Here is a 72,089-nt window from a genome sequence, read left to right as displayed (position 1 = left end):
TCTATTAATTTTGGATGAATAGGGCTGTGTGAGTAATAGGATAAAAATACAAAAGACAGATGAAGCTCCATTAGATTTGATTCTGAAAGTTCTTCCAATTTAGGTGGGGGTGCCTGCTTTGGCAAACCCCAGTGTTTTCACTGTATATGTGTTTTGCCAGAAAACCTTAAGGTCTCCTTGAAAAAGTGCTGGAGTGGGCCTGGGAAGACCTGGTTTCAAATACCAGCTCAGCCAATGACTTCCTGTGTGACCTGGTGGAAGTCACTTAACAAACCCTGTGCCTAGGCTCCCTCTCTGTGTAACTGGGATAATAATCCTTCTCTTCCTTACAGGGGTGTCAGGAGGTGAAATTGTTAAATCTACTGATGATTGTGAGGGGCTCAGACACTGTGGTGATGAGGGCAGATGGTGGCTGCCCCTTACACAGCTGTGTAGGGAAGCTGGCATAAGGAGCTTGGATAGGGGCAAGCTACAGCTCAAGGCTCTGTGCTCAGCGGAGTGCAGGAGCTGCTTTAACCAAATCACTCCCAGTAGTCCCCAGCAGCCCCAATGCCATGGGGAGGAGGTGTGGACACGACCCCACCCTCCTTTACACTGGCCCATAGAACAGGTTGAACTATACTAAAGCATAGTGAACTCTACTCAGCCCCCATGCACCCCGGGGAACTCTGGGAATGATTGTGCTTCCCTTGGATTAGGGCAGGGGTAGGCAACCTATGGCACGCGTGCCGAAGGCGGCACGCAAGCTGATTTTCAGTGGCACTCATACTGCCCGGGTCCTGGCCACCGATCAGGGGGCTCTGCATTTTAATTTAATTTTAAATGAAGCTTCTTAAACATTTTAAAAACCTTATTTCCTTTACATACAACAATAGTTTAGTTATATATTATAGACTTATAGAAAGAGACCTTCTAAAAACATTAAAATGTATTATTGGCTCACAAAACCTTAAATTAGAGTGAATAAATGAAGACTTGGCACACCACTTCTGAAAGATTGCTGATGCCTGGATTAGGAGGTTCTGCACTATTGCAATGCAGGGTTGTCCCTTCACTGCCTGACCTAGCCATAACTGTGTAGTGCTGACCAGAAATTTTTATGTTTAGAGGTCAGGACTCAGCCAATCTGAATTTGAAATGAAGTATTTAAACTTGGGTAGTGGTGGGGGGAAAGGGGGAAATCACTGTCATCATATAAATTCATGAAACCCCATAAAAAGTATTTACAAGTCACAGCTAATCTGTTGACAACTTTTTTTGGCCCTTGACTAACTCATCATTATAACAAAGTATATTTTTGGTTACTTTATTTTAGTTTGATTTTTTACAGTTAATATTTACCAAGTCTCTGGGCCCTAAAATTACCTCTGTCTTTTCCTTCAGGTCTACAGCTGCAGTTTCTTGCCATCACTATAGCAACGCTTGGAATGCAAGCATTGTGTTTGCTTTTCTGTTAGGAAAATAAGTGAAGTTAAAGTAGCAACTACCACCAGGAGACAGATAAATGCCTTTATAAATGACTGTAATTAAGAATTTAAAGTTGCATGGTTATGTGGAATACAAGAATGACTTCTGAGTACTTTGTTATTCTAACAGGCATAAGTCAGCTACAACACATGGCATATCCTATCGTGCCCTCAAAATAGACATTCAACTAGGTTTATCATGTAAACATCAGCCAAGATTAGTTTACAGAGTTTGTATGGAAGAGAATTATTGGCTTTTCAGAAGTGACTAGTTATTTTGGGTTCCTCAATCTTTAGGTGCCCAATTTAAAAAAAACCTAAAAGGGAACTGAATTTCAGAGGGTTGGCAATCAAGTTTAGCCTCCTAAAATTGAGGCACCCAAAATCACAATTCACTTTGAAAATCTTGGCCCTTGTCTTTTTTAGGATAGAAAAATCTCACAAGAAGACTAAAGCTTTTTCCCACTGAGCCAATAATCATATCTTTTGGATCATGCCAAAAAGTGAGGTTGAAGGAGTTGAAATTGCTTGAAGGCCTGGAGCTGATAGGATTTGGCTTTGGATAGTCCTCTAGGGGTCAATCACATTTTCTTGTTGTAGTGCCATATGACTAAAAGAAACTATAAGTATAGTCTATTGATAATTATCAATGGTGCTTTGCTTCTTCCTTTGTGTTGCCTTTGCTGTGCATGTATTTAATGTCAAGGTCAAACAAATAATAGTGTCAAATTTGTTATTAGTTGGACAGAGGAGATATTGTTCATACTTTGCATTTGAAAACAGAGATAAACTAATTATCACATTTTTGTTGTTAGCATGCTCAGCTAATATCGCTCTTGTCTTTGGACTCACAAGGTCATGGGCTCAAATTTGAAACCAGGCCTTGGACACAGTAAATGCTGACATTGTAGCACAGGGGATACCAACCCCCTAAGAACACAAAATGTAACACCAACAGACCCCAGTCATCATCAGGTGGGATCGGACTGCCTCTACTGCATGAGCTAAAAGCCACATAGCTCTTAGCTAAGGCTGTAGCAGACCCATTAATCGCTAAGTGGTCTTGGTGTGGGACAGAACACCACACCCAGGAGGTGTGTGGGTTACATACTCCCCCAGCTGAGGAAGCATATCCTGAGCTTCAGAGACTTCCCAGTTGATATCCCAGGCGAGCCCCCACTTGTAACACAGCGGGCGGGATTGAGCCTGAGACCTCTGAAGCTCAATGCATGAGCCTCTAATGCATGAGCTAAAAGGCAAGTGGCCCTTAGCTAAGGCTGTAGCAGACTCCTTAATCTCTAAGTGGTTCAGTGCCACTAGAGGGGACAGAGTACCACATCCAGGATGTGTGTGGGTTACAAAAATACTGGTTATTGATCTAGTTTTGAATTTTAATAAGCAGCAATGACATCTGTTAACAATCTGAAAATCTTGTGTCCATTTGATGAACCTGCCTTGCGCTGCTTGAAGAAATGTGGAGAAAACACCATTATATGTAGCATCACTTGGCCATATATAGAGATGGGCCTGAGCTGCAAAGCTGGGCACAGCACTTGCAACTTCCGCAAAGTTCAAGGATTATTTGGATCCAGGAGGTTGGTATGGTCAGTTACAGGATTAGGGCATCTCCACAAGTCAGATCTGCATCCAGAGCCAAACTTACCCATAAATCGGGGCTGTTTGGATCCAGAGGTTTGTTTCAGGCCCATCTCAGTCACATCAGCGTTGGCTTTACCATACATACCAAACAGAAAGCTATCAAGGCAATCAAACATGCAGAGCAGCACAATGTTCAGTAGCTTTTAGACTGTACACTTTTCTGGGAAGGGACTGTCTTTTACTATGTCTTTTACTAGCACTGTGGGGCCCAGATCCTTTGGTGCTGTTACAATACATATACATAAATATTAATTGATAATAATTAATAATAAATGTTTGGGTGTGGGGCAAATATTTTATGGATTATTTACAACAGCATCTACAACTCTCTCAAAGCCACAACATTGATAAGGGACACAAAATTATATATCAGAGGGGTAGCCGTGTTAGTCTGAATCTGTATAAAGCAACAGAGGGTCCTGTGGCACCTTTAAGACTAACAGAAGTATTGGGAGCATAAGCTTTCGTGGGTAAGAACCTCACTTCTTCAGATGCAAGTCTTGCATCTGAAGAAGTGAGGTTCTTACCCACGAAAGCTTATGCTCCCAATACTTCTGTTGGTCTTAAAATTATATATGATACCCCCTCCCTCTCCCATTAACTTCAATGGGAGCAGACCTTAGATCTTTTACTTTATAACTACTATATGAAAGTAAACAACATAGAATCATGCTTAATTCCAGGGGTGACAGCTTACTAGACCCCTATACTTTGCTGACAGGAAACATAGAAAAGAGTTATTAAAATTACGTCAGTTTGCTTGGCATACCATGTCTTCATTCAAAAAGGTTGGAGCAGACAGGGTGAGGAGCAGGGCCAACACTCACGCACACACATACACACACAAGGCTAAATTCAGATCTTATTTACTCCATTAACTTCAATGGCATTACTTTGCATTTACATTGGTGTAAATGAAATCAGAATCTGGTCTTGTGGGGCCATTGTTAATTAATATTTTTTTTTGTCACTGCTGGACCATGAAACCATTAAAAAATGCAAATAAGGTGGAAAAGAATTTACTTTTCCCATCATTTAACTGGGTAAGTATTTACGTATCCATGCCAGCAAATAAATGAAAAAGGGAAGCCAGCCACAGTATTGAGTACTAAGTCAGCTGGATCAGATAACTTTGCACTCATAATAAGCCTATCATATGGGACTTAATTACCTATGATGCCTAAAGTACTGCCAGCCATACACTGATTCTAATCAGTCTTTCACTGGGTTCCCAAGAATGTTTTAAGAATTTGTTTTGTAATGTATAAGATCTTATTTCAGGGGGAAAAATCATACTATGCCTCTTAATTTTCAGAGAGACAAGGTGGGTGAGGTAATATCTTTCATTAGACCAGCTTCTGTTGGTGAGAGAGACAAACGTTTACATAATAAAGCACTTTTTCAGATCTGGGAAAGGTTCTCAGAGTGTCACAGCTAAATACAAGGTGGAACAGATTGTTTAGTGTGAGCAGTTAACACATATTCTTAGGAACCATTCAAGGTGAAGTGGCCTGTTAACACCTCTGTAGTCATTGGACAAAAAAGGTGGATTAGTGGGTTACAGATTGTTGTAATAAACCATAAATCCAGTCTCTTTATTAAGACCAGGATTTTTAGTGACTAGCAAAATTTATGAATTTAAGCTCCCAAGCTCATCTTTTGAAGGTGTTGTACAGGTTTCCATTCAGGGATGAGGACTGAGAGATCAGATATGAAGTGATCGCTTTGTGAAAAGTGTTCGCCCATAGATGATGTGATGTTTTTGGTTTTTAATCATTATTTTTGTGTGAGTTCATTCGAGAGTCTAGTGATTGGTTTCACCCACGTTGTTGTTGGGGCATTTGATGTACTGGATGAGGTACATCGCATGTGTGATAGGCATCTGTAGGACCCATGGATCTTGAAAGGTGTGTTGTAGGGAATATTGATCATTGTAGCAGTGGAGATATGTCTGCAGGTTTTGCATCTGTTTTTATGGGAGGGTCTGGTGCCCCTTTGAGTTGGTGGGTCCTGGTCTGTGGTGAGCTTGTTTCTGATTATGAGCTTGGTGAGTTTGGGGGGTTGTGTGAAGGCCAGAATAGGGGGTTCAGAAAAGCTTTCTTTCGGGATGTGGTCCCCATCAAGTATGGGCTATAATTGTTTAATGATACCCCATATAGTTTCCAGTGGGAAGATTGGTGACAACTAGGGGTAAGCAGTTGGACTGAGGGTGTAGGGGGGAGGTTCTGTATTGAAGCAGGTTCTCTTGGGATACTTGGGTGCCCTATTCCATGATGCGATCTACTTCTCTAGTGGAGTGTCCTTGTTTGGTGAATGAGGTTTTAAGTGTGTTAAGGTGTGTATCCCAGACTTTCTCCTTGGAGCATACTCCATGTATCTGAGTGCTTGGCTGTAGGTAACAGATTTCTTGGTGTGGTTAATGGATCCATGAAGATAGGTGTGGAGATTGTGTGTTTCTTGTATATAGATACCTGGAGAGTTGAAGCTGATTGTGGTGTCCAGGAAGTTGATACTAGTGCGGAGGGGACATGGAGGATATGATCCTGTTCCCACTGAAGTCAATGACAAAAACCTCTCATTGATTTCAGTGAAAGCAGGATCAGGCCCATACTCTGCAGATGTATTTTTAACTAGATATCAGCTTTCTAAAACTTTGATGAATAATAAATACCGGGCAATTCATCTAGCTCTCCAAAATGCCATACAAACATTAATTAAACCTCACAAGAACCTTACAACCCTTTGGGGTAAATGTCCTTACCTACATTTTTAGATGGAGAAACTGAGGCAGGGAGCTGATGTGATTTACGCAAGTGCAAACAGTGAGTCAGTGGCAGAGCAGCGAGTAAATCACAGGAGTAATACAGAAAGATCAGCTTTATTAACTATCCCTTGGTCTATGGAAGCTCCACCTCCTTATTCAATAAGTAAAACTCCCAGAGTATTGTCTCCCAGCACGCATTAAAATTTAGGTAAAGTCTAGAGTGGCTTCTTCAGTGTTTCTAGTTTTGTTTTTCTAATGCCCTTGAATAGAACATAGTGGGGATCTTTCATACATCACACACTATCACTATTCTATCCTCCTACCCTGTGCAAACTCTCCCATTGAAAGTGGAGTCCGGTTCACAAAAACATGACACAGTGAGCAGAATATACCCAGCAAGCTTCAGCTGCCCCTGCCTCTAGATCTTCTTCCACTCTTCTTTGGTTCTGAAGCAAAAATCTTAAGCATATGAAATTCCATGCCTTTACACAGCTCCTTATCGCCATCCCTCATGCCTAGGAGCTTTGATTACATGACCATGTAGCACTGGTCAGTGGGACAAATGTTTATTTTACAAATATTCATTAGCTAGGCCAAGAACAGAGACACATTTCCTACACTAATTTTGGTATGTTATCAGATTGTATAGGTAAATTGACTTCTGAGAGGTTCCCTATCAGACAGTCCTATCTTAATATATATTCACGAGGGATCCAATATAAAGGTGACGTGGGAAGAGAGATGTAAGAATACTGATGGGGGGAGACCAAGGAGAGGGGAGAAATCTTATCTTTGAATTTCCTGACCTCTGCAGGGTTATATCTCACTCTCAATATTCCATCCATGTAGCACTTGGAGCTGAATTTCCTTAGTTGTGCTTTCATTTTAAGAAAAGAAAATGCAAAATGGTGAGAGAGAAGGAAAAGATAAGAGACCAAGCAAAGCAGAAGAAAGGCGGTAGGAGAGAAGAACGAGACTGATATTTTCTGAAGGGTATATCTACATTGCAATTAAAAACCCGCAGCTGGTCCATGCCTACTGACTTGCACTTGCAGGACTAGGGCTAGGTCTACACTACCCGCCTGAATCGGCGGGTAGAAATCGATCTCTTGGGGATCGAATTATCGCATCTCGTTGGGACGCGACAATCAATCCCCAAATCGACGCGCTTACTCCACCTGCGGAGGTAGGAGTAAGCGCCGTCGACGGGGAGCCGTGGAGGTCGATTTTGCCGCCGTCCTCACAGCGGGGTAAGTCGGCTCCGATACGTCGAATTCAGCTGCGCTATTCGCGTAGCTGAATTTGCGTATCTTAAATCGACCCCTCCCGTAGTGAAGACCTGCCCTTGGGCTAAGCTGCTGTTTAATTGCAATATAGACATTTGAGCTTGGGAAGCCAGGGCTCTAGCATCCTGGGAGGTGGGAGGGTCCCAGAACTCAGGCTGCAGTTCAAGTCCAAACATCTACAACACAATTAAGCAGCCCCTTAGCACAAGCCCCGCAAGTCCGAGTCAGCTGACATGGGCCAGCCATGGGTGTCTAATTGCAGTGTAGACATTCTCTAAGTGTTCCACAGTAGAGCTACATGCCCTCTACAGAGTGTACAGCTTTTTCTTCTGCTAAGGAACGGTCAGTATGCTTATGCAATAGCAGCAACATTGGGAACCCTCTTAAAGGGTTACATCGTATTGAATTTAATGGCCAAACTTCCATTGGTTCCAATGGATGCCGAATTGGGCTTATCTAATGTGACTCTGCGTACCATGGCTCTAATTGGCCATCTTTGTAGCAGTGCAACTGTTTTTGCTTTTTTATAGCTAGCATTTAAAAATGTTATGTCACAGGCATAACCAGGTGTGAAATTCCACTGTGATAAAAATCAATTTGATGAATTAAAATAGCTTAGGAAAGGTGCAGCCTGCTCCTTTCTCTGTGGTTGGCCAGTCTCCAAGGCCAGAGTAGAGAGGAGTGTTAAGGTGTTAAGGCAACTCAGTGAATTAAACATCAAATTAAGGATTATCTTTATTTTCCAACACTATAATTACCTATAAAAATGTCCTATGAGGGATTGTCCCCATTTCCTCATTTGGCACTTCTCTTGAGACCGAGGCATAAGCTGAAGGTCTGAGCTCAAGGTGCTGGGAACCTTTGAGTTTTAACACTGGTGAACCTTAGTGTTTAAACCTTTTCAGAATAAAATCACACCATCCAGTTGAAGTGTTGAGCTGTCACTTAGTAGATGCTGGCAACTTAAATCCCAAGCAGAGCCTCATCACTAATGCCAATGGATGAGCTCAAAGTTCCACTCTTTATTCGTGCAAGTAGAAAGCCTCAAAGAATGTTATAGAAATTATTGTGCAAGATTCCCAGGACTTATTGTCTCCTAACTCTTAACAACTAAAAAATGGTCTTTCAAATACTTGCAGGGCAGACACGCCAGCATATGTAAAGGTTAAGGGACAGAAGGGTTAAAGGAAGGATGTCAACCATATCATTGAAAAAAATAACTGCAGTGGCTCACCGGAAAGTGTTATGCCTGACAATCTCCATCATTATCTTATTTCTTAATATCTCAGGCTGCAATTAGGGTACAGTTGCTGTGCTGAGAAATATTTTTCCACCGTTTACAGAAATCAGGGAAGTACTCCTTCAAAACCTTCCAAATAATGGAAGTACTCCTTCAACGGCTTCCAAATAATGTTTTATTTAAGTTACATGCTAATTTCCCTAGCTATTTTTATTAGGAGAGATTTATAGGCTCTTAAAGCAATACTATTTATTAGTATGCAAGTATATTTCCATATTTATATTTACCAGTCTCAGCAAGGCACAACATAGGTGCCACTAGGTAAGAAATATCATCCTTGTCTTGTGAAATGCTGAAACTGCTCAGATGCAGCTATAAATTTTTTTTATGTGATGCACTATTTAAAATTACTTATTTGGCATCGAATTATAAAAAGACATATTTTATGTTACAGCTGGAATGCTACATCTTTGTTGTGGTCTTTCTACATTCATTTGCAGGCATCATTTTTGCCAGGGTATTATAAACCATTTTTATTTATATGAATATAATGTCAAAACTGTAGCAGCAGAAAAAGCTAGCCTAAAACACCTTAAAGCCCCCCTACAGTACAAGACATGAGATTTATAGTACCAGAGTGAGCTCTCATAAACACATTTACCATATGAACTGTCTGACAAGCAGATAGTGTTGCCTAGGACAATTATCAAGGGGCTCCTTACATTTTTTTTATCATGTCCCAAACTGTATCATGTCTCACAAATAATGTAACCACAGCAATCCCTGCAGAGTCATTGAGACAAGAAAATAATAGAAGCAGAAAGCATTGGTAAATCCTTTCTGTAAGTTAAAAGTTTTGCAATTTGGCACAGACTTTACAAGCAGTGATATAATGAAGTTTGTACTTACATGATACATGATCTAAAAGAAAGTCCTAGAGTTAAGAGCCTACGTCTTTTGGGGGACTAAATTCCCAGGACTTTCAAGACATGAAGAGTGAACAGCCCGACTACTGAAATGTGAAACTTAACATTATCATCATGCATATCCATCACTTTTGTTTGTTAACCTATTTGAAATGACAGCAATTAGAGGGAGGAGTGGTGGTGAGCATCTGGCATGTACTATAGTAGCCTAACCATCTTCAAAAGAACCGAATCCTAAAGAGAACATACTGACTGAGACAAACTAGCATGAACATGAACTCCTTTAAGTTATAATTCAAGCATCAAGTGTCCAATTCAGTAAAACATTTGGAGTCTGTTTGTGCCCCTCAGAAACCCTGATTTTATGATTCCAAGCTTACACAGGCTTTTGAGCCATGAAGACTCGATGTATTGGGCCAAATTCTCAGTTGGTGAAAATTGGTATACGCCAATTTATACCAGCTGAAGATCTGACCCAGTATTTTAAGAATATGTGGACTTGGGTCCATGAGACGTTGAGCACCTCCTGAGAGGTGCTTATTGCCCATAACCCCTACTGAAGTTGAGGCCACTCAACACCTCACAGTACTCAGCCCTTTGACCATATCAGATTAAATAGCAACATCCACATGAGCTGTTTGTTCTTTAAAGCCTATTTAGTGATCATAGCAGAGAACACTTGACTTTCCAAGAGGTCTATCAGGGGCAAATCCTGCCCCAGTCCTCTGGGGAGGCTCCTCAGGCTTTGGAACTGGGCAGTGTCAGTGCATAGAGAGGGGGCTGGAAGTAGTAGTGCTCACCCCATGCAGTGTGAGCCTCTGCTCTATGCAAGCCCCTTGAGAAGAAGCATGAAATAGGTGGTGCTACACAAGCCCCTGCTACAGAGACCTTCTGATCTTCTGCCCCACAGAGAAGCCATGGAAAGGCTTCTGAAGGCTAGTCCAGCCATTGGAGATGTTGACATTTCAGAGCTGGTCTCACAAGATTTTGGCATCAAACAGCAGAAATCTCATTCCATCAGCTGAGCATGTGCAGTTTCTGCTGTCTTGAATTGGGGAAATCGCATGAGATTACTACATCCTGGGAACTACATTCATGCTAGAACCAGACAATAAGCTCTTTGGTTTGTATGGTCTGGGATCAAACCCAGAACCAAAACCATATTCAGATCTAGGGATTCAAACCCAAACCCCCTTTGAATCAAGTTTCAAAGTGTCTGGTTTGGCTCATCTCTAATGCTGAGGAAGCCAATGCTACTTTTGCTGACTCAGCAAAATGTTGATGCAGCAGTAGTTGGTAGACTCATCAATTGAGCAATTAAAAGGAAAAGGGAAAGGTCAAGTAAGGACCTCTGTGTTACCATTTATGAGTGCTTTGAACATGTACCTGAGCAATGACATTGTCAACAAATTCATAAATACTCTGAAAATGAACCCACTTTATTTTACCACTTTGATGTCATTTGGCATCAAAATAAGGTTATACAGGTTGCATGTGTGATGGCTCCATGCTTTAAGTACATATTTTTTATTGTTTCTGATTCCAAACATTGTGATGCAAAAGCAGCTGCTAGAAGTGTTACTGATCAAACTAAGGAATATCATTGCCACTATTTTTGACAATAAATTCAAATCCAGAGTAAACAACATGCCAGAACAGACTCTCAAGAAATCATACATGGCCACTGCAAGCCTATAAAGTTCTTGCAACAAAATTGTACACCAATTAATATCCTGCATCACCAACAGGAGTGGATAAAAAGCTCATATTGTAATTATGAATCTCAGTTACAGAATCAGGAGCTCAGATACTGTGGGTGATGGACACCATAGGAATATATTGGTGACCCTATTGAATGGTGAAAACACATCACTATTAGTCCTCAAATAGTGCTCCTCTCCTTTATTGGGATGCAATACATTTGAGGTTATTGTTTTTATGTAACGTATTCTTCAGTAGTGCCCAGAGACAGAATCTGAGCCTCACATGTAAGGTGTTGTACAAACACACAAGAGACAGTCCCTGCCCCAAACAGCATAAAATCTATGATAATTTCCAGTGCTGTTACTTGTTGAATAATATTCTGAAGAAAAACATGAATAATGAATAGTTATGTGAACAAAAATGTTATTTACTTAAAAGTTAAGATAGGCACCAAAAATCTAGCCAAACTAGTAATTACAAATTCCAACCCACCACAATGATTTACTAAATTATAACTCCTCCTTTTAAGAAACACTTAACAACCACAGCCCTTCAAGTAGATCTATGACCCATTAAAACTACAAATTTTTGAGTGAAAAATCTGAAAGGTTAGAATTTTGTCTTCAAGTCAAATATACTGTTCATTCCTGCCTGGTGAATAGCTATAGAAACCTTTCGTCCACATCTTTATCTCAAACAATAGTTCTGTTTTCAAGATCTGAAGTGAGAACCTTTTCTACGTATAATTTTATTATGCTTCTGACCCAGAAACCAAGCCACGGAAATACAAGAAATGTGATATATCGATTTCTGTCCTAGAAACCTGGTTTTTGTGTTTTGTTTTTAAACTATCTTGGATCTAACCCAGTTTGTTTGTGTGCACATCACTGCAGAAACCTTAAGGACATTTTTGCATGGGACCCAAATCTCAGTAGTTCAATTCTTTTAAATATTGATGGGCCACTATCAATAGGTCAAGAGTATGCATTTGACTGAGATAAGCATCCAGAAGTACAAATTCTTAACCTATAGGAACAGACTCCATATGGAGTCCCCTTCCTTTCATGTCACAAAAGCCACCTCTCACACAGGCCCTTCCCTTCTACCTGGGTCAGCCAATCACCAGCATAGTTCCTTTTTTCCTTCTCTTCAAGAGGGAATAAAGCATTTATCTTACAGAGCCATTACTTTAGCAGAGCAACGTTATACTCTGTGCTTTGTAAATTTGTTCTCTTCAGTTATGGTAAAGATGTAATTAATCTTCCCAACAGTCAGCATGATGTGTATTATAGTTTTGCACACTGTGCCAGGGTGGCATGCAGTAGCCAGGATTCATTAGGCCAATTTCTGTGCTGTTACATTGCTGTAAATCTGGAGTAATTCCATTGAGATCATAGCTGATATCAGAATCTTGGCCCATTAATGCCATACGAAACTATGGCAACTGAATGCATTGCTCCTGTGAAAAAGCCAGTTCATTCTTGTGCTCTCTCTGTCTTCTCTCCACAGTATTCTTGTTGGATACATGTCAGAAGCTCACTGTAATGTGTTGGTTACAAAGAAAGAACCAAGTGCTTCTCACTGAATTTCATCCTGAACTCATGTGCAAATATTTCCTCAGTTAACACATATCCCAATTCCCACTAGGATTAGATCACTGTACCTCTAATATTTCACAAGAATTCACTTCTGGTTTGATAAATTGAAAAGATGGCATCTTCTTTACCACAAAGTCCTTTGCCCCACAGAAGAACCATACTGTAATAAATAATAAATATACAGTACTGCTTCTGTAGCCAGATTCCAAGAATTTTATATGCTGTAATTTAATCCTTAGAAAACCAGAGGATATTAAATGAACTAAACTGTCTTAGCCAGAAATCTCTGATTTGGACTGCTCTTTGATGTTGGTTTCTGAAACTCTTTGATGTCTTAAAATTGTTTCAGAAATTAGAAAAAAAATCTTGACTTTGTAAATCATTTTGGGATTACAGCAATGGCAATATGATGATGAATGGCAGAGAGTTTGAAAAAAGAATAATTTCTCTGAATATTATATTAAGCACAAAACCAAGACTGTCTAGCATTAGTTCCTGGTGACTTAGCGATCCTTTGGCATTCCAGATGCACAATGAAACAAAAATAGTCCAACTTTATTATGAGCACCTTTCCACATCTGCAGTCCTGTTATACAATAAAGTCTTGTTCTTTTGTTGCAGGATTGCACTGGCTCTTTATGTTTTATTATCATTAATTTAAAACATGTGGGCAGAGGGTAATCCAGTAAACCATAGGCATTTCATATCAGAGCTTTCAGACAATCACATGTAACATCAACCATCTGGGTGGATGGCTAGATAGAGATTGTCTTGTATAGATAGATTGTGAATGATAACAAGGTAGAGAGACAGCAGTGTTCAAATGGATATAAAGTATGTATGTGTATTTATTCACTTATGTACATTTATTATGACATAATTATAATTCATTCGGACAATGTCCCATATATGGAACAAACAGTTCCTCTCTATTAAATAAAATAGCAAACACACATTTATTTATGCACATAAACATCTATGGTCCCAATTCTCATTTAAACTAAGGCCACTTTATGCTGTTCCAGCAGTATAAAGTAGTTTTAAAGAGGATGTAAATTACATTTCTACATATATTACACAATGTAAAAGTGTGTGTGTGTGTGTGTGTGTGCGCGCACGCACAAGTAAATTATATTTTATATATTACATAGTGTAAAAGGGGATAGTCCTCTGTCAGTCTGTGGTCTGTGCATGTAAAAGAGAAAGAGATTCCTGTAAGCAAAATATTTTTTTATGATTGAAAAATAAATTCCCTTCTTAAAATTCCACAAATATTTGGATGATTCAGCTGACAAGAAATAATGCAATAATTTTCAGACAGGATCTCTGCTTTAGTTTTCAACAGACATAAATTATTATCTGTGTGAATGCATTCATTTATCACCTATTTCCAAAGGGAACTTCAAAATGACCAAAAAAAAGTGTTTGGAACAGAATAAAACAATCATTATATCTGAAAGGGATAAAATGTATTTATCTTTTGCCTTTTTGCCATCACAAGATATCTTACAGCAAAGCCTTATGGAAACAAATAAAGGGGGAAAATTATGATTGATAACCCTATTTGTGAGTTTTCTGAAAACCTGGTGAAAATTCAATAATTTGCACATCCACTCAAAATGGACTAAAACTGACCATCAATACAGACATTTTCTACTTCAGTTATTTATAGTACTGTAAAATCCAGCTGCAAGTGGGTAGAATATTGCATATGATTTTAAAAGGGTTGCACGTTACCAGGTATGGAAAGAAAATTGTAGTTCTATCTGAAGATTTGTTCCTTGCTGAAGCAGAAAGGGAAAATATCCGACCTATGAAGTACCTGCTGCAGCATGGTATGCATTAGTGAGTTTCCAGTGTGTTTTGTAGGTAATATATCATCTAGTCATTAAGGGTACTCCAAGCTGATGTGTTATTTTAATTTTGTATTTCAGATACTCCCTATTTCACTATGGAACCTGTGTCCATACTGGCACCTAAAGTAATAATCTGGACACTAAAAAGATTCTGGCTTGGGTGGTTGAAATGTTTGGCAAACAAGTCATCTCAGTCAGTATCTGGAGACTTTTTGTCTCCCAAATGACTTGCTGAAATCATTATTGATTTGACTAATTTATTTGTTTTTACTCATGAGCTTTGAACATTCAGCCCTAGCCCCCATAGAGAACACACGAGAGAGAAACATTTAAAGAAGGAGTAAGGCAAATCACTTATGCACATGCTTAACTGTAAACTGTTATGGGACTTGAAGTTAATGGGATTACTCATCTGTCTATAGTTAAGCACGTGAATAAGTGTTTTGCTGTATTGGGACCAAACGGCTGTTTTTGAATCTGTGCTAGTAAAGTAGCAGGCACATAATTTTAATCAGTGTCAAAGCCAGTCAGGATTAGAACCCAGGAGTTCTTGGCTTCCAGCTGCCCCATAATAGATCTATGTATAAACATTCACAGCTCAGAATTTCCATCAATATCTAGGCACAAAGAGACAGACCATCCCCACCCAGTGACTAACCCATGGGAGGGGGACAAAAAGGCTGGCAAACACCTCAAGGTTCACCACGTGGAGTTTCCTTTTAATGCTTCTCTCAGGAGGAAGAGAGTTGGGGGTCCAGAACTTTGAAGCCCAGGAATCTAGAGGGAACATTAGCAGTAAGTCTTGTGTAGATATCTGTCAGGAGGGCTCACACAGTGGAATGTGGCTGCTCTTGCCTCCCCCCTCTGCTACTTCCTGATCTGCAGAGTTCAAGGCCATGTCTACACTTATCAGAGATTGACACTGCTGTGATCAATGCAACGGGCGTCAATTTAGCAGGTCTGATGAAGACTCACTAATTTGATGGCAGAGCACTCTCTGGTCGACTCTGGTACTGCACCGGAACAAGAAGAGTAAGGTAAGTCGATGGGAGAGCGGCTCCTGTTGATGCAGTGCAGTGAAGACACTGAGGTAAGTCGACCTAAGCTATGTCAACACCAACTATGTTATTCACGTAACTGGAGTAGCGTAACTTAGGTCAACTTACCACGGTAGTGTAGACAAGGCCCAAGTAGAGGTAGGGCTTCCATCAGCTTGGGGGCAAGAGGGTCATGCTCATCCTGCTATCCCCCTTTCACAAAGCCACCTGGTGTCTCCTCTCTGATACATTTTTTAACTGTGGTATCCCATTATCATGCTGTCCTCGCAATCTATCATGTATTTATCCTCACAACGGCCCCGTAAGAAAAGCATTATTATCCTCATTTTACAAATGGGGAAACTGAGGCACTACATGACTTGCCAGAGCACCCACAGGAAATCTGTGGTAAAGCAGGGAATTTAACCCATGTCTCTTGAGTCCCAGTTAGTGCCCTAACCACTGCACCATCCTCCCTCCCTTCCTCTATCACTGTTGGAAAACTTTCTGTTGTAACTGTGAATACTTAGCTTCTGCTGGTTTAAATCAAAGCTTCTCTTCCCCCTACATTTTGAGTCCAGCAATTTCAAAAGTGGGAGTCTAAAATTAGCTGTCCATCTTTGAATATCTTGGCCAGAAAACTTTGTAGTGGATTTTATCTGTGACTTGGAAAATAAAACAGGATATGATTCGAATGCAGGTGTTCTCATCGCTATGCACATAAACAATCAGGGTTGGTCTACACTAGGAACTTATATCAGCACAGCTACATCTCTCAGGGGTGTGAAAAATCCACACCTTTGAGAGATGCAGGTATGCCAGACTAACCCTGGTGTAGCCAGTTCTGGGTTGATGGAAGAATTCTTCTAATGACCTAGCTACCACCTTTCAGGGAGGTGGATTACCTATGATGACAGGAGAACACCCCTCCACCCCCATCAGAGTACGTGGTGTCTACACTGAAACACTACAGCAGTGCAGCTGCAGCAATTTAAGTGTAGACATACTCTCAGCTTCAAAATGTCCTAATATGTGACCTCGGGATCTGTCATGGGAAAGTATCCTGTATCCACTGATATTAGCTGAAATATGTCACAGGTATCTGTTTAATAATAGTATGCAACTGCCTAGGTTTGGGAAAGTTGTTTTGTTTTCCTCCATTCATTAGTTTTTAACTTAATTAGTGATGGGATAATTGATTTGAGTATTAAATAGCTTTTGATGAGCCCCTTTGTTCCACAGACTTTTTAAAAAAAAATACTCACTGGGTGTATGACTTGCAATAATCAATACAATTAAATTAATACTGTTTATCAAATACGTGATGTAATTAGGAAAAATTAGTGCATTAGTTAAAATGTCCTAAAAAAGTTTCTTGTAGCACTAAAGATGAGGGAAAAACCTCACAACTAATATGGATTTCTTCTGAATGCACTAAGAAACTCCCTTTCAACACAGGCTTAAAGGGATGAGTCAAGAAATCCTGGAAAAAAATCTCTCATTGCACTAAAGACTAAACCATAACCACCATGGCTAATCTCTAATGTCCTAGGACACTCCCTTTCAATGAACAGTATGTACTCCTGTATGTCAGTAATTTAATTCACAGGGCTGGTTTTATAAATGTACCTGAACTAAGCAAAATGGGATTTCTATTTCTTCTTATTTTCTTTTCTGTTTCTCTTAACCCTGAAATAAATTTGTCCTTTTTTTTCTTTCAGTCTTTCTGGAGCACCAAATAAAATGGGACATCTCATCCCCAATTTATTTTTGGCTGGATCTGACCTCACTGCCCAAATCACATAATCCTGCTGAGATTTAGTACCTCAAAGGTACAAGTTACTGATTTCCACTGCAGCTGGGGGGTAGCATTGCCTAGTGATTAAAGCAGCAAACTGATATTCAGGAGCTAGTGATTCTTTTCTCAACTTTGCAATTAACTCATTTTGTTGATTTAAGGCATCATTTAACCTTTCTAGGCCTCAGTTTACCCCTTTGTAAAATGTATCATGTACAATATATAGGTATCACTCAGAGACATTGTGGCCTATGAGGTATGTTTATAATGTGCTATGAGATATTTGAATGAAAGACACTACAAAAGTGCAAAGTAATGTAATATTATTAAGCTATGTAACTATTTTTATACCAGTCATAACCAAAAGATTCCTATGCTGTAGTTAAGGCCCCGTGTATAATGTGATTCCAGGATCATGTAAACTGACGTATAACTGCAGATTATTTTTAAACTACTGCATTGCACTGACATTTTAAAAAAACATATAAGGACTGGATTCTCTTTCCCACTGTGATCCCTGTATGCCAGTGTACAAGGACCACAGTGTCTCTTAGCTGGCCTGGAGAAAATCCCTTCAGGGCTGGCACTGCAAAGGACAGCTGTAGGTTGTGTTACACAAAACTCCACAAACTATGGTGTGGGGAGTGTGTTGGGATGGAGTCTAGAGCAGGGGGAGCATGTCAGGGATGGGAGGGAATGCAAATATAGTGCTAGATTCTGGGACGGCTCTGGGTTTTGGAACTGCCCATAGGCAGCACAAGGGAGGCTGCCATAACTTAGAGCAGCACATGGACTGCCTAACTTACACCAGGGGCCATTTTGGCCCCCAACCAGCCCAGAATCTGGAGATCCTAAAGCTACATTAATGCCACCTTTGCTTGCCCTTCCCTGGGCTGCCTCTGTGTGCGCTGTGCCTCTTAGAGGGATAGCACGTAATCCCACCCCAAATCTCTAGCCCTTGAGAACTTTTGAATTGTGAGCTGAGTGTAAACCGATACAGCTATCTCTGCCTGAACCTGCACATGGCCTGAAACAATAGCTATGAGAGAAATGTGAACTATTAATATTATGGCAATTCTCAACTGGCCCAATCAAATAATGGGGCAGCCCATTTTGCTAACTCTGTACAAACACATGGGAAGAGATGGTCCCTGCCTAGGAGATATTATAATCCAGTGCAAAACAAGAAGCAACAAGGGATTGAGACAGACAAGAGGCAAGATGGAGGGAGGACAAGGCTAATAGTATTAAGTTCAAGCAGTTACACTGGTGAGATATCTGTGCAGCTTGGTGGTCCATTTAAATAAATAAATAATACTCAACTAAACACCAGCTGCCTCTCAGTCCATCTATCACTAGCTATCCGATTTCTTGTAGGCGTCGCAGCAGAAGTGAAGAGGTAGCTAGTGAAGGAGAAGGGCGTAGTGAATTTATGAGCCAGTTCAGGGAGAATGTTCCATGTGTAAGTGAAGGAAGCTTGGGAGAAAGCACAAAGATAATAATCAGAGGGGTAATCCTGTTAGTCTGGATCTGTAAAAAGCAACAGAGAGTCCTGTGGCACCTTTAAGACTAACGGATGTATTGGAGCATAAGCTTTCATGGGCGAATGCCCACTTCGTCAGATGCATGACATGTGGGCATGATGTCTGAAGAAGTGGGCATTCATCCACGAAAGCTTATGCTCCAATACATCTGTTAGTCTTAAAGGTGCCACAGGACTCTCTGTTGCTTTTTAAAGATAATAATGGTAGTCATCATTAGAGGAGTAGAGAGGACGGGGCAACACAAAATGGACCTGGTCCATTGAGGCTCCCGTTGACTTCAGTGGGCTTTGAGTCAGGCCTAAAGAGACAACAGTGGATAAATTGGCAGGGGCGGAGTCTTGAAGATGAGGTCATGAGGCTTGAATTTGCCACACAGGGAAACAAGGAGCTAGAGGGTAGATTCAAAGAGGGGATTAATATGGTCAGAGCGATAGGCAAGGCATATGATTTTTCAGATGCCTTTTGTATCTCAATGGGCATTCAAACTGAAGTTTAATGCCAATTTAAATGCCACCATTAACTATTTCAATGCAGGTCATTTTAACAAAAATATCAGATTAGGTGCTAATCCATCATTGTTTTATGTTATAGCAGGTTTTGGGGGGAGGTGCAGTAGGACAGCTAGTTGCTTGGAAGAATTGACAGTGTGAGGAAAATGAAGAATTCATATTCCCGCAATAAACCATTTAAAGTAACCCCAGGTTTCCTAACTGGGAGAGGAAAGAAGGAAATGTACCTCCCCACCACCAGTAAGAAAAGCTTCAGCTGCTTCCTAGATCACCAAAACCACCTCCCAGGCCTCCCTGGGTGCTAAAAGACTCAATTTTCCCTTACTCAGCTGTGAAGACTTCCAGCTTTGTCCCTGGCAACTTCACAGTGCAATTACTTGTACTTGTACTTTGTGCTTTTCAGTACAAAACTGAAGCACACTGCAAATTTAGAATTTGGCATAACATAAAATAACAAACTAAATAATGAGGGGCACTGTACTGATTGGACTGGAGTGGGGAGAAGGAGAGGTCTTGAGATGACTGTGATGCGTAATTCCAGGGTCCTGATCCATAATTTAGGTATAATGTTCTCTACAGGACATAGTGTATGAGTTATGCTAGTTTTCTATCACCTAAAACAGAGGAAAATTAGAACAGATTAGACACTGTGTACTGTGTGGATTACAATCAGGTGATTTGGAGGCAGTTCCATACGTTTTCCTTTGCTGAATAAATAATGCAACCACGGGGCCTCCAAACTAGCTAGCAATGCATTTGTAGGGGAAAGAAGGTGAAGGGAGGTCATGAGAGATGTAGACATATGAAAGTCCATACGTAAGTTCACCAAGACATAATGAATCATGTAATGGGGCAAGGTGAGCCCAGGCCAGAATTTAAAAAAACCTGATGCTCCCCTCCCCCCACCAAGTTTTCCCTCTTCCTTGTCCATCACTGATGGTTTGGAATGTGGTCCCAATGCACATCCCTCCATTAACCATGCACCAAAGTGGGACTGGACAATCAAGCCAGAGGGGATAAATGGCTCACGTGAAAACCAACAAGTCCAGGATCTCGCCTGGTCTACTCAATCCCTTTATGTGCCTCAGGGGGAATAAAGGCAGCTCAGCTGGACTCAGAAAATACTGCAGAGAATCCATTAAGAGGTTCATAATACTCTGTCTCAGACAGGGCAGACTAAAGCTCTCTATGTGTTATTAGCCATCATTGTTCAATACGAAGAGACTCACACAGGATCTTAGAACATGGTCATAGCTTTCCTGAGTATAACATTGATGCTAGGGGATGAGACTGTAGTGAGATTGAGAATGCACTAAAGAATGTGTGACAAATGGCAATGACAAGGTAGCCTGTGAAGCCATGAAATGGAACTCTTGCCCAACAGCACGGAGTTCAGCCCCCAGAGTAGTACAACCAGCAGAGCCCCTGCACCTGCATTTGAAAGTCGAGACTACTCTCACAAGAGGAATTCAGTCTGTTTTCACAAGCAACTACCTCTGAGTGATATCGAGGCTGCTGCTGGCCTTCTGATCAGGGAGCTGTGACCAGCTCCCTGACAATCCCTAAATCCTCCCCTCCTGCACCGAGCAGAGCTTTGGCATGGGAGAGAATCTGATCAAACACCTCTTTTAGTCTTCAAAACCAGTAGCGGCACCAGAAGCGAGGGTGACCCAGGCTTACTGAGACTGATCCTGGGTGCAGCCATTATGTACTATAATCCTTGAAGATTGAGCACTTTGCAGAATTCGTACACTGCTGCCACCTACGGCGCAGGCCAGTAGGACAAATAAATCTGAAATAGAAATGAGACCGTCTCACAATAAGGAAGTACACAATCTTAGCCATACACAAGGATTTTTTTCCCCCTGTTGTTCTTCTAGAATAATGGAGATCTAAATGGCATCCCATAATAATTAAGGAGAACTTTTCCTTCTTTGGATTGACACACAAAACAAGCCAACTGAAATGTGTCTTTACTACTGACATCAAATTCACAGAACATTTCTTTTTTGTGGATGGATTTGTCACACAACTAAAGGTTTCAAAACATGTCACAATGAACTATCCTTGGGATCTTCACATACTTATTTTGTAAATCATTAAACAGGTCACCTCGTTTCTTGTCCACTTGGTAATTCTAATCAAGTTGCAGAAAAGATTATGCACTCAAAAGCTAATGCTTCTACTTTGGCTGGGATTCAATACTTCTTTTTTTATTATTATTAACAGGCCCAATTAAAATGAACACATTTCAATTTATATTCTTTATCAAGGAAATGGCTTTTCTTGGCTAATCCGGATATATTAAGCACATTTTATTTAAAAACGTATTGTAAAATATTGACATATACCTAAAGCCTGTTTTCTGTGCTTTCCCCAGCTATTACACTCAACTCCTGCTAGGTACCTTTTAACCTTACAGACAAAATATTTGTATAATCAGAATATATTAGTATTTAGGGTCTAATCCAAAAGTCCATTGAAGTCAGTGGAAAAGATTCCCCAAGGCTTTGATGGGGCCTGTGGAGACTAACGATCATACAAATGTAGCATTGATTAGTCAAACATTTAGAAAACTACAAAGTCAGAAAGTCATGATTATTTGATAAAAGATAAATCCAGTACAAAAAATAATATACTTCTTAAATGTTGGTGACTGCAGTACAAGCTGAATGTATTACCGGAAGCATGTGATTACATACATACAAGATTGACTATGTTTCCATGGTTATTTCAGTATTGTCAACCTAAACCAGTCAAATATTATGAGTCAGTCAGGCTCCTCAAAATTGTGCAGTTGTCTTAAAGATCATTAGATTTTTTTTAAAAAATACATTTAGGGGTTCTTGTCATTTATCATCAGTTTCTGAGTCTGTAGGGCACGCTTGGATAACATTTTCCATCTTTTCTATGCAGTAATGAGGGCTAGAAACTTACTTTAACAAAAAGAAAGCTGAGATTCCCATGTATTCATGTGACTCCAAGAGCTGGGGGCTAAATCCATAAAGGGACTTAGGCACTTTAAGGCTGAGCATTGCAATACCTAACTTCTAGGTGTCTAGCCATATAGTGAAATCCACAACCCCATGTTAGGTGCTGATGTTCTCTATACAACACCTGGGGACAATTAGGCACCTAAGAATGGGAGCTACAAAAGCCAGCACACTGAGCAGGGAACTGGTTAAGCAAGCCAATAGCTCCACCCCTCAAAGGGACTTAATCACCTAAATCCAGGATGGAGGGAGGTGCCTATCTTTGCTTGGGGTTCCTAACTGTGAACCCTCTCCTGAAATTAGGCAACTAAGCAGTTCCTTGCAAAAAACACCAAAGGAAGAGGTAGTGGTGCTTCCTATTATAAGTTTTAGCCCATTGGTTAAAGCATTCACCTAGGATATGAGAGACCTGGGTTAGATTCCCCCCTCTGTCTGATGTAGAGAAAAGCTTAGTTTCTCCCCCTCTCAGAAGACTGCCCTAACCACTGGGCTATGGGATATTCTGTGATAGGTTGCTCTTAAACTCTCCTGTTGAAGCTGTTCCACCATATAAAAAAAATGCATTAGGCCATTGAGAATAAATGTATATCCCAATGGTCAGAGCATCCACCTGGGATATGGGGTTCTGATGCCCTTGCTCCAGACTGGGACTCTGCAGGGGTGGTGAGACTAGGATTGTGGACAAAGATACTGGGACTGGAATGAGAAGTCTGAGGAGTGGAGACTAGGACTAGCGAGGTGAAGTGAATGGGCCTGGGATGAAGGGCCATGCATGGGGAAGAGGCAGGATTGAGACAGGGAGAAGTTGGGAGGGGGGCAGGACAGAAGGAGGCAAGCTTGGAGGGAATGAGTAGAAGACCCTGCCCACTAGAACACAGTCCCCTCCAGACCTCAGAATGGAACCCAAGATTTCTGAGTCTCGCCATTCATGTGCTGTCAGTAAATGCTTGTGAAGCTCACTGGCAAAGTGTCCCATCCCCCTCTAGTGCTGGTCCACTTAGAGGATAACAACCTACTATTACTATAATTTACTTCATTACCTCATGTGGCAGAGGTCTGTGTAGTGGATCTAAAGGCTTCTGTTGATGACCCGTGTGGGTGTCAATCTGATGTCACATAATGGAACTTCGGGGTGAAGGGCTAGTTTGCTTTTTTAAAACCTAGGAAATTGCACACACACAACTATATTAAAAGACCTTATTAATGTTGCAAAGTTAAATATTCAAAAGTTAAGAAACACCATAATTAAGGTGGCTTGTGTAACCTTAATTCAGTCCCCCTTCTCCTTTGTACATATGCATTATGATACTGTCTTTAATTACATGATCACATACTACTTTTTCCACAAGGTCCTTGCTTGATTCAGTGCACAGGATGAATTTGTTCTGGGAATGAATCAGGGCTGTGTGGTGAAAGAGGCCATTGTCTATAGGATCCCTGCCTTATTTGATGCAGAAGCTGGAAAGTATGTAGTGAATGAAGCAGGGGATATATAGGGAGAGAAAGAACAATCTCAGGGTTAAGGTTATTGAATGCTGCCCTGGAGAATTAGATTAATAATATAATATATGGAGATATACCTATCTCATAGAACTGGAAGGGACCCTGAAAGATCATTGAGTCTAGCCCTCTGCCTTCACTAGCAGGACCAAGTACTGATTTTGCCCCAGATCCCTAAGTGGCCCCCTCAAGGATTGAGCTTACAATGCTAGGTTTAGCAGGCTAATGCTCAAACCACTAAGCTATCCCTCCCCAAGTCTGTTCCTGGCCCTGGCCCTGCCACTGCCACAAAGTTCTTATTGACACTGGGCAAGTCAGTTTTCACAGGTGGTCACTAATTGTGTGTTCCTCATTTTCTGGGTGCCTGACTTGAGGCATTGAGCTTTGATTTCCAGAAGTGCAGATCACTCACAGCTATAATTGAAGTTAATGGGAGTTGTACATTAAACATATAAAGTGCTTCTAAGTACTTTGAAAAGTCAAGTCCTAGATGTGTCAGATTGGGCACCCAAAATTAGTGGATACTTTTGACAATCTCTTGAAGCATCAGTTCCCCATCTGTAAAATGAGGATAATAACACCCCTCCATCTCAGAGGCGTGTTGTGAAAATAAATTACCGGTAATTAATATTTGTGAAGTACTCAGAAGCTATAGTGATGAGTGCCACTAGAAAATTAATAATTCTGTCTTCAGCGCAGTATTTGAATAGTGTGCAATAAATGGGTCCAGACTCTGAGCAATGAGGATACAACAAAATATTGAATAGCTGCTCATTAAATGAGCACTGTCCATTCTGTGCACTGGAATGAGGCATGGTCTGATGGAAAAAACAGTATGTGATCATGTAATTAAAGACTATATCATAATGTGTATGCACCAGGGGACCAAGTTAAGGTTGCACAGGCATCCTTAATTCTGGCATTCCATGGTGTTGAATGCTTGACTTTACAATCTTAATTATATTCTTTTAGCATAGGTTATTTTGGGGGTGGGATTTTGGGCAGGGGGTTATATATATATGTTTCAAGGGGTGCTTTCAAGGTTTAGGCAGAGAATATGAGCTATCCTGATTGCTACAAACTAATCATAAAGGTTCTTCTTATACGAAATATTTTTCTTTGAAAAAACAAGTCTACCGGTCTATTGTGAAGAAATAAAAACACCAAAACATAAACAGTCTCTTGTTTTGTAGGCCCTACAAAAAACAGTGTTATGGTGATCCTCTGCTGCTGCGTTCAAAAAGCTAATACTATTCCCAAAGCAGGGTGAAAATTGCTGATGGTTCTGTTGTGCACAGATTGTTTGGAACTGTGAGGTGGTGACTAAGCCAAATGGGATGTCAACCAATAACAGATGTCAGTTTCTGCTCCATTCAAAGCACAAGGAAAACTCCACTCTGAGGTGGTTACTGTGATTTAGTGGACTGAACATCTACGTCATCAGGAATTGCACATGCACAATTGATGGGACAATCAAACCCTCTGATTCTAATTATTGCTCTGAGACTAACTTGCTATGTGACCTTGGGCAAGGATTATTCAAATGTGTAAGGTTGTAGGATCCCTAACCTCTCCATGTCTGACCCTCCCATCAGTAAGATGAAGATATGTGTTTATCTACCTACCTCCCAGACATTTTTTAAGAGTAAGTAATAATTAGTTAATGTCTGCACACTGCTTTGAAGATGGAAAGTGTTAAGTTTTCCTACTATTATTTTATTGCAGGAGGGAAAGAAGCAAGATGGGCAAGGAAAAAATATTTCCAAACTTCTAAGAGGGTATAAAAAACAACGGTGAATGAGACAACTGGCTGGCTCAGTGGTTTTGCAAAGGAGACAGAATCTTTGTGTCAAATCAGTTCAAATCCCAGCCTACTTTGTTAGTGGCAGAAAGTAAATGTCATGTGATGGATGATCTGTGCCTTATAATAAACAAGCTTGTGGTCTCCCTCCCTCCAGTTCTCAGTGGACAAGTCTCCATATCACACCAAAACAATAACATTGTAACTGTCATATGTGCAAGGACAGTCTCCGTAGAAAGTCCAGAAATTAAGCAGTTACCCATTCAGCCTAGAGATGGTCCTACCAGATCAAGGTTAAGGCACAGTGATAGGGCTGGTTGGTGAATCTTGTTCTACCAGTATTTATGCTGTACCTGATCTGTTAGTAGATAAACAAAGGACTTCAGTCTCCAGAGCTTTCAATCTGGCATTACTCTCACATTCTTTCAATGGTGAGGAGAGAAAAAACCTATAAAGAAATAGTCATTTATATAATAATAAAATTAATTATTATAATAATGACATGGAGAAAAAACATTCCACTCTCCTAGGTAAACAATATATGTTTATATTACATTTCAGTTTCCACAAATTACAATATAGAGAAATCAAGATGAATGAAGCTATGTTTAAATTACATTACAGTTTTCACACAACCTGATAAAAAGCCAGGAAATTCAATAATACATGCCCTGTTCTCATTTCCCCCAGCCCCAGGTTACGGACTAAAGAATAAAGTGTCATTCATAAAACTGTGCACACACGATGAATCACATCACACCCCAACCTCAGCTATACATTTAATTTGTCTATGATTTACCCCAAACTGAACTTTTGACTTTCATTCTTGGTCGTTCAGTCCCTTCTGGGGAAATATCTACAAGTATTTTCTTAAAACCTTTCAAATGTTGTGTAATAGAATTGTAAATAAAAATGAATTGAACATTACTGGCAGAATGCTCTGCTTTAATTTCTTTTACCCAGAATGCACATTTTGCCCCTGGTTTCCTAAGTCAGGGAGCTGCATTGTAGTGAATGTCACCTTTCTCAGGAAACTCCCGAGCCTGCAATCTGATCTGTTCAAGCAGATGCCTATATCCTTATAGAGTCCTACTGACATCACACAGGGATGTGGTGGTCCATCCACACAGTCAGGATTGTGGGACCAGTGCCTAAAATGGTCTCAGAGACCAGACTCTGACGTCAGTAAGAGTGTTAACTTCTTTAACTTCAATGAAGTTATTCTGGATTTAGGCAGAGATCAGAATTTGTCTTCTGGGCTGCAACTCCAATAATTCACTAACTCTGAAAACAGATGGTGCTGAAAAGATATGTCATCAACACAAGGAATGTATACTGCATGTTAGGGTCAAGCTTTTGCAGAAAGCTAATCTGAATCTTGGGATTTCAAGAGGTCTCTTACAGATTCCAAGTTCCAATCAATCCAGTTCAACAAAAACTCTGGAATGGTTGCTTTTATTTCTTTCAATAAGAGTAATGCTTACATACAAACTCCCAGCTCTGTGTCTCTATTTTGTCTTCCCCAGCTGGTGTAGTCAAGCAACTCACTTGGTGTGTGGCAGGAGCTTGCAGAGGGCTAGTTGCTTGAGGCCCAGCCCAGACAACTCAGCTCTCTCGCTAGAACCCAATCTCTAGGCTGTCTCTCTAGCCTGTGTGCTTCTATTTCCATAACATTTCAAAGGTCTTTTCTGGCTCTCCAGATTGCAAAGGGCCTCCACCATCTGGCATCTTGATTTCTGTAATCCCCTTTATGCCAGCTACATTGTCTCTTTCAAATCCATTCAAAGCACTGCTACTAGGATCATCTTCCTGACTCACTGCTCTGCCCACATCACCTGCAGCTTTTGGTCACTCTTGGCTTCCACTCCACCACTGGATCAAACACAAGCGCTTTGTCTTTGCCTTTATGATCCTTCTCCATTTAGCCATCCCCTATCTATCGGATCTACTAACTTATTAAGACATCAGCCCTCCCCTTCACTCTTCCAGGAATGCCAGTCCCAATCACCTGATTTTCTCCATGCTGCCCTCTATGCACAAGAAAGGTTCTGTCAAAATCTGTGAAGCCACCTTCTATCCTCATTTACATCTTAATGCCTACTCTGTGGTGATCCCTACAAATCACTCCCATCTGCCATTTGTAAGGCACGTGACGAGCTGAGAGTTCTGCTAAACTCTATTCATCATTTTATTGCAATCTCTAACCCACACCACCCTGCTTGGCTGTTCTGTCCATTTGTTGCATTCTGTCTGACATGTGAACTGCAGACTCTCTGGAATAGGGGCTGTCTTGTTTATTTGTACATCACCCAGCACAATGGGGCCTCAATTCTTGATAGGGTTCATGAGTACTACTGTAATGTTAAACAACCATCGACAAGACAGAGGTAATGTTGGAGAAAGCAACTGGAATATCTAGTGGAGACTACATCAGCCCTCCCAGATTCCAAAAGCGCTCCTGCCATTCGATATTCGGGGTCACGGATTGAGAGTTGTGTAAGACCTTTGGCAGCTCTTGGATCAAATGTAGCCATGTGAGTTTAGGAAGAAGGGTGGGGCCTTTTCTTTGGATGCAGCTCTACCTACATTTATCCATGTCTTTGTCACTTTAAGATTAGACTGTTGTAATGCATTCTGTGCAGTATTACCTTCAGAAACTTAAGTTAGTGCAGAATGCAGCTGCCTGTCTATTAAATAGCATTTCACAGAGAGTGCAGGTTACATCAGAACTTTGGGATCAACACTGACTTGCAATTAGTTTCCAGGTAGAATTGAAGGTGTTGGTTTATATCTATAAATCCCATAATCTTGACACCTGGCTCTCTGAATGACACCTCCTGGTGCCACACTGTGCCAGTTGTGATCAGCAAAATGGCTGATTGTCAGCACCCTGGTTTAAGAGGCAGGCAGCAGGGGTATTTCTGAACCAGTGCCTTGAGCTCTAGAACTCATCCACCCCATTTATTTTGGTTCAAGAGACACCAGATTTGCTATCTGAGTGAATAAGCTGTTATTATTTTGTTAGGAAGCTTTTTTTTTTTTTTTTTTTTTGTAGGTTGGGATGGGTTGGTCAGGCAAGCCATTGTTTTGTGGGTTTTAATCCTTAATCATGCATATTTTCAATGATTCATACAAGCACCTGGACCTGTGGGGTAGGTGCTTTTAAAGATATGTGAATAACTAAATGTTTACACAGCTCTTTGAAGATGTAAACTGTCTACAAGTGCTAGATTTTGTTTTTAAACTATGTGGTATCTGTGACTGAAAAAAAAACCAACCGTTGACACACACAAGCTGAGGTTCAAAAATTAATGTGAAGCACTGACAAAATGTAAGGATCAGAGTAATAATTTAAATGATCACTGAGCAATTACTTTCTGTCTGGTTAAAACAAACATAGAACATAATAATCTAAATCAACCACAGAGCTGTTCTGGGAAGGTTTCAAAGCAGCTTCTTAGAGAAAAGTATCTTCTTCCCCCCACATTATTTCAGCTGAATTGGAAAATCTCTATACAAAAGTTTTGCATGGATATATATATATTTCATCCCCTCCATTTTTCTCAACCTGTTACAATCTGATGCATTCAAAATGTGTTAAAATATGTCTGAAATGATAGCTCACTGAATTTACTTTATACTCCTTTGAAATAAGAAGAAAAATAATATTTTAACTTATGTTCCTGGGAAAGAGCTAAAAACAACCTTACAGATGAACAGAATTTGATAACACGATCCCCTTGGATTATAGCCATGTACCTTTTCCATTAGAACTTCTCATTTGTCCAATCAGAATACTATGTTTTTATTCAAACCTTAATAGCAGGTGGACTCTGTAATAATCTTTCCCTGTGTATGTTACTGTATTCTATTCCCATTGTGGTGCAATCATAGGGTTTTGGTTGCTTTCTTGCTTGCTTTGCTCTGTGTTTTGTCTCCTAAAACTTTTAATTCAAAATTTGGATTAGAAACCAACAAAAACCTCCAAGAATATTAATCAGTATTTGAGGAGCCTAGGCTAATCATCTGATACCTCTTCCGGTCTATTTTAGCTTCATACATCAGTGGAAATGTTGAGGATATCTATATAGTTGAAGATTTCCAATCCCCATCCCGGTTTGTTTCATTTTCTAACGTAAATATATCACTGGTAAGGAACTTTGCAATGGAAATAATTTGTTGTCAGCTATCCCCCTTCCCAAACAACTTTAAACTAATTTTTACCTGTATATCTTTAAACAAAACAAATTTGAAACTATGTAAAATGAAAATGAGCATGTTTAGTTCCTTTTCAGATAAATCGCCCTATACATTTAATTGCTCATCTTCCGCTCTTCAGACAATCCTGAACAATTTGAACTCTTCAACTTCTTGTGTTACAGTTTCCATAGTGCTCTGTGATTATCTTGGTTTACAGCAAATGTTTACTTAAACATATGCACAATAAATAACCACACTGTTGTGGTACGCTCTCTCCTTTTTTAATGTAAACCACATTAGTAAGAATGATCTGGATCTCTGTGTTATTTCTGTTTTTATTATTATTAGATATTTAGTTAGTAATTTAAATGCACAAAAAGCCATTAAACAATTGAAATAACACTGGGACTACTAATAATAGTGGGTGTAATAAGATGACGAAGAGAGGTGCACTTTGATTTGTGAGTAAAAGGGCAGGATAAAAAAGCCAATGCACTAACTGATTTGAAAATGGCGTATTTTGCCTTATTTCATACTAATTGGCACTCAGACAGTGAGTACTTGCAGAAATGTTGCTTACCTGTTGCGTCGCTCATGAACGCTCCTGAGTTCCGGGAGCTGTCCAATGTACCTCTCCCCTTGTCGGTTTACCTTCAGGATGGTGTCCCAAACCAGGTGATGTACCAGACTCCTCTGTTCTCTCCTGATCACATCTAACTGTGCGGAGTAGCTCTTTCCACTTTTCTTTGGAAGCCCTGGATTGCTTCATATAAAAAAAATGTAAGGAAGAGTGGGAGAGTCATGTAGGGGACATAGTTCCAGCCTCATCTTTCGCAGAAAAAGATATTTGGTTTGCACAGCTGCTCAGTGTGTTGGAAATGGGAGGAGAGCTTTGTCATCGATTGGAAATATTTGCAGTCCTGTAGCCAAACAGGAAGGATTTTCTCGGATGTTTTTTTGTTTGTTTTCTTTGTTTCTCGGGATTTGTGTTTTTTTGTTTTTTTGGTTGGTTGTTTTTTTTTTTTTTGGGGGGGGGGGTTGAGTGAGGGAGTGATGGGGTTTGAAATCCCCGCACAAAAATTAAAGGCTAAATAGCCCCAAAGCGGACGTGGTGTGCTGATGATGCATGATAAGGATTAAAGAAAATACCGATACGTTTGCTTTTCAAAAATAAACTCCAGTCAAGGCCAAAAGATACCCCGTGTACAAACGATGCACAGCAGGAAATCGATAAAGAGATGCGATTCCAATTAAAGAGTGGTGGGTCTGGCCAATTATGATACCCCTACGGCTAGTGTGCATATCTAAATACAGTAGGTGGTGTCTGAACTGCAAAATACAACCCTCCTACCCCCTAAAAATGCCAGCTCGACAAGTCGAAGGTAGTCAGCAGGATTCTGATAAAAAAAATCGTATTGTTCTCATTGCGTGACTTTAGCTGGCTTCGAATATGCCCAGGCGTTGATTGGGATAAAAGCCTACATTCTTCTCAAGTGCAGGAAGAAAGAGTTTCAGATCAAGTGCTTTGAGACTGGCTGAAACAACACGAGCTTTACAGGCCAATGTTTTACTGCCCCGATGGATAGATGTTTGAACTCTAGTGGGGGGTGGGGGAGAGCCGATTCCAACAGTTACTACTGGGAATGCAATATGGGGTCCCCTACAATGCTTGCTTAGGCTAATGGAGGTCCTGTCATTCAGCTCTCCTTGCACTGGGATACAGGGTAAACATTCCCCCGGTGACCTTTTGCATGCAGGTCCCCTCTTCAGGACATCATTAAAAGCCTCCATGCACTTGTCTGACATCAATTGTCAGGCACGGTCGCAAGGTACAGAAATCCGTGCAGCGAGCAGGGAAACGACCCCAGGGGAGAACAATCTTGGCCGCTCGGGCCTGAAAGAGTCTGAAAATCGTTTGGTTGCGGGGGTGTCAGAAGAGACAAAAGCGCGCAGCAGGTAAGAGCTAGGGACGGTTGCCAAGAAGGAACTGGCCCTGATCGCTGTGACAGGATTGAAGCCCTGGGGAACCTCTCTCATTGGAACATCCACGCGTCCCCGAGGGGCTGCCTGTCTCCTCTCATCAGCATCGAGGGGAAACATTTCATAGCCTTCCTCTTTGGTGCCGCTAATCCGGTTATCTGTTGGGTTATAAATATTAATGCCCTCGCGCCGTTCGGCTGGGGATGGTACCAGCCAAGCCCTCTGTGAAGTGAGATATCAGCCTCTTCCCAGCCCGCACACGCCCTGGGAGAATCGATGAAATATCCAGCCGAGCCCAGCAAATGGCGTATCAGGAAGGGCCGGTGGGCGCCTCGGTGCTGGACTTCGTGGCCGATCTCTCCCTGGGGTCTCCTGAGTGCCACCCTCGAGGGGTGCCCAGCCTGGACCTGTACGATTTCTCCTCCGGACCTCCGTTTGGGGAGAGAGCCCTGGCTCTCCGAGAGGGCATGGCCAGGGGGCTGCCTCTGGCCCCCTTTGATGATGGAGACCCCGAGGAAGAAGAGGAGGAGGAGGAGGAGAGAATGAGGGGCACGTCTCTGCTGGACAGACCCAAGAGAAAGCGAGTCATCACCTATGCCCAGCGCCAGGCTGCCAACATACGGGAGAGGAAGAGGATGTTCAACCTCAACGAAGCGTTTGATCAGCTGAGGAAGAAGGTGCCCACCTTCGCCTACGAGAAGCGGCTGTCCAGGATAGAAACCTTACGCCTGGCCATAGTCTACATCTCCTTTATGACTGAACTCTTGGACAGCTGCAACAAGAAGGAGGCGAGCTAGAGAGCCGAGGACGCAGGGCTTGTCCATCCAGGGATGGAGGCGGACAGCATCCCAGCCCGGGCAGGCGGAGGAGAAAGGTCGGGGACGCAGTTTAGCACCGGCAGTGCTCCTGGCTCTCTGGCTAGTGTCTGGGGTCACGTAGAGGATTCAGGGGATGATGGGATAAGATCAAATCAAGGGGCACTCCGGGAGGGCGGGGCAGGGAGGAAAGCGTCACCATCTGTACATTCATTGATATCTAATGGGACTTTTGGCAAGAAAAAAAGTGAGGATTTTTGTTTGTTTCTTTTTACTTAAAACTTTGCCACCTGCTGCCTTTGGGGAAAGGTCTGGTGAGGCTTCCCCGCTGACATAGACCTGGTGGCTTTCAAGGGGATTTTCCTGGGAGGCATCCCTGCCGTACAGTGACGAGGAGTAAATGCTTTCCACATGCCGCCTATTGAATACATTCATGTTAGCGGGGTTTGCCTTTCAAAAGTCCTTACTCTTTTCTGCTAGCCGGAAAAGTCAATCTAATGCATCACACGACACCTAAAGCGTAGAATGGATCATTTGAACAGAGCTGGGAATTGGCACGGGGTCTTCCAGCAAGTCCAACAAAGTTTCTTGGGAAAGGAGTGCTGGGAAAGGACGGGGCTAGGGTTAGGTGTGGGAGGGAGTCCAGCCGCGGCCAGGCGATGTTGGAAAGTCCCTGAATGAATGAATGAACGAGAAAAGGGGACGGGGGGTGGGAGGGAGATGAGCCTGGGTGAGAGGGGAGAACAGCTCCCGGAAAACCGTGCGCTCGGAGCAATCACTGCTCCGTGTGAGCAGGGAAACACACGGCCCTGGGCCCGATCCCCGGCTGGCGTCAAGCAGCCGGCCTCCGTGGGCTTCCCCGGGGCTAACCGCCGCTGAGGCGCTGCAATGAAGAAGCCGGCGCGGCAGACAGCGAGCGAGGCAGGCCGGAGGGATCCTGGAGGGGTCTCTGATCCCTCCCTCTCTGGCTCGGCTGCCGAGCCGGTCGGCCTGGCTCCGTTCGCTTCCGGGCGCCCCTAGAAACCTCGGCGCTTCCTCCATTGTGTCCCCTCGGCCCAGCCCAGGCTAATTGGCTTTCGCTAGCCCGCTCGCTGCAGTCTCTCCGCCTGCAGGTGGGGGCGGGCGGACGCTTCCTACAGGCCAGGCGAAGGGCGAGTTTAATTATTTTGGCATTATCTGAGAGCGCCGCCGGGGTCACCCGCTCCCATGTGCCCGGGGCCAGTGGCAAGAGGAAGGAGATGAGCAGTGAAGGGGAAAAGCCCCCTCTCCTCCCAGCTGCCTCCGCTCCTGCTCCCCCCTTTGCTCGGGGCTGCTTTCCCCAGCAATAGCTTTGCCCTGCAAACTGAGTCCCCTGCAGGGGCTCCTGGTTGCTTTCTGAGCTCAGTTCTGGCCTGAGTCTCGCGCCTTATGTGCGTTCCAGCTCCTCTTCCAAAGCAATGGGGAAACTGACAGAGATTAGTCACCCCTGGCCGTTTTTACATCAAGCCTGGATGTGTTTTTAAAAGCTCTGTTGTGGGAATTATTTTGGGGAAGTTCTATGACCTGAGTTATGCAGGAGGTCAGACTAGATGATCACAATGGTCCCTTCTGGCCTTGGAATCTAGGAATCTGCCTAGTCTATTATTAGGAATTGCGACTGGTCTGGGGAAAGGAGGGTGGGCGAATTGGGGGGGGGGGGAAATGAAAATTTGACTAATCTAAAATAAATTTGAGATTTTGAAAAAAAAAATTAAAATTGGCTAGCCATAAAGGTGATTTGCAAACAAAAAAAATCATTTTTTTTTCATTTAATTTTCCCCCAATTTTTAAAAAATTCAGAATGTTGCAATTCAGAAAATTCCAAATACCTGTAATCTAAATCTATCTATCTATCTATCTATCTATCTATCTATCTATCTATCTCCACATACATTCTAGTGTTCCTGCTCCTTCTCACCTTCCTTTCTCATGGTTTTCCTTCAATTGATATGGTGTTACTTCTTCTCCAGTGAGATAAATAAAACAGGTTTATTTACCCAGCCCATACATCAAAAGCATCTTAATAAACAGTTTAGGGCCTGAGTGTGCCCTCACTGAAGTCAGTGACAGAACTCCCTTTGAATTAAGTGGTATAAATCTGCAACAGTTCCAATCAAAAGAGTGTCTCTGGTTTTTTGCCAGTATAACCGAGATCAGAATCTGGCCCAAGTATCTATGATTTATAGTCCATGGTTTTGTTAACTCCCATAAGGATTGTTATTGCTCTTTCTCATTCTGTTTATTATTTACTATTAATATTGCTATTAACATTTGCATTGCCAAATGCTTATTCCTTACCTGTACTGACCTTCCTGATTCAGATATCAATTGCTTTGCAATATATCTGCTTTCTGAGTTGTTGGAATGTCTTTTCTAAGAGAGGGTGGGCTGGCTAATACAGCCCAAACCTCACTATAAAACTGGGGTGCTTCCTGTATTAGAATATATTCTGCTAAAAATGAAAAATTTAACTAGAAGTGAAGATTAAACCTCTCAAATCAACAAATGGTCCAGATGTATATTGTTGTTACCACTGTATAAAGAATCAAGATGAAGACAGGTTCTTTATAGACAATGGAGTGTGCAATTAGATTTTCGTTTTTAAAACTACTCTATATTATAATCTGTATATAACTGTGCTTTCCATAGAAAGGCTGTGTATCTCTTTATGAGTGTTCATTTCTGTGTCATTGGATAAAATTAGGTCTCTATAACCCATCTTATTTTAAGTTAAGAGCTTCAAAATGTAAACATGTCTGTGTCAGATAATTCAAAAATTATTGGTTTTCTCTTTTTGGCTTAATAACAAAACATTGGAACATTTCAAGATCCAAATTGTTTTCATACTTGTGTTAACAATTAGGAAAAGGCAGAAAGCAATGTCTGTGTTTTATTATTTATGTATGACCCAAAATTCTGATCCTCTATAATTAATTATTGTTAAAGAATTCACTGGAAATTTGACAATGGTAAGTCAGAGCTATAGTGAAATTCCTGTTTGAATCATTGATTTTGAAGAAAAAATGCCATTGCAGTTTATGCCAGAGGAGAAAATGTATAAACTGCGCAGGGCAAATGTCAAGGACCTCCACTGGTGTAAATTGCTATAGCACTATTGCCTTCAAAGGAGCTACTCCAGTTCTGTATTGATTTACATGAGGGGAGGAGCTGACAAATGTCTTCCTACAAACCAACTATCAAGTGCAAGTGTCTGGCTTTGCTTGCTTCAATTGATTTATCACTGACTTGGATGACTTTATAAAAAAGGAGCATGATCTGATGCAATGTTATCCTTAGTGCAATGCTCTCTTGGGCTCCCATCAACAATGGTAACTAGATCTGTTCAGGCAGACCCCTTCACACATGTGGGACTCCACTAAAGGCAGTGGGATTCCACATGGGCCCATCCATCTGCCCCTGTGGATCCAGTTGCAATACTGGGGCCATGGTGTGCCAGGCATGTAAACACATTTTGGAACCATATTGGGCAAGTTTCCAGCTACAGTATAATCCCCTTTCATTGCAATCAAATGTACAATGGGTCTGATTCTCATCTCACTTACCCTGGTCTGATTCAGGGGTAACACCACTAAAGTAAATGGAGTAGTATAAATCTGGTATATCTGGGATCAGAATGGGATCCAGTGAAATCCTGGCCCTATTGAAGTAAATGGCTAAACTCCTATTGACTTCAATGGGGGTAGGATTTTACCCAGTATATTTAAAGGTTTCCAAAACACAGCAACCACCAATGCACAAGCCACAGCAGCCTCCAATGCACAAACTAATCACAGCGATTGGTTCTCCTAAAGGATCATGCCTTTATCACCGCATTAAAAAGAAAAACTGACGGTGTCAATTACTCCTGGGAAAAGATAATAATGGGGTTTTTAAGTCTTAGAGCTGTTTGAACAAATACCATTTTTAGATCTTGCTCTGAAGCGGGTTTGTTTATGTTCTCTTTGCTCACTGAAGGCTGCCTTTTGGTATAAAGCTGAGTTCCCTCATAGCTATCGGGTTACTCTTAGTATTCAGACATGTAAACCAAAAAATAAGTCTAAATGAAATCATATTTGAAAGACATTACCAAGCTTTCCAAGAGAAGGAAAAATAATCAAAAGACTTTACAATCTATATTCAGGCTGATTTTGTTTTACAACTACCCAACCTGAAAGCAGATTTAAGCAAATTAGTGCTGGAAACAGAACAAAATATTATGATAGCATTGAAAACTCCTGCATCCACATTCTGACTAGCTACTAAGGCCCCATGATTGGTGTTTATTATCACATTTGTCAGCATTTCCATTATAAACACACTAGTGTGGAGGGTTTATAACTCAGCTATAAAAATTCCCTCCAGGATGAAACTTGATAAGTGAGGACTTAGCCCAACAACTCTTTTTTTGTTTTTCCTTTTACAAACTTTAAAAGAAATTAGGTTTTAAAGTCACAGGGGTACTAAAAATATGTGGGATAGGTGCTTAGACTTTTTTTTTTTTTGGTACTTCTTTAACTTCAGATCAGCTGTGTTTCTTAAGTTGATTTTCTCTGCAGCTATTTTGCTCCTTAATATGAACATGAACCCTTTGATTTTTTTTTTAAATTGCAAATAGCTGAGATAATGAGGTTTAAAGGGTGACTGCTGTGCATATGTAGGGCCAGTTTTCATAAGTATTTTTTTCTATGCATTGATATTAGTGATCCAATATAATGAAAGTGCAGCAGACCTCAAGAGCACCAGTTTCATATTCTAGCCCTGCGTGTTATGCCTGCACCATCGGTGACACAGACTGCCGCTCCAGAATAGGACTTTTTAGCTACTTGTGACACTTCAGCACGACACATGGGGCTTGTCTTCATGTACAACACTATAGCGTCACAGCTGTACTGGTGCAGCTGCACCGCTGTAGCGCTTTAGTGAAGTTGCTACTATGCCGATCACTGGAGAGCTTCTCCCATCACCGTAGTGAATCCACCTCCCCGAGAAATAGGAGCTATGTTGACGGGAGAAGCTCTCAACATAGCATTGTCTACATTGGGGGCTATCTCAGTACAACTACGTCTCTCAGGGGTGTGGATTTTTCACACCCCTCAGCAATGTAGTTCTACCTATATAAGTCTGTAGTGTAGATCAGGCCATTGTAACTGCTTTGGCACTTGTACAATCATCTTTCGAGAAGGACAGTTGTGATCTAATAGGGCAAACCACGCTTTTGCTATTATGCATACACCATAACCATTGCAAAGGCTGTTGGGTAGGCTGAAAAAGTTGTTAACACTTCTACACAAAACTTTTTAAAGAACTACTACATCTAGAGCATTCTCATTTAGGCCTTGATGCAAAAGAACAGACTGATCCCAAACAGCCTCTACAATTGACAACAACTCTAACAGTATGCCCAGGTAAAACTACCAGTGACTTCAATGGGATCAAGAATTCAACTGAAATTGCCTTCAAGACTTTGTCTGTTTAAGAACTGTAGGATGTAGTCCTTAATGGAATATAGACCTGGTTGATAAAAATTCCTCAGGTAGGTCTTTGTGTTAACATGATAGACCTTAGAATGTGATTCATCTGAATAACCTATGAATTTAAAATTTGTCTGAACCTCTTTACAAAGAATTTTGTTTCTCACCTTTTTCTCCCCTAATTTCAAGACTCAAGTCTGGTCTATAGCAGGCTATTATCCTCCAAAATTTTCCACTGTTGCTCCACTGGTGGTAAGAATAGTGAGAGTCCAGTCCAGCAATCCTCGGCCATTTGAAATTCCCATTGACTTAACCAAAGAATTCAAAGTTAAGGGGGTGATCCTATAATAACCCTTAGTCTTGGGATGTATAATGTTAATTTTCACATATATATATACTTGTAAGAGAACATATGAACTGTAAAGGTATCCAAATGTTTATGTATATTATCTTAACTTAGAATTGTTTACATACATTTTAATGGTTTTGGTGCTTTAACTGTAACATTCTGGCATTCGGATCATCTCCTCCCATGGCAAAGCATTTAGGAGGAGGAAATTTCTACAAAGAGCCTTTCATGGAATTCCTCCCCATTGCAGGAGCTTGAGCCTCACTACCATGGAGTAGGCCAGGGGAGTTAATGACAAATCTGAATGATCTGAGGATGGATGGTTCTCAGAAAACCATGGGAGGCCAGGGCCATTCATGCCTCTGCACCAGTTCTGTCACCTGCATATTCTCCTCCTTCCAGAACTCCACAGAAAATAGAGTAGAACTTCATGCTGTATCACTTTTCTCACCTCAGCTCTTGGGGCCAGAAGGAGACAATGTGTGTCCACTCCCTTTTCTGGCCCACCTAGTCTCTTCCCCCTAACCCTGCATGGACCCAGGACCCCAAAGGTGGGGACTGATGCTGTGAAGGCAGATGACCTTTCACAGACTTATACATGGCAAGGGGGAGATCTATGTGTAGAGGGTCCTTTTCCATGCACAGATCAGGAGTTGATGATCCAAACTTTGATATATATTTTTTCTACTATATGTTACTTGCTGCAGCATCCTTCACTTTGTTAATTGCTTTATTTTTTACATCTGGAATTTCATAGGTCAGAGGAAAAGGGAGATAACATTTCTTCTTAATGATGAGTGTAATATAATATATAGTCTCAAAATCTTGAAGCCAAGCCCCACCAGAGCTTCTTCAACAATTCTGATTCATCCCTAATATTGCAGATGATTCTTTCTCATTGGATAAAAAAAATTAGCCAAAATTTTCAAAGGTGACCAGTGATTTTGGGCAACCTCCGTTTTTGCATGCCCAGTTTGAGACACCTTACAAAGGTCCTGATTTTCAGAGGATGAGTTCTCAGCACTACTTGAAAATCAGGACCCTTTAAGAAGTCCCAAATTGGGCACTTTAGAAAATGTTGGTCTTTATTCCAAATAATGAACACCCTTCTACACTCAGGCCCAAATGTATGCATGCAACTGCGCTTGTACACTTCTGTATGTGTGTGTGATATGCCCAGTGCATGTGTGTAAGTCAGGCAAATGCTGAAGTGTGCAAATGCACTGGAAAGTGTTGGGCTAAGAATCTGTGCATACCGCATCTGATATACATTTCTGCCTTGCACAACAAAGATTCTGTGTAATCTAGTCAGCAGGAGCAATAAATCATAGATACTTTTGCTCCACTGGGTTAAAGGTTATCATTTCTTCTTCATTCACTGTCACCATTCCCAACATTTGCTGTTCAATTAACAAACATGTCCAGAGTGGATGGAATGTTAGCATGTATTTTACCTTGTCCTAATGAACTGCATTAACTAACACTTCTACCTCCTCTGGAGATCAGGGATGGAGCAGGCATAGAGGTATGTGTAGGGTGGGGAAGAGCCAATGGCCACATGGCTCCTAGAACTAGTGACCTGGAATGATTTGAAATGGAACATTCCATCCTGAGTAGTTGCTCCCAAGCACCACCTCCTCACCCACAACCCAACACAGTGAAACAGAACCTTGGCCAGACAATATTTACGGGGAGGGGGGAGAAGGGACTTCTGCGAGCTCAGGGGAATCATACAGCACAGTCTCCCTGCTTCCAGGGCTAGAAACTCTTGGAATTTTTTTCTTCACTGCTTCACTCCTCTTTATACTGTCAGCAGAGGGGCGCATAGAGCCCTTGAAGGGTGACTAACATTAATTAAAATAAATCTTTTTAAATAAACATGAAACCCCTTAGAGCTAAATCCAGCAATAATGCATGAGATCTCATGTTGCAACAGGGGTCCGATTTCTGTGAAAACTGGCACTAGTGCCCACATTCTGCCATTCAGCCCACACTATGTAACTCCATTTCCCCGCCACGCCCCTCCCCCCCCCGCAATAAGCCAAACAAGTCTCAATCTGAAATCAGCCCCTTCATTTAGCTGACAATCTGCCAGAAATCTGACATCTTCCAAAATGCAGAGATCCATCTGTTGTCTGCTTTCAGGCAGGGAAATGGATTTCCAAAGAGAAGTGGGTGTTGGCCCCAAATGGCTGGAATTATCCAAATGCTGAAGTACTTCATAGGTTATGTTTTTGAGGCACATTTGGACCCAGTCTTGGCCACCTAAGTTACAAGTGACATCTTTAGACTAATGTATATAACTGATCTGTGTAGCTAATGGAACTGCAGAATACATATGTTTTTAAGTATCTTTAAGATGATTCAGAGATCCTAATGTGAGATCTAGGAGTCAGGACTATTCCCTGGAACACTTGGAGTCCTTCGATGTATAAATAGTTTACACTGCTTGGCTTAAGAAGATTATTGTAATTATATATACAAAAGAAAAAAGTAAAGAGCCATAATAACAGATCAGATATTCATTGAATATACAGAAAAGTTGAGAAACCTTTAAATCCCCATTTTCAAAGATGTGTTAGAACATTTATGAATAGCATTAATGAAGTGATTCCACAGTATCCTTCAACTTTACAATGAGAATAATTAAATCCAAGAGAAGTTGGAGGAGGGTGAATAACAGGCCGGGAAAAGAGAAAAAGAATAGCATGACTGCGAGACAGTTAAAACAATAGTTTTCAGAGGTCTTTTGTTGTACTAAGTGAAGCACTGAATTAATTTTATCCTATGTTTGAGTTTGTTTTTAATTTCCAAGTCTTCTCAGATATCTTGAAGGCAGCATTGCCAAATTATCATTAAGTTGATATTTTAGCTCTTTATAAGATGCTATCCCATCCATATATAAACCCAATTCTTAATTGTGGATGGAGGTGGATTCCTTCATCAGCCTAACAATATGCCCTTCATGTCTTGTATTGCTAGAGCAAGCCTTGGTTAGATGCAACAGATAGTTCAAACTCTTAACATTATTAACAATATCAAACTATTAGATCTAGGGATGTTTTCCGCACTACCCTGTCTATTATTTTACCATACCAGCTGTACATGCTTCCACAAACAGTGGGTCAGTTCTCACAATCATATGTTTGATACCATAAGTAACTAACGGGCTTTATGAAGGCCACATCTAATGCCAGCTCAACAAGTGGGCAAACCCCACACCCTGACAACATGGTACCTTGGAAACTCCACAAGTTTAAATTCATGAAGTTTCTGAGTATTGCCTTTGTGAGTTTTTCTGCAGGAGGGCATGTTCTGGCCCCATATTACTGGCAACACACTTGCAGATTTGAAAGTACCTCCACAATATCTGCATATCTTTCTTGAACATGGCTAAAAACATTAAAGTGTCATCCACATACAAGTCTCATATGCACTTGGGCTCAAATCCCCTTCCCAGTGCATAACCCAAGTAGTTGACTGGGGATTTCTTTGGGGACAAGGATTAGAATTCTTCTCTCCAAGCTGTAGAACCAAAGTGGATAGTTAGGAGCAGGGGCAGGGGAAGTACTGAGAAACATGTAATGTCAGGTGCTGCAACCTCTTTGCATCCTCCACAGGGCCACTATTTGTGAATAGGGAAGGGCTTCTGACACACACCCCCATGCCCTACCCCACACAAGCACCCAGCATAATCACAGTGGTTCCACTGCGTCCTGGGTCTCTGTGTCCATGGGAAAGGGTGGAAGGATTTGTGCCCATACTCCTGTCTTTTACTATAAATGTCCCTAGCTCTGTTTTTCTCCATTTATTTGAACAAGAGTTGTTCTGCATAGAGAGGTTTAACATTTCTATTAGATACAATCCATCCAGGGCAAACTTACCACTTGTATTGTGAAGATTTTCTAACCAATGCAGTGAGAGTGTGAGCTACTTTGGCTTCTGTCTCTCTCTAGCATGCCAGTGCTATGATAGTGTCATGTCATGCATGTATTACGGAAGACCAGTGAACGAGTTCCCCTGAACCATGAGGATTTTTTCATGGTGTTTAGTCCAATCTTGACTTCAACCTCACATTTTAAACTGTTTTAAAATATGTTTTAGCAACTTTTACTTGCAACTTTTTAGCTATTTATTAATTTAGCTACAGACCTGAGTTAGAGGCAATGTCAAACCTCTTTGCTCAAGTGTCTGACGGACAGTGTCTGAAGAAATACCCTACTCCTGTAGCTTCGGGGACTATACAGGGAAAGTGTGTGCTGCACTATCCTTTAGAATGACTCAGCCTGCTCCCTCTTTACAGTGAGCCTCTGCAGATGGTCAGCTTTGCACACCTGGGGTGAAGGGTATGGCCTGCATAGCTGATTGAATGAACTGGTAACCTCTGTCCCACTGATCTGCATCCCATGAGGGAGTTGGGGTGAGAGGGGAGATTTGCACTCTGATTGCCCCAGGTGTTTGCACAAAATGTTTAGGTGAGTGTGAAGGACCTTTCCCCTTCCTTGCACAATTAAGCTAGGGTTAAGGACTATCTAGCCCAGTAGTTTTCAACCTGTGGTTGGTGGACCCCTGGGTGTCCGCAGACTATGTCTAAGGGTCCATGAAAAGTTGTTACCATATAACAGTGGTTTACAACCTGTGGTCTGAGCACCAATGGGGGTACATAGACTCTGTCTAAGATTTCCAAAGGGGTCTGCACCTCCATTAGAAATTTTTTAGGAGTCCACAAATGAAAAAGGTTGAAAACTACTGATCTAACCCATAATTTTCTAAACACAATTAAACTGTTTTTCAAACACCATCCCCTCCCCAATTTTTCCCCTTAATTAAAATTTCTTCCCACAATTTATTGTGGGTTCAAATGGAAACATGTAGACATTTAACTAGCTGACTTACTCAACAGATCAAGTAGTTTGACATCTAGATGGAATCATTTGTTCCTGCAATTAATTGCAGGCAAAAAAACCAAACCAAAACAAAACAAAAAAAAACAGGCACAATTATTTAGGGTTGAAAAATTCTGCTTCCAAATTGGAGGACAAATTCACCCTCCACTAAAATGTAGCCACCTCCAGGGGAGACTGCAGGAGATGTTTCACATTGAGTAGCAACACTACACAGTAATTTAGGACAGGAAGTATAGAGAATTACCACATTTGATTGAAATGTAAGCCAATTGGACCATACCATAGCTAAGCAACTATTGGTGTTGAATTTGCATAGACAAGCTGTATTATCCATCATAGAATTTGGCCAAGACATTGAGATTAACACCTTTACTCTTTCAAGGCTGCTTTGTGATTTTCAATGACCAAAAGAGGTCTGCTCCTCAGTTTAAGATCTTGACTGATAATGGCTAGGTTGAGGGGCATTTGGGGATGGTTGAAATATATTTTAAATGGGATTGTATATTTTATCCCTTTCCCTCACCCCTCCTATGCTACTTGCCTTTTTAGACTGTAAGGTCTTCCTCCGATGCAGACAGCACCTAGCTGTGCACTCTACTATAATGCAAATAATATATAATCATCATCAGTGGCACCTCCAGCACCATATATTCTAATATCATGTGAGGGCGTTGAATCAGCACCGACTCAGAGAGGAAATGCCACATCTATCGTATCATCTGTACCATTTCCTCAAGTCCTGTAGATTTTTGCTAGAGGTCACCCATCTAAGTAGAGACCAGTCCTAACCCTCATTAGCTTTTCTGATCTGAAAAGATCACAACATGAGTTTGTATGGCTGCAAGACACAGAAAGGTATTTGACCAGACAAATATTTCTCTGTAATGAATGATCATAGCATCATAGAAATGTAGGGCTGGAAGGGATCTCAAAAGAGATGTCCTCTAGTCCATCCCCCTGCACTGTGGCAGTACCAGGTATACCTAGACCATCCCTGACAGGTGCTTATCTAACCTTTTCTTAAAAATCAATCTGGGGATTCCGTAACCTCCCTTGGTAACCTATTCCAGTGCTTAACTGTCCTTACGGTTCCTAATATCTAACCTAAATATCCCTTGCTGCAAATTAAATCAATAACTTCTTGTCCTATCTTCAGTGAATATGGAGAACAACTGATCACCATCCTCTTTATAACAGCCCTTAACATATGGGAGGATGGTTATCAGCTCCTTCCTTGGTCTTCTTTTCTCAATACCAAACATACATAGTTTTTTAAAGATTTCCTCATAGATCAGGTTTTCTAAATTTTTTATCATTTTGTGCCCTTCTCTGCACTCTCTCTAATTTGTCCACATCTTTCTCAAAGTGTGATGCCCAAAACTGGACACAGGACTGCAGTTATGGCCTCACCAATCCAAGTAAAGAGGAACAATTACCTCCCATGTCGTACATATAACACTCCTTTTAGTACACCCAAGAAAGATATTAACCATTTTTATAACTGTATCACATTCTTAGCTCATACTCAATTTATAATCTACTATAATTCCAAGATCCTTTTTAGCAATACTACCACTTAGCCAATTATTTCCCCATTTTTTATTTGTGTATTTGATTTTTCCTTCCTAAGTGTAGTACTTTACACTTGTCTTTACTGAATTTCATCTTGTTGATTTCAGACCAATTCTCCAATTTATCCAAGTACTCTTGAATTCTAATCCTGTCCTCTCCAAAGTGCTTGTAACACCTCCCATTTTATTGTCATCTGCAAAATTTAGAAGCATACCCTCCACAAAAAGATGGAATAGTACCAGACCCAGGACAGACTGTCTTATTAGTTATGACTTTCACCGAATAATTAATGTTCAGCAGAAACTCCAGGAGACGTGTTTCTTTCAAATTACCCAAACTTTTGGGATAAGGAGTAAAAATGACCAACATTATGATCCTAAGTCTGGACATGGGACACAGTGGGGTAAGTGAAGGGAGGTTGGAATTTGGATTTATAATGGTTTTCTTTTTAATATGTGTATTGCTACCCATTATGTGATGCTGTGGGGAAAAGGATTACTGACCCAAGAGAGGATATAAACTTCACTCTGCTTCATATGGGAACTCTTAGTACATTCCACTATAGATGCCTATCTCCTGGAAGGTCATTGTTGAGTCCAGCCTCCTGCCTTCACTAGCAAGTACTGATTTTGCCCCAGAACCCTAAGTAGCCCTCTTAAGGATTGAACTCATAACCCTGGGTATAGCAGGCCAATGCTCAAACCACTGAGCTATCTCTCCCACCCTAATGCTTTACATTCTAATTAATTACAACACTTGTTATCACCAAGGGCTGCATTAGCCCTGTTGCAAAATGTGTAACAGCAAAGAATAACATTAAATCAGACAATAGAAAACTTCATAACCTGTCTGAGTATGAACACAGACATAAACTTGGAAATATTTCAGTGGCAGGAGAATATTTTGGAATGAAGGCCCTGCTCCACCTCTGGCAAACTAGGACTTATCTTACAATTTTGGACCGAGCCCATACACATATCATTAAAATAACACACCCTTTGCACTTACTTGACCAACATACTTTAAAAACAAAGTTTTAAAGCACTAAGGAACTTGCAAGTTCTCAAGAGTGCAATTGAGCTAGAATTCTGATCAAATGTAACATTTCATTCAATCAGAGGGAAATTTCATCAACTCACTTTAACTAAAATTAAAATAAATATTAATGAACAGTGGGTGAGTACTGGATGGACTAATTTGGGCCCTGTGCTCCAAAAGGGACCTCTCCAAACATATTTTTTCACCAGCATCAGTCACCTTCTATGAGCCCCAGGAAAGCCCCTGTTTCCCTGACTGATACAGGCCACGTCATTTTAATTTACCCATGTTAGGGCCTGATCTAAAGCCCTTTGAAGCCATTGGAAACACTCACACTAACTTCAATGGACTTTGGATCAGGCCCATTATGATCACTGATGGCAAACGTCTTAAAAGGGGAAACAAATATTTCTCTGCTCCTGATGGTAACTATTTTTAGTGCAGCAAGGTCAGATAATGGACTTGGATATGAAAGTGTGTTCAGTACAGTAGACAAATTTCAGGGTAGAATCTGTATTAACATGCTATATATATAATCACGCTGTCTGGAGTGGTTCACAACCATGAGTGTCAACCTCAGGGCAGACTGTCAAAAAGCAGGGCAGATTGGTTGTATGTTCTATAATTGCTAGATTTCATCAACCCCGTAACAAATGTGAACTCCTGATGCACTATAACCGTCTTACCATGGAATCACAGACAGTGGATATACCTACTCCAATCTATCTTGCCACCCAGGCAAGCTGTACTTAGTGACAAATGGTCACTTGCACCAAAGATCACAAAATATTCAGGTTTCTCCCAGTCCTAAGAGACCAGTCACTCACCCAGGTCAATTTGTATCTTAGATCTCACACCAAAGACGATGCTTGTAGCCAGTCTTAGGATTGTAGCCAATCCTAACTAAGGAGTTATTAACTAGGAAAAAGGAATTTGAGAGTTATTTACAGGTTAAAGCAGGCAACATATAGACACAAATGAGTTACAGTCTATGATTCCAAAAGGTATCAGAGTTGTAGTAATCTGTCAGCACCAAATGTCTTTTAGGGCTAACCCATGCCAAACAGCGTGGGGATTTCTTGCACATGTTTCGGAATCGTTACCCTCCGAGTCCAGACAGCCTAAAAGATGAAAATTGTTCATGTCAGCTATCTTTATTTCCTTCTGTCAGAATTCAAGCTAATGGGACCAGCTTTCTTGCAGGTGGCACCTTCATGGGTCTGATGGGGCAATTAACAAAGCCTTTGCATTGTGACGTCCCACTATGGTCCATTTGGATTCAATAGTCCTTCCAGATGAGCTGGAGATAAACACTTTTCGTAAGAATTCAGCGTTTTGCATTGAGTTACATAGTTTGGAACAAACATTTTATAGTTATGGAGCAAACACTTAAGTATTATCTTATAGTGTGGGGTACAGACATTTCAAGCATTTCATCAAGTCTAAACGCTAACAACATTGTTATAGGTCCACTCCCCATCTTAACTATGGTAGCACATAGGTGAGCTAGACTGGTTTCCAACAATAAATTTGTCAGCACTCAGCTGTGACCTAAACCCTTGGCCAGAGCTGGCATATGGTCTGCCAGCATCACACATATATATAATGCTCATATGCCACCAGCCCTTCTAGAAAACATTTTCTTTTAACTCCTGTCGAACGGTGAGTTAGTGAAAGATGGTATCTCAAAACAAATCATTGTGGATTCATAACTCAGATATAAAATAAATAGAACATATTTTTCATGCTCAGAATTAAACCGTATTCATAAACGAGCTCCATATGCAAAGAAGGTTCCCTGGCTGAGTATCTTTCAAGGACCATCTGGAAGGAAGCAGGTTTTTAGCATGAAATAATGGTTGTGTTTGTGTCTCTAAGATGTATAGCACAGAACTCACAGCCGGGGGGTAAGGGTCTTTTTAAAGTGATCTTTATACCTTCAGTCCTAAACTGCCATGGGGGCTGGAGAGGCCCCTGGCCTTATTTTAGAAAGCCCTTGGGGCCTGTCTAAGTTACAGCAGCCTTCCCTGGCTGTCCTATGGTCACAGCACTGCCCAGGATCTCCACAGTACTGCATGCTGTGGCCCCATCACTGACATACCTCTCTCACCCCCTAGCACATCCCCTACACCGGGATGTGTGAAGGTCAGAGGTAGGCAGCCTCTGGCTGTCTTCTGCAGTGCATCTTATAGGGGGATCCTCCTCTAGCAGTCTTTCAGGGTCTCTTAATGCTATTCCAGACCTTTCATAAAGTGTAAATGGGCCAGAGCCAGGGGAGGGTCTCACCCCTTGTCTTCTAGCTGGGTACATCATCATAAACACTTAGGGTGAAATTCACCTCTGTGCAGAGGGCCAACACAAGGCATATAAACCACTATTTTGAGGCTAGAGTGGGATTTAAGTCAGACTCCTTGCTCTTCCCACCCTGTCAGACACTGTGAAAACCATACTGCATTGAGGGGCTCTGTGATGGCTTGGACAATGACAGAGTTGCACTCTCCCATCTACAGAGACTTTATAGCTTCTCCTTTCCACAAAGGCTATGTCTACCCTGGCATAAAAGGGGTATGTCAATTAGCCTGTTACCTAACACATTTACCCACACTTTAAAACCCTAGTGTAGACAGGCAAGTTGTATTTTAACATGTGTTGGCTTGTGGAGGTGAACTCTGTACTATTGTTCCTAGAATACTAGAGGAAGGTAGCTTGTGGTCCCATAACTAAGTGCTGTAGCTATTCCTTGTGCTGATCTCCCACTGGAATCAATAGCAGCCTTGTATGTAAAGAGACTGCAGGATTGGACACTAATGTATCATGGTTTCATTTCTTTAAAAAATAATCTGTGTTCAACTAATGATTAGGACCTTATCCTTCCTGGGAAGGAGTGTGCTAACTCCCATTGATTTCAGTGGGATCTGTGAGCACTGAGCTAGTCACAAAAGCTATTTAGCACCCTTTGGGATTGGATCCCTTGAAAGGAAGGATGATCTTGTGGCTAGGGCACTGCACAGAGAGCTGGGTAACATGGATTCTGTTACTGACCTACACTAGGCTTCTTGGGTGGCCTTGGACAAATTGCTTAATCTCTCTGCCTCCATCTGTAATATGGGGATAATAATATTATTAACCCACCTTACTGACGGGTTGTGAGATTAAATTCATTCCTGTCTGTAAAGCACTTACAGATCCTTGGATTCAAGGTGCAACATTACATAGCAATGGCAATTATCTATCTATCTATCTAAGTTTTTACATTAATAAATAAGATTTCATACTGGATTAGTGGTAATTATTTACTCATAGAACATTTGATTACCAATTCTCTATTCTAAAGCCAGGCACTATGTTTTGTTAGCATTTGGACTACAACTGTTATAAACTTAATCTCTGGCCTCCAATTGTCCAAGACTCCTGGACATAAATCTGTATTCACTTACTACCATGGTTTATATTCTACAGCGCCCTGGTGGTTCAAACAGATTTAATTGGGTCCCATATACTCCATGCTGGTTCAAAACACTCTTGTATCACCATTTGATTGATTAAGATATCAGCATGCTAAGGTAGTAGTAGTAGTAATGTAAACACCTCCTTTCTGTGTCCCTTTAAATTGGTGGGACAGCAAAAGGAAGCAAGTGGCTGCACATTCCACTGAACTATGAGGAAACTCATGGGCATCTCATTTAAACATTTCCACTGCAGCATTGAGCAGTGTGGCAGGGTTGCACAGTACACAGGAGAGCAGAAGTTTACACTTTGGTCACCCAATTCAACACGCTATCCTCTTGTCCAGAAGCAGGCAAATAAGATCCAGGACCATAAAGTGATAATTGGGTTAGATTTAGAAGTTATGCTCAAGGTGTCAAAGCAGAAGGCCCTATGCAGCATAAAATATTCATGATCTTTCCATCTACAGAAACCTGTTGATCTTGGCACTACTGTCCCAGGCAGATCTAAAAGAAAGGATAACCTGACACAGACACAAACAAAACCCCTTCCCTGGAGCTATTCTGGCCCTAGAAAGGAGTCAGACTGTCCTGAGAACCAGGATAACTGGGGAAAGAATGAGGTACTTGTTCATTTACATAAGCTTTGACTTCCCCTAGTCAACTCCTCTCACCCACAGGCTAGGATAATCTCCTTTTGTGGCTCCTGGGTGGGAGGAGGAGATGGATGAGATCCAACCTGGCTTCCAGTCAGCCAGAATTCCAGTCAGGAGAACTTTTCCATTTACCTAGGAGAACATGCATGTATGGTGGGACAGCCTTCCATTCCATCTCACTCACACCCACCTGCGCTGTCTGCTTTCGCAGAGGCGGGGACTCCACTGACTGGTGATCTGCTGCAGAGTCTTCGCAGTCACTGTCCTTTTATGGCCCCTTTCTTCATCTCTGTATCTCCCTACGAGCAGCTATCAGCTAGACAGAGAGACCCTTTGGGCAGCAAGTTCTTGACATTCTCCCCCAGGTGGCTCCTGTTGTGTTAGCAAGTGAAGAGACTTTCACCCTCACATTTTGTATGATTCTAACATGAATCCCATGGGCTCTGGGGGGAGTCACAGAATCTACATCTTAAAAGGGGAATATTTTGCAATGCTCTATCCATCATAAAAAAGAGAGGCTATGTTCCTCTTTGTCAAGAAAGTAGCTTCTGTGGCTGAAAAGACCAGGAGTCTCATAATGTTTCCATGAGCCCACAGCATTGAAGGATGGGGCCTAGAGATCTGAGTAAAACGTGGGAACAGTGAGAATACAGAAAAGGAAATATATGGTTTAACAGAGGTGTAAAGGGAAACAAATCCAAAGAGATTAAAATAGCAAATAAGATGCATTATCAACATAAATAACCATTTTATTTTGGAACATATAAACTCTCAGCAGTTAAACCAGCTTTTAATTGATACTCTACTAAAATGTAGGCATAAAACCACATACGTAAGGTTCACAACTATAATTAGGAGTTCTGCCCCAGTGTAAGAACCATTGCCACAGGACTGTGGGCTTAATTGTGCCTGGCTCTGGGCTTGCAAGGGGGAGGGGATGAGAGTGAGAAGATGTAAGGGGGAGAATGCATAAAGCACAGGCACAAATGCGGTTACACGCTAGGGCATTCTTCCCCAGATACCAGAGGACATGTGTAAGTGCATGCTCCCCCAAGTCTCCTGTAGCTTTGAACCCTGATGCCTCCTGGAGCTGCACCCTCTCCTGCTGGATATGGCTCAATGCCACAGCTGAGTCCTGTATGTGGAACATAAATCAGGACTGATGGTCAACAAACAGCCCATTATCCTTGTTACCTGCTATAAGCAAACAAAAACAGAGGCAATCTACTATGATATGCTCTGAGAAATATGACAAACCAACATTTTGGGATGAGGGGTCTAGCTAACAGAAGCTACGATAGTGTTTTAAAGCAGGATATCTTCACCTGTAGGGAAAACAGAGCCCAACACAAATCTGGTTCTGAAAATACAGTAATTGGCTCTTTAAAAAAAATCAAAGTCCCGGAGGAAAATAGAGATCAAAACGGAACATTAGAACGGTCGTACTGGGTCAGACCAAAGGTCCATCTAGCCCAGTATCCTGTCCACCGACAGTGGCCAATGCCAGGTGTCCCAGACGGAGTGAACCTAGCAGGCAATGATCAAGTGATCTCTCTCCTGCCATCCATCTCCACCCTCTGACAATCAGAGGCTAGGGACACCATTCCTTACCCATCCTGGCTAATAGCCATTAATGGACTTAACCACCATGAATTTATCCAGTTCTCTTTTAAATGCTGTTATAGTCCTAGCCTTCACAACCTCCTCAGGCAAGGAGTTCCACTAGTTGACTGTGCGCTATGTGAAGAAGAACTTCCTTTTATTTGTTTTAAACCTGCTGCCCATTAATTTCATTTGGTGGCCCCTAGTTCTTGTTTTATGGGAATAAGTAAATAACTTTTCCTTATCTACTTTCTCCACATCACTCATGATTTTATATACCTCTATCATATCCCCCCTTAGTCTCCTCTTTTCCAAGCTGAAAAGTCCTAGCCTCTTTAATCTCTCCTCATATGGGACCCGTTCCAAACCCCTAATCATTTTAGTTGCCCTTCTCTGAACCTTTTCTAGTGCCAGTATAACTTTTTTGAGATGAGGAGACCACATCTGTATGCAGTATTCAAGATGTAGGCATACCATCAATTTATATGGGCTAGCTCAGTGGTTTGAGCATTAGCCTGCTAAACCCAGGGTTGTGAGTTCAATCCTTAAGGTGGGTGCCTTTTAGGGATCTGGGGCAAAAATCTGTCTGGGGGTTGGTCCTGCTTTGAGCAGGGGGTTGGACTAGATGACCACCTGAGGTCCCTTCCAACCCTGATAGTCTATGATTCTATATAAGGGCAATAATTTATTCTCTATCCCCTTTTTAATGATTCCTAACATCCTGTTTGCTTTTTTTGACTGCCTCTGCACACTGCGTGGATGTCTTCAGAGAACTATCCACGATGACGCCAAGATCTTTTTCCTGATTCATTGTAGCTAAATTAGCCCCCATCGTACTGTATGTATAGTTGGGGTTATTTTTTCCAATGTGCATTACTTTACATTTATCCACATTAAATTTCATTTGCCATTTTGTTGCCCAATCACTTAGTTTTGTGAGATCTCTTTGAAGTTCTTCACAGTCTGCTTTGGTCCTAACTATCTTGAGCAGTTTAGTACCATCTGCAAACTTTGCCACCTCACTTTTTACCCCTTGCTCCAGATTATTTATGAAAGTGAAAGTTAAATAAACACTGTAAAAGATAAGCACAAGTTGAAATGAAGTGATTTCTGTTCAAAGTAGGAGAATCAATGGTGCAGTAACATTCTATTCTGTACTGTGAATCCAGAATTTTAGTGACTCAAAAAAAAAATTTCAATTTTTTTAAAGTCCCGTTTTGTTTCTTTTGGCAGTTAACTAAATTAAATGACTTGATTTCCTTCAAATTTTCAACAGCTAAAAAATGACTTTCAGCATAAGAAAAATATTAGAAATGTCAATGGTTTCATTTAAATGTAGAAGTGTCCAAACATAGATGAACAGCATGGAAATGCCTCATAAGCAATCACTAAAGTCTAGCTGGTGGCATCACTTGTTGGTACTTGTAAGAAAAAGTGAATTTGCGTTTGAAGAGGGTGGGAGTGAGTTTGTGGGACTAAAAAGAAATGGTGGTGGTGAATTAAAATATAGCCACTCTGACTTACTGTACCCCTGATAGTTTGATGTTCTTCAAGCCCAATGTTAATAGAAAGGAAAAATACAGGATATAACTCTGCTCTCAGACACACCTGTGTAAATCCTATGTAACTCCAATGAAATCAGTAGAGTTATTCTGGATTTACTCAACAGCAAAAAAGTATATTTTTTGTATATCTTTGTACCAACATTTTAAGTAGGAAAGAGAGATTAAAGTATTGCCATTTCCTCCACTGATGTCATAGTTAAGCTCTTCCCGAGCTATCTTTATTTAAAACGGGGTTCTATAGGAAATTGTGCCCTCTTGTGGTATTAGCATTACAGCACAATACCTTTGCAAGTAACGTATACTTACAACTGGATAAAAAAAATCACACATTTTGGAGACAGTGTCCCAAGTGAACAGAAGTTGAACTCATGAATCTTTGCTCCCCCAGAATAGTCACTAGACTACCTGAATTTTAAAGGTTATATAGAGATCGTTTCTGAACAACAACAATAACAATGGAAAGATTGAAAGGTGAAACAGAGTAAAAGAAGAAAGGAAAAAGAAACTGAAAAATGGGATCTGTCATGTTCACTTATACTCTACCATATCCCTCTGTTTTGTGCTCCTCTGTATCTGTCTGTACTGTGGCATTATAGAATTTATGCACATTTCCCTCTACACACTTTGAAAATAGTATACAATATGAAAGTATGTGGGTGAAATCCAGGCCCTATTGAAGTCATGGGATTTTTGCTATTGACTTCAAAGGACCACAATTTCACTCTGTGTCTTTAGGATGTATAGAATGTATAGTACTGTCTTTAGAATGTATAGGATTGACCACAGTTCATAGAAACCAGTGGAAAGATTTCTCCTGTTTTCAATTGGCTTTGGATCAGGCCCTAAACGTACAACATATCAGGAAATTCTAAAGTTAAGGCTTTTCACATCATCATTAATGCAGCCACCTTGTATGTGTGTCATATGTTGCATTACTGGACAGCCTGTTAAATCTGTGCTTGCGTGTGTGTGTAATGAGAAACACTGGTAGAAACATTACATTTCTAATTCACTGTGTGTTTCAATTCATACACTTTCTCACTGAATTTAATGGATTTTAAAAAAATGTAAACTAGAATTCTCATGGTCCCATAACTCATATCTGAACACTGAGCCACTACACCTAAAAGCAGTGGGGTTATCTATTAAGCTAAAGGAGAATCTGATTTTATTTTTTCAGTCTGGGGTAGTCCTACACTGGATGGTGCTTAAATTGTACATGTTTCACAGACTTTGTTCCTTTTGAGGCCTTCCATCCAAATACTAGCCATAACCACCCAGGACAGTTTTTAAAACCCAAATGAGATCAAGGTCATACTGACCAGCACAGACCTGATCTTTCAATCATCAAGTTGCTGTAAACTCAACTTCTTATGAGCCCCACCATTTATTCATTTCAATATGCACTTATACATCTGTAAAATAGATTTTAATATTACAGTTTTATAAACTACTGCCCAGATGACAGAATAAGGAAGTCCTTGCTGCTGTGTGCTGAGCAGTGTTCTCTCTCAGTGTAAGATCCAATCTCATAAATGCCCAGGAACTGTTTCCTTCAGTCCTCGCTCAGGCAAACGTCCCACCGAAACCAAGCGCTGGGGAATCCCAGTTGACAGATTTTAAATAAAGACAGTTTCATGTTATCTGAGCACACAAAATGGCCAAGATATATTTTTGAGTGGAAAACTCTGCATCCCCCCCGCAGTTGCATAATTCAAAAATACTGAACTGATTCTCTTTGAACTTTACACACACAGAGAGAGGAACCTCTCACCTGAAGCTGAAATCAAGAGAACTTTCAAACTTCAAAAGGCTATTTTTGAAAACTTTAAGACCAGCTGAAAAGAAGGGTTTAGAATGGAAAGTCCTTCACAGTTTTAACTAGTCTGCCTAGCAGCTCGCTTATAATACATTCGCATGCTGTAAGAACATACATTCATTCGATTTCCAGACTTGTTCTTGTGTTGGCAATACCTTAAGGGACTTAGCTTAATTCTCTTTCTAGCAACTGATTTGTGGTTTATTAAAAATCAATCTGATGTCGATTGTTGGGTGGTTATAGCAGATCGGAGGATATAAATTACAGATAATGCAACTGTTGGCTGAAAATACCCCGTGCTGTTAAGAAAACAGGGCATTTCACACGAGTTGCAATATGAAAATAACTGAGCGTGGCACACGTCAGCAACCCCATAGTTAGGAGATTTTCCTTCTTTCTTTTCTGGACCATTTTTAACATTTATTCAGCTAGCTATAGCCATTTGCTTGCCCTGAGTTTTTCATTGGGTAGAGAAGAGTGACCCTAAAGACCATCCATCCAAAAAGATCACTTTCTCCCCAGCCACTGTTTCCATTTCCTTTAAGGTGGAAAAAAAAAGAACGTTTGTTTAGGTTCCTCACGTGGATTTTCCTCTCAACGTGTTCTTTAGATTAACGAATAACACGCAGACTAGACTCTCCTGCCCCATCCACCACCGCCATGCGCTACTAAACGCGTTCGAAGTTCAGTGCTCTGGTGAACGATTTGTGTCACTTCTTTCAGAACCAAGCCGCGGAGATCGATGATTGCGAAGGCAAAACTGTTTTGATTGCATCCTTTTAGGCTAAAGCGTTTTACTCTTTGACTAGCTTATTAATACTATGGACTCTCTGCCCCTCCCCCCACCTTCCTTCACCATTTTTTCCTTGCTAGATAATATTTAGATTAGATTGCCCTCCGATACCACTCATTTTACAGTTTTATTGCCTGTATCATAGTGAAAGAAAGAAAGAAAGAAAGAAAGAAAGAAAGAAAGAAAGAAAGAAAGAAAGAAAGAAAGAAAGAAAGAAAGAAAGAAAGAAAGAAAGAAAGAAAGAAAGAAAGAAAGAAAGAAAGAAAGAAAGAAAGAAAGAAAGAAAGAAAGAAAGAAAGAAAGAAAGAAAGAAAGAAAGAAAGAAAGAAAGAAAGAAAGAAAGAAAGAAAGAAAGAAAGAAAGAAAGACATGTCATTGTCATCCTAGCAAAGGTTACTCTTGCATTGCCAGCTGCCATCAAAGCAGAAGTACTAGATTACTACGGGGAGTTGGGCAGATACTCCTTTGGGAACAAATGATAAAATAGTCCCACCCAGGCAAGCCTCATTCTAAGGGAGGATGACAATGTCAAATGGGAAAGGCCTATTGGTCATTGTAGAGTGACATATTCGCAAAGCCAATGGAATTATGACAACTAGCGCTTTGCACGTGCACCTTGTCAGTGTGTGCGGGGCAGCTCTTGGAGCTGTGTGGTGTCTTTATCACCTCTCAGTGAGTAACCCATCTGCTTTTCACACCCCTATTTATAAAGGATAGACCATTTTTTTGTTTAAATCAGTGGGGGAAATGCAACCATGAGTCCAACCTCGTTGTTCGGAACTATAATAATAAAATAACAACGAAGTAGCCATTTTGCACAGTTATTTTTAAACGCCAACTAGAATAGTATGTATTATGCAGGTCAACGATGAAGATTCTAGCCATGCAAAAAGAAATCAGGGCATTGGATTCAGATTTTTATCAATGAACGCTTGCCTCGCAAACGGCCTCAACATACCCAGGGGCAGATCCTCAGCTGGGGTCAATTGCCACTGAAGTCAAAGGGATTATGACAATTTACACCATTTGGGGATCTGCTGAGGCTCTCTGTCTTTCTTAATAGTAAACAGTCTGAGATTGGGGGGAATAAAACTAGATTATGTCATTAATAAAAGAAGTCTCCGTTCCCTTCAAAAGTGTAAGCTTTTCCCCTTTTTTAGAATTTCCCATCCATCTTTGCTGCTTAGAACAGCCGTGTTAATATTCTCGATTCCTTCAATCTGCATATTTCATCTTTCTTTTCTTCTTTTAGCCCAATACGTGGGGGGAACAGAACTACGTAAATTCGGGACTATCACTGTACTGTCCTGTGCTTTGACTTTCGACAAGGTGCCCAGACAGACAGAGAACTCCACTCCCACGGCTGAGAAGCGAGATCTAACAAAGTGTTGTGTAAACCCTGCATTAAAGCCTTGTGCTCTCCTGATGCAGTGATCTAAAATATTGACTGGTCGCATTGCAACTCCTCGCTTTCCAACGCAGGCTTTCTACGGTTTGCAGCTGAGGTATTGTTAAAAAACCACAGCACCTGCGCTTTTCTGGTAGGGAACTGGGAGGGGAGGACCAAGACCTGTGTATGCAAACCTAAAAAAAAACAAATGTAAAACAGATTGGCGCTCTGTTCCCCCCACAATACATCTTTGAGTGAGGGAAAACTTACTGCCCGATCACCAGTAATGAAATCTCAGCAGTGAGGAGTTGTACAACCTCTGGATGCGAAGTGTTTGATTGTCAGTACTATGTCAATTATGTATTTTTCCCCCAAAGGCAGAAGAAGCACTCCAGGATATGCGTGAAATGAGCTAATATCGGTATTTCTTCATATTTACATAGAAGAAGGCTTCCCCCTCGCAGATTACATCACCCTAATAGGACAGACCGCCCAAGAAATCCTTGGCTCCCCCGGAAACGCAGCCCATGCACCAGAGGTGATGGGAGCGAGGGGTATGTGTTGCCAGCAACGCACACTGCGTCTTCTTGTTCGGTTCTTCTTCCCCCCTTAGTTCTGCAAGCCGTTGCCCATGGCACAGGGACACGGGAGAGGGGCAGAACGCCCCAGCTGCTCGTGGTTCAACGAGCCCCGTGCAGCCCGAACAATAAGGGCCGCGCTCCCAATTATTAACGGGGCTCAGGGCGCAGTGGCAAAGCCTCCCGAAGCGCCCGTGTAAACGGGAAGAGCCCGAGAGGGAGGGATGGACGGAGGGAGAGGGGTAGATCACTTGTTAATGGTTTGGAAACATAATTGGGGGAGGGGGGAGCGGAAACGTCCCTATAAAGCTCAGCAAAGTCCCTCCTCTCCACGTCAGGCCGATGACACCGCCGCTGCCCCAAACTTTCCGCCAGCAGGAGCTATAAGAGCCTCCAAGTCTGCAACTTTCTCCCAATCCCAGACACCTCGAAGGGGCTCCAAGGAGGGATCGGGAGGGGTGGGCTGTGGTGGGTTTTTTTTTCTCCTGGATCCTGATGCCATCCCCCCACCCCCCGAACTGAGGTCCTCCTCCCTCTCCTCCTCCTCCTCGCAGGCCCGCAAGCCGCGATCCAGGGGGAGCTGGCGGGTTAGGTGCCCCCCTCTTCTCCCTGCCCCCCTCCGGGCCCGCGTCGTGTGTCCCCCCCCAGAGATGATGCAGCAGGACGAGTCGAGCTCTCCAGTCTCCCCGGCCGACGACAGCCTGAGCAACAGCGAAGAGGAGCCCGACCGGCAGCAGCAGCCCAGCAACAAGCGAGGGGGGCGCAAGCGGAGATCCAGCCGGCGCAGCGCAGGAGCGGCCGTCGGAGTCGGGGAGGAGCCGTGCAGCCCGGCCCAAGGCAAGCGAGGCAAGAAGTCCGGCGCCGGGGGAGGCGGCGGCAGCAGCAGCGGCGGAGGCAGCCCCCAGTCCTACGAGGAGCTGCAGACCCAGCGGGTCATGGCCAACGTGCGGGAGCGCCAGCGCACCCAGTCCCTGAACGAAGCCTTCGCCGCCCTGCGGAAGATCATCCCCACCCTGCCCTCGGACAAGCTCAGCAAGATCCAGACCCTCAAGCTGGCGGCCAGGTACATCGACTTCCTCTACCAGGTCTTACAGAGCGACGAGCTGGACTCCAAGATGGCCAGCTGCAGCTATGTGGCCCACGAGCGGCTCAGCTACGCCTTCTCCGTGTGGAGGATGGAGGGCGCCTGGTCCATGTCCGCATCCCACTAGCAGGGAGGGGCCCCCACCCGCACCCCCAGGGAAGGAGACCTAGGTAAGGCAGGACGCGGCCCGGGGACGAGCCCATCCCTGCGCGCGTGGGGCTGGGGAGAGGGGGAGCGTGGGGGGATGGAGCCCTGGGGCAGAGCTGGGAAATATCTGGGCTTGGGCCTGCACCGAGCGAGCCCAACGCTAGTGAGCTGGGAGGGCTCCGCTTGCTGGGTGCCCAGCGGGAGGCGTCTGGAAGGGGCCCGCTGTTCAGCCAGTGCCCCGCCGAGCGGCCCCGGGAGGGGGCTCGAGCCCAGCACCAGAACCACTCGGGACATTTGCAAAGCGTGGGCGGGTGTAACATACAGACGGCTTCCGAGGGGAAACGCGGTCGCTTCAGCCAACGTTGCATGAGCGAAGGTGGGGGTTCGGATGGTTTCCTGTCCTTGCTCTGTGTGTGTGTGTGTGAGAGAGAGAGAGAGATTATTCCTCCACCGAACCTTCGTTGTAAATTCGCTTTTTAAAAAAGAGGAATCGGTGTCTCTGGTACACTTGCCTGTGTGCGTTTCCCAATTCCTTTCCCCCTGCTATGGTCCCCCCGCTCACCCCACCCCCACCGCCGGGTGCTTTAATTCCTCCTGATTGTGTTGCTGTGCTGGATCACGGTCAGTTGTGTCACAGGCAAAACAGCACAGCTTGCTCGCTCGCTCTCTTCCCTTCTGCATACATATTTTTTAATAAAAAGAATCAGTAACAAACCTTTCCTCCCCCTCTCTGGGTTTTTGCAGATGACATTGTTCCCAAAGAAGGAGAAAATGGACAGTCTAGAGACTCTGAAGTTGGATACCATTTAAAAAAATAATAAAAAAAAACTATGCCAAGGATTTTCTTGGAAATGAGAAGAGCTATATCCAAATTCAAAGCAGGGCGTGGGGAGCACTTAAAGAAAGAAAGAGGCAAGGGTGCTTGGACAGTGACCACCCAGATAGGCATCTGCACAATCCACACATCTCTGCATTCTGATAGAAGTCTGAACAGTGTTTTGGTTTTTTTTTAATTTTGACGAAGAATGTTGGAATTTAATTTTTTTGCATGCATGCATTCCCAAGAGGTCGTGCCTATGAGCCATTGATGAAAGGAAAATACATTATTGTGGACTTTCGCCGTTCTCGAATGGTCATAATGAAAAACAAAACAAACATTAGAGATGAAAACTTTTTAGGGGGAAAACAAACTGGGCTCAAACTGTTATACACAAACCTACCCGGTTCCTACTTTTTTATTATTATTTTTTCCTCTGAGAAAAAAATAAACATTTTATTTATTTATTGATGACCCATGTTAAAATGCAAATAGATCCGGTGTCTAAATGCATTCATATTTTTATGGTTGTTTTGTAAATATCATTGTATATTATTTTTCTGCAATAAATAAATATGATTGAAATTTTAAGAACCTTAAAGTTTGGTCTATATGAAAAAGCTGGGTTGAAGCTGGAGAGAAATACCTGCTTGTTGAGCTGTAAAGACACCCAAGAGAGAGGGGGCACTAATATAAACAAACGGGGCGAAAAACGCAAATAAACTAGCTACTGACAGACACAGGCAAGTTATTTATAGAGACAGCTTTATTATTCTACTTTAGTGCTCATTGGACTTTGAGGTCGGATATTCTCTGTGTCTCTTTATTTTAATCAGAACTCCAAATAACGGAATTGTTTTAGCCACCGATCTAAAGTAATGGCATTCTTTCCCCCAGACCATTTGCCTCCGAAATGTAAGCCAGAAAGATGGCATATGCCCCCTGCCATTGCTCTGTGCACAGCAAATTGTATTGATTTAACTAAAAAAGAGTCGAGGAAAGAGAGCGCATCCGTTTTAAAGAGGCCCATAAACAGACCAGGGGAAGTCAAAGAAAGGCTGGAATAAGCAACCAAATGGATATTTGGGTTTTATGAAGAAGGGGGTGTTTTAATATTTTAATTGCAAGGCTTAGAAGCCTTATTTTTGGTTGTAAGAGGGGGTGGGATACAATAACCTAACGCTGTTTTCCTTTTCTAACTATAAACAGGAGTGCTTCGCCATTTAGGAAGCATCTTCGTCTTTATTTCCCCCCGCTTTTTATGGTTTCAAATCGAATGTAGGGTAAAACTACAATTGTAAAGGAAAATATATCTTCGGGCTTCAATGATCAAAATAATTGTGGAAGGGGCAGCTATTTAAATTACTAAAAATAGCCAGTCTCTCTAGGATAGTCATCGGTATCATTGTATTTGTATTGTATTCCACCGATTAATATATACAGCTAGCTATCGCTGTTATTTCTATATAAAGCAAACCACCTCACTGACAAGCAATGCTTTGTTTATTTTATTTTGTAAATTACAGGTTGTGATCAATATGCTAATACTAACAGGAAAGTGGGCGGTCACTGTTTAGCTCCTAAATAAGACTCTAGATCAAATCGTAGTAACTCACAAAAGGCGTTTGGGTTGAAACTATAATTTCCTTTTGCTGAACAGATTCAGTCAATGTCTAGGGTAAATAAGAGGGTGTGTTTACTCAAAATAAGTCATGTTTGCTTAGCCCAGGTTGAGTTTACTTTATTGCCTGACTGTTTTTGTTTCCATATCCACATATTACCATATATTGCTGACATAACAGTATTATGAATTTAATATCGTGCATATTTTAGACCAGTGCGCAGTGTTTACAGTAGAAAGCCTGCAGTGTTTGTTTATATTAAAGGATTAGCGAGGACTTTGAAAATTGGATTTGGGTTGTGGTAGTCCCAGCACTAAGCATCGGAAAGAAGGGTGACATTTTTGTGTGTGCTAGAGAGGGATTCGCTATTTTCGGTGGTCCTACTAAGTGGATTTCTGACTCCCTCCATCAAGGTCTGATCGCTTGATATTCAGATTTCTTGAAAAGCTCCAGCAATGATGAGAGCCCACCATCAAGGAGAAGGTAATGCTTACTCTGCTACCTTTGCTTACATAAAAGGATGGTGAAAAGAGGAATGTCTTGTACCTTTTGCTTTTTTTTTTCTCTTAGAGAGGAAGGTTCACCAGAAAATGTTTTGAGTATCATGACAAATGCTAAAGAAATCACCAGGGTGAAAAGAATAATTTGTCCTAAATTTGCAAAAGAGAGAAATAGGTAACTAACAGCTGGGTAATTTTGAAGGAAAGGGAAATTTACGGAACAGATTATTTACTAAATATAAAAAAGCAGAAAAGTGGATAATAAAATGGGGAGGGGGGATTCTGCTCGTACTTTACTGGTGAAAAATTCAGAAGAAGTCAGCTGAGTTGGATGTCGTTTGTCCTGATTGACATCATCATAAGTGAGTGCAGAATTTGGCCCAATCTACATCAACTCTTTCCAGCAACTTGAAATACGCTGGGGGTGGGGGGGCGGAATCAAGTCACTTTCAACATTTTTAATTACTGCATATACTATCCTTACTTGCCTTGTACCTTTTCTAGGAGGGAATTTAATCTATATTTTGCAGTGATCACTATAAAAAGGTGGCAAATACCATATACCCAATATTTGTATTGTCCCCATTAGAATGGGTGTTTTATTTGTCTAGTCTCAATCATTATCTTTATTTAAAAAAAAAAAACATAACGAGATGATCCTGATTTAAAACTACAAACGTGACCTTTCCCGTTTGGTATTTTGTTACTGTGTGGCCCCCTACACTTCAGCCAAGAACTATTAAATCAGATTCAGCCTTATTGAAGAAAATATTAATTCGTCTTCTGGGAATGTTAAGCACTCCTGCAATCAAAAACTGACTCTGTCTTTGAAAGTTATGATTTCTGATTGATTCTTTTTGCAAGGCACAAAGTTGTACAGTTTATTTCCAGAACAAAATGTAGCATAGATGAGGTTCCCATACATAATGTTCCCATGTTTTGTTACCATAGCTATGAACAGAATAAACGTGTCCTGTTGGCAATCCATGGAAAGTTGTGCAGGCTAACAAACCCAATGTCTGTTACAAGGAAAGCCAGGGACAAGGGGCCGGATCCTGGAATCTTTACTCACGCCTGTAGGCTAATAGAGCGAGTACAGGTTCCAGGATTCGGGCCCAGATGTATACCTTGTATCTCTCTGCCCAATGCAACAAGCGCACGGCTTTGCAATTTTGAGGTTCAGTTTATTCCATGGAGATTCTTAGGGCGCTACCCTCGGCCTTGTGCAAGAGAGTAGAGCATTTTGCACATTCCACGGTTTGGCAAGCTCAGAACTAGCTATTTTCTCTAGTCCAGTATCAAATTCTTCTCAGGCATATGATTTCACTTGAAGTCCTGCCCAGGAATCCTTCAAAGTGAGCGTTTGTCCCGCTCTCATGATGTCAGGCGGTTTCCCCTGCATCTGTAATTTTAAGAAAAACAAACAAACGTGCGGGGAACAAATGTGACGGAAATCCAAACAAAATTCAGTAGAGAAAAGGGGTTCACCTGCGGTGTGGGTAAACACTGCCCCTGCGTGTGGATAGGGAGGACCTGGCGGGTAAATACAGTGCCGATCCCTCCCACATGGGAACCGCAGTTAGTAACCGAGGTGGTGATGCTGTAGCTGGGACAAGCTCTCGCTAAAAAGAGAGACCAGCAGACAAAGGATAAAAGATTGTAAAGGATCCTGGTCCCTTTGCAGTCAAAGGGCGTCTATGGGGAGCAGGATCGGTCCCCGAACCCTCAGAATGTATCGAAAGAGAACTGTAAAGAAACAGAGGCGGAAGCTACTTTGGGGCCATTCTCCAGAGTCCTGTGTGCTCTTGTTCACACGATCAGTCACTTCACCTGCATCCCTGCAAGCTGGGGGCAGACCCCTTGTGAAAAGCGGGCTTTGCCGTAAATTAGTATCTTTTGGAAGTCGGGGGAAAAAATGACCCGAATCAACTGCCATGGGATGCATGTGGCTAAGAGCAAAGAAGGCGCGCACATTTAGCTCGCGCCAGAGCTTGTTTTATTTGCTGAACAACACAATCTGCCCGCAGTAAACATTGCCCAGGATGCATTTTACATTAACTTCTGCACCAGTTTCTTTAGACTTCAGTCCGCTTAATGTTCTTAGCAAATCAAAGCACGTGTCCTTTGAAGAAGGTGTGTAATTGGAGTTTAAGGCATGTATGGAATTCCCAGATGTCTATAAAATAAGAAAGAGCATTTGGCAGGTCACTTGAAGGTGGAGCAGGTTAAAATCACTTGCACGAATTCCCCCCTTGCCCTCTTTTTAAGAGTCTACCATTTAAAAGGGCCAAGTGATAAGAATTCTTTGTACAGTTTTACACAGTAGGAATAATAAAGAGCTACAAATAGTAACACACGTTTCAAAAAGCCAAAAGAAAATAGCAAAATCGTTTGGAACAGCCCGGTGGGGAAACTGCAGCGAGACCCTGCCCTGCCTGTGTCTAATGCCCTCCTTGCTAGGATTATACCGTTTTTATTTACATCGCTTTGTCGTATATAGTAACCAACACGTCGGTAATGACTTTTATAATGTGATCTGAAACTTAAAGGAACTGAACCAGTTGAACTCGCGCTCTTTGAGAACACCTACAAGAGACCGGGGTTGAGTTTCATTCCCAAAACATCTCGCTGCAAAACAAGTCGAAAACATTAATAACAGAATAAAAGTGTCTCGCTTTCGGATTTAACCGATTAAGCTATCAACACCTGGCCTGCGGAGTGTTTCTGATAGGGAAGAACGCAGGGAAGATATTAGCATACGCCAGAATTGCGGGTGTGTGTTTTGTTTCGAATTCCGTTGTTTGGTCCGGAGCAGAAACCAACGCACAAGTAGTGCACTGGGGTGGTGTGAGATGTTACCTTTGGTAATCCAAGCAAAAGTTGGGATTGTTGGGAGTCAAAGCTGGGGGGTTGGGAGAGGGTTGGCACTTTAATATTTCAGAGCAAGAATTTATTTTATTTTATTTTTTTGCATTGTGAGGAAAGAAACAAAGCATCGGGGGAAAGCAACGCACAAAGCAGCCGTGGGGGAAAGAGGAGCTTCAGAGGTGGAGGGCTTTTGACATGTGAAAAGTTAAGCAGGTACCTGAAAGAGGTTTATTTTGACCAGATGTTCGAGCTTTTAGGAAAACGTCACGTGAAGGGAACAGATGTACAACTCGCAAATGGAGCCACGCCTTCTAACTACACGGAAGGAAAATCGAGCATAAATCAGTTTTGCCTTTTTCCCCCTTTATAAATGGGCTTTATTTAAACATTGTTTGTTTGTTTGCTTGCGGAATGGAGGACGCCCATGTGCGATCCCGGTGTCCCTCTGTCTGAAGATTAGGAGTCTTTTAAACTCCACTTTCCCTGTTTGTTGTTGCTGGGGTTTGGTTGTTGTGTGTGTGTGTGGGGGGGGTATTCCCCCTCCCCCCCCGCCCCCCTCAGGATCGTTTGATCCTGAGGAAAGTATCGGATCTCGGTTGGGAAAAAGCTGAGACTAATCGATTTTTTTTGAAGGTGGGTAAGACTGATAAGAAGAGTGGAGGAATGCCTCTCCGGACAGAGCCTAAAACTTCAAACTCCAGGGAGGAGACTCCTGGCTGGAAGGGAAGACAGGCGGGTTTGCTCCTTCCAGGCTTCAGCGCTCTGCCCATTTTGTCGCGCGTTTAGCCTGGCTGTCACTGCCTGCGATCTGCTTGCCCGGAGCAGATACATCTCTGGAGTGAGTGAACAGCAGGTCTGGGACAAAAGAAGCAACGCCACGACTATGCAGGAAATCAAAAGCTGCCCAGAGGTTATCAGCCCTTTGCCACTTGAAAAAAAGTTAAAGGAAAAATGCATAAATCCTTCGTTCCAGGCAGAATTCTAACTTTAAAAAAATTCAGGCATATTTTAGTATAAAGGAGAAAGTCCTATTGAACAGGCACTGTCAGTGCAATTTCAGAGGGCTTATTACATCCTATGGGGGGGGGGGGGTGGGAGGAAACGCAGTTTTTCAGTTGTTGTCGCTTTAAAAAGCGAACAACCTGCAAAGCCTAAAAGATGCGTCAATATCAATCCCAGTGCAGCAAAGGAATCATTCCCTAGATGTGTGTGTTTTCCATAGGGCTGGTACAGCCGCGATTTATCCTTTTGGCGCGTTGCAGAAAATGGCAATGAACTGTCCATACTCCTTATTTATTTCTGCATATATATTCATATACTCACGGCGAGTATCCAGAGCGAGTCGATCTTCTGTCTTATGTATTTGGGGACAGACGCTCTGTGTAATGTGTGTCTCTATTACATAGCAACATCCCTTTTGTGGAACTTCGACAGGGGGTCTACAAAGGTAATCATAAATGCGCCCACATTTACTGTGTCTTTTGAACGGTAAAAAAAAAGAAAAGAAAAAGGTTAAAAATGTAATTGATCACATTAGCTTTAGGGATGACAATTTAGGTATGTATAATACCAGATGAATAGTCTGCTTTGCTATGCACTGCTTATAGTCTATAGCATCAGTCTAAAAATCCCTCGGGATTCTTAATCTAGATTTATTGCCTTTGAGTCTCTCTCACATGATCTCGTAAAAAGTTTTAAGCGAACGCACATACAAGATTTTGAAAATAAAAGATTAACTATGGGGTCTTTCTTCCCTGTTATCCACCGCATAATATAAATGATGCACTTCAATTATGCAGTGACACTACTCCTTTCCGCGAAAGCCAGCTTTCCTTACAATACATTATATACTTGACAAAAATATGGGAGAGCAGCTTTTTTTATTCCTTTGCCTTTTAATTTAACAAAGAACGAAGACCTTTCTTCGTGTGTGTGTACCGTACACTCTCTTTCTCTCTTGGACCCCGAAGCTATCAAACATGTTTAGTGACAGGGTGATGTGCTGTCTATAAAGGGGTTGTTGATGTAGGGGCTAAATTAGTGTTAATTTCAAACAGGCGGCTAATTCTTCCATGGAACCTCAGCACTTTCAAAATGTGTTGATGTGCTTCAAATTTAATTTCTGTCGATGGAAAATATGTCCTTTTCCCACGTGGATAGTTACATGGTTAATTGTTTGATTTTGTGGTTCGTTCTTTCTTTCGTTTTCATGCATCTTGGAGCACCTTTCAACTTTACATTTTTTACACCAATATAAAACAGATCCAAAACAGAGACTTCCCCCCCTTCAGATCTAAACTTAAAACATATATCATAGATCAGTTTTCATCCAACGAATTTAGGCACAGTGCTCGACCTGTACTTTCAAAGAGAATCGAAGCTGGAGTCTGCAATATTTAATCCAGTCAGCTATTAAATGTCCTCCGGCTTGAACCAAGAATTTAAACAGGAATCTGTATCGGGGATAATGACAGTAAAAGCTGGGGAGGGGGGGTTGGATTAGGGGGAGCCACAAAAATAAGACAACTTTTGTGCCTTTGATTTGGAAAATACCTGATTTTAGGAGACCTGTCAGACTAATAAAGAGAAAACATGAAAGAAAATCCTTTGTTCAAGGATATGGTTTTAATGAAAATAATTGTCCTATTAATACCTGACAATGGCTGCTTCGGCGACTCCACTTTCTTCCCAGCCCCCAAATTATGATAAAATACGTATTTGGTTTGCCCTCTTCCTCTCTATAAATATTCCGCTCCTTGGAATGCGTGTAACGGTGCGTTTCTCTGATCATTCCCTCATTTCGTTCCCATCACAAATCCTCATCTGAGGCCTCGTGTTCCCTCTTCATTACTAGATTCATTTTTCATTTCCAAGGGGCTGCACCTTGAGCTCATCTTGGAGCAGTGTGGGAGTTAGCTCTGTGGCTGAAAGGGGCACGTTAGACCGAGAGGGCATTTTTTTTAACCTGGCAATCAATGTCTAGAGTTACTCTGAAAGATGATTTTAAGAATATGGGGCATTAATAAAATCTAATCAGGCTTCAATAGGAGGGGAATTAAAGGGGGACGTGGGAAAGAGGGCTAGGTTTGGTTTTTATGAAGCATATGTCTGCTCCTGCGGTTAAGACAATTAAAACTCTTTTCTGATCAAAGGGCTGCATAAATCACCAGAAGAAATGGATTGGAAAGAGGCATTTTGTCTGTGTGATTAGGACCCGGGCTCAGGCTTTTCTCTGCGCCTTTTGGATACTGCCTTTAACTTACGGGTGCCTGCCCTCAGTGCTTCTCATTTCCAGAGTGGATTTATGACATTGTTTGTTTGTTTGTTTAAAAAACAGCAGCAAGAATAGGAAACCTTCCTGATCACTAGTGATAATAAGACCCTGTGCACAAGAAAGAAAGAAAGAGAAAACTAAAACTGGCACTGTTGGCTTTTGGATAGAAGATAATAATACTGATAGCCAAGGAAGAAAATACACAGAAACCTTATTCCCTGGTCCCTTAGAATTAATACCTGCGCCTTGAAATAGCTGGTATTTTCTTTCTCAGGAGAATAGTGCCATGTATTTGGGTTACATTGAATATGTCTTAAACCCCTGTGCTGAAGCAGCTTTGCCAGTTTTGTTGAACCCCTCTCTCCCTAGAATAATTTTCTCCTGCCCCATGGAGGTCTTGTTCTTCCCCAGGGCGTTTTGATTCTCCCAGAGGGGTTGAAATCTAAGGCATCTTTAAAACGTGGCTCATCTGACCAGCACGGTGGTCTCCTCGCCCCGCTTGTGTCTGAGCACTGGGCTGATGGGTGGGACTGGGAGATGGGCCGAGGGCGAAGCGTATAGCTCTGCTGAGTGAATGCGCAGCACCTTTTTACCACCAAGGTCCCTGCAAGGCGAAGGCGAGTTCGCTGCAAGGTCTGTTCTGGGCGTTCGCCGTCTCGTGGCATTTCCTAGCTCTGGGGTTCTGTGGCTGTAGGTTTCAGAGGGGTAGCCGGGTTAGTCTGTATTAACCACCCTCCCCCATCTTTACTCAGTGCACCCTCTCGATAAGTTGGCCTTTGCATATAATAGGTGTTTATGGCTGGAGGGGATGCTCTTTGATCTAGGCATTTGGAGGTGAACCTCTTAAGGGTCTCAAGGCGCTTGTCTGACTTGAATGCTTCTCAGGGTGATTTATGGCTAAAGGCTCCTTCCTGACACCTCCAGATGCCAAACTTCTTACCTTGCAGGATTGGAGGGGGGAGAGAGAGAGGGAGCTGAAAACCTGTTTCCAATAGCCAGGGAGAGTGGTGGCTGTACCTTCAGTAGCTGGGCTGGGTTAACAGGAGGGGCACCAGCTCTGCAACAGATCACTGGCAGGAGTGGTCCTAACAGTGTCTTCCAAACATGCTCCTGCTTGATTGTTGTCTCTTTGGTTAACACCCACAGAACTGAACCTGTCCTCATGGAGCCATGAAAGACAGCGGCCCCTTCATGCATAGGGTGACTTTCCCTAATACTTTATTCTGGGCAGTTTACAGCCCTCTCTGGGTCCTGGTTGTGCATTTATGATTTTTCTCCTTTAAAGTATTTGAACCCCATTATCCCATTACCACAGGAGTTCCGGAGCGAGGCAGAGCCAGGCATTTTCTGCACAGCAGTCCCTGAGGATATCTAGTCAGTGTCAACCTGGGCAAAGGAGCTGAAGGGGATCCATGTGCATTCAGAAGGCACTAGGCAACATGAGGCCTGTAGGAATGCTAGAACTGCACTGGAATCCCAGGAGAAATCGATTGCGATTGAATTACTGATGAGCCACTAATTTAACAGGTTTGTCCAATTGCAGTGAAATGGGTTAGATGAACATCCACAGTAAAACAATGCAGCAGCCCGGCTCTAATGCACTTCACACAGACAATGAGCAGCAGCTGCATTCCTTGTTCAGCCCAAATTCCGATTGATATCAATGGGAGCAAAGCAAGGGAAAAAACTCACTAAGAGTAAAGGACATCAGAATCTGGCTCAATATTTGGAAGCCTCAGCAGATTTCTTGTAGCGGTGAAAAGGTGGGAGAAGACAATTGCCACCCACTCCTTGACTTCTCTCAAAGAGGAAGAAATTCTTCTGTCTGAAATGTAATGTATACTACCAATGGGGGGAGAGATAGCTCAGTGGTTTGAGCACTGGCCTGCTAAACCCAGGGTTGTGAATTCAATCCTTGAGGGGGCCACTTGGGGATCTGGGGCAAAATCAGTACTTGATCCTGCTGGTAAAGACAGGGGGCTGGACTCGATGACCTTTCAAGGTCCCTTCCAGTTCCAGGAGATGGGATATCTCCATTAATTATAACATTGAATAGATCAGAGACAACAAGGAGCCCTTGGTGTTGGGAAGAATAGGCAAGGAGGAGAGTAATAGCAATATACAGACACTTACAGTTAGTATTTGTAATGTAAGTTCTGGGACCTGAGTCTTCCCTCATTGAAGTCAATGGAGAGTTTGCTATTGGGATTAAATAAAAAGGTTACCAGGTGATCTAAAGTCCCACACTGATATCATCAAATTATTATAAAGCTTAATGCTATAAAAGATAGCTGGCCAGCCACCTAGACAAATATAACTACATTTGATGATAGCGTTCCAAATCTATATTACAAGCCTATGTAATGTAGGCCCTGTCAGTTTACCTGCCATCAGTCTATCTGCAAATTCACAGATAAAACTTTACTGGGTGGAAGGTAGAGAACAAGTTAGTGCGGGGAGGGTGACAAACTCTCTAAATAGATTTAATTTTCTCTCAGTATGCACATGAACCTGTTTTTTCACCTGGAGGATGATTGAGGTACTGAGTCAGTTTTTATTGGTTTGTGGCTAACAGTGTAAAAACCTTAATCATAGGACAAAAGCCAAGTAAATGTAACTAAAAATGGTGATTGGCCTTAAAGAAAAAGGCTTCTTCCCCCCACCCCCATCCCCATGTTTGCCAACCAGATCAAATGGCTTGCATCATTTTTGTCCTGCTGCATGTATATTTTCAAGAACATTAAAAGAAACTCCCCTAAACTTCAAACCTATCGAATGTTTAGCAGCTGAAGGATATTCATCTTTAGGAGCTAGGCCAAAATGTCAATAACAATTTAATTATTTCTGAAACATATGGGAGCACTTACAAGACCAAACCCGTGATAGTAAGTATTGATACCGGGAGGAAACTCAACAATATACTTTCATATTTGCTGGTCAAGACCTTGTCCCCCCAAAAGGCAACATAAGCCACTGAAATTGTAATTAATCCTGACAGGGCCTCTAAAGCTGGTACTAAAGATAGATCAGTGACCATGGGGGTTACCTGCATGCAGCTTAATGATAGATTGATGCTGAACATCTATGTGCAGGGAACAACATGTGTTTAGCATTTATTAGTATAGTCAATAGGAAACGAATATTTGCATGGGTGAGATTCTTGCTGTCTGAAATGAGTTATCTCCTTTGTGTATGTGGGCCTAGGAAGAGAGTGGAACTTGGAGACAATCATTTCATAGTGGAATAAAAAGGAAGGCCCAGATTTTAAAGTTAGAAATAGTTTCAACATAATGATTTCTCAAAGGCATTGTCAAGCAGGGGATTGTTTTCCAAGGGCTGGATCTGATGGCTGTTGGAGTCTTCCACTGACTTCTATGGGTGTTGGATCAGGCCTCTAGAGAGTGACTATGACATAGCTGAGACAAGGCATTGGATAAAGGAAAGAGTTGTGTACAGTTCTTCTGGCTTAATGTAGGAGGTTGAGATACAATAGTTTGAGAAGGCCTTCTCAACATTTTCATCTGTGAATTCTTATACCGCTGCTAGGCCTGTCATATTCTTCATAGCCATTCCAATTCTAAAGAGTCACTTTCAAATTGAAGATTACAATCAGATTAGACATGCCAGAATGAGCAGGAATAACACTACATACACATCACTTCTGTCACTGTTTTAACTCCTGTGTTTTAATAGACTGCAAGTAAAGGGGAAAATAGTAATATCACAACTGTTACAACATATACATTCGCACCAACACAACCCTCTTCCCCTTTCATCATGTGATGGAAATATCTATGTGTTAAATTGCAAAGATGTGTGACAAATTGTTTTTAATCATGCTTCTTTGATCGTCTCACCTGCACTCTGCCCAATAATCTGTCTACACTGGGACTGTTT

The 72,089-nt window shown here is 41.9% G+C and overlaps 2 protein-coding genes across 2 annotated transcripts; both read left to right on the top strand.

Annotated features, from left to right (window-relative positions):
* Positions 1-32,163: 32,163 nt before the first annotated feature.
* Positions 32,164-32,658, top strand: FERD3L (Fer3 like bHLH transcription factor). The gene has a single exon (XM_034759374.1). The coding sequence runs from the start codon at positions 32,164-32,166 to the stop codon at positions 32,656-32,658; it is 495 nt and encodes a 164-aa protein (XP_034615265.1).
* A 25,565-nt stretch (positions 32,659-58,223) lies between these two features.
* On the top strand, positions 58,224-60,522 carry TWIST1 (twist family bHLH transcription factor 1). The gene is made up of 2 exons (XM_034760581.1): positions 58,224-59,134; positions 59,856-60,522. The coding sequence occupies exon 1, from the start codon at positions 58,531-58,533 to the stop codon at positions 59,089-59,091; it is 561 nt and encodes a 186-aa protein (XP_034616472.1). The 5' UTR covers positions 58,224-58,530; the 3' UTR covers positions 59,092-59,134; positions 59,856-60,522.
* The last annotated feature ends 11,567 nt before the right edge of the window (positions 60,523-72,089 follow it).

The sequence above is a fragment of the Trachemys scripta genome, chromosome 2 (assembly GCF_013100865.1).
Source record: "Trachemys scripta elegans isolate TJP31775 chromosome 2, CAS_Tse_1.0, whole genome shotgun sequence".
NCBI lineage: Eukaryota > Metazoa > Chordata > Testudines > Emydidae > Trachemys > Trachemys scripta.
Note: the sequence above shows the minus strand (reverse complement) of the source record. Positions and strands in the feature narration are given on the sequence as shown.

Bases quoted from the DNA above. Each gene is read 5' to 3' on its own strand.
- FERD3L (XM_034759374.1), top strand. From the start codon at position 32,164: ATGGCGTATCAGGAAGGGCCGGTGGGCGCCTCGGTGCTGGACTTCGTG.
- TWIST1 (XM_034760581.1), top strand. From the start codon at position 58,531: ATGATGCAGCAGGACGAGTCGAGCTCTCCAGTCTCCCCGGCCGACGAC.